The 60,948-nt window shown below is 48.0% G+C and overlaps 1 non-coding gene and 11 pseudogenes across 1 annotated transcript; all 12 read right to left on the reverse strand.

Moving 5' to 3' along the window:
* Positions 1 to 18,042: 18,042 nt before the first annotated feature.
* LOC143810906 (U2 spliceosomal RNA) lies at positions 18,043 to 18,261 on the reverse strand (annotated as a pseudogene).
* Positions 18,262 to 19,483: 1,222 nt separating this feature from the next.
* On the reverse strand, positions 19,484 to 19,691 carry LOC143810634 (U2 spliceosomal RNA; annotated as a pseudogene).
* A 2,202-nt stretch (positions 19,692 to 21,893) lies between these two features.
* LOC143810772 (U2 spliceosomal RNA) lies at positions 21,894 to 22,104 on the reverse strand (annotated as a pseudogene).
* Positions 22,105 to 28,131: 6,027 nt separating this feature from the next.
* LOC143810727 (U2 spliceosomal RNA) lies at positions 28,132 to 28,339 on the reverse strand (annotated as a pseudogene).
* Positions 28,340 to 30,730: 2,391 nt separating this feature from the next.
* Positions 30,731 to 30,941, reverse strand: LOC143810761 (U2 spliceosomal RNA; annotated as a pseudogene).
* An 8,108-nt stretch (positions 30,942 to 39,049) lies between these two features.
* LOC143810877 (U2 spliceosomal RNA) lies at positions 39,050 to 39,257 on the reverse strand (annotated as a pseudogene).
* A 1,197-nt stretch (positions 39,258 to 40,454) lies between these two features.
* On the reverse strand, positions 40,455 to 40,665 carry LOC143810692 (U2 spliceosomal RNA; annotated as a pseudogene).
* A 1,185-nt stretch (positions 40,666 to 41,850) lies between these two features.
* LOC143810611 (U2 spliceosomal RNA) lies at positions 41,851 to 42,061 on the reverse strand (annotated as a pseudogene).
* Positions 42,062 to 43,285: 1,224 nt separating this feature from the next.
* Positions 43,286 to 43,496, reverse strand: LOC143810622 (U2 spliceosomal RNA; annotated as a pseudogene).
* A 1,293-nt stretch (positions 43,497 to 44,789) lies between these two features.
* On the reverse strand, positions 44,790 to 45,003 carry LOC143810704 (U2 spliceosomal RNA; annotated as a pseudogene).
* A 7,562-nt stretch (positions 45,004 to 52,565) lies between these two features.
* Positions 52,566 to 52,776, reverse strand: LOC143810795 (U2 spliceosomal RNA; annotated as a pseudogene).
* A 7,143-nt stretch (positions 52,777 to 59,919) lies between these two features.
* Positions 59,920 to 60,103, reverse strand: LOC143810981 (U2 spliceosomal RNA). The gene has a single exon (XR_013223279.1). It is a non-coding gene; the product is annotated as a U2 spliceosomal RNA (small nuclear RNA).
* Between the last annotated feature and the right edge of the window lie 845 nt (positions 60,104 to 60,948).

The following is a 60,948-nucleotide window of genomic DNA, read 5'->3' on the forward strand; positions in this document are numbered from 1 at the left end:
AAAATAGGCTCTATGCAGCTTCCATTAGGTGGCAGGGGTACACAGGCAGCATTGGTGTGGTCAACGTAGGACAATTGGAAGGAGGGACCGCAGACAGACTTCCTAGACCTAAAATAATAAAATAGGCTCTATGCAGCTTCCATTAGGTGGCAGGGGTGCACAGGCAGCATTGGTGTGGTCAGCGGAGGACAATTCGAAGGAGGGACCGCAGACAGACTTCCTAGGCCTAAAATAATAAAATAGGCTCTATGCAGCTTCCATTAGGTGGCAGGGGTACACCGGCAGCATTGGTGTGGTCAATGTAGGACAATTGGAAGGAGGGACCGCGGACAGAATTCCTAGGCCTAAAATAATAAAATAGGCTCTATGCAGCTTAAATTTGGCTACATGGGTACACAGGCAGCATTGGTGTGGTCAGCGGAGGACAATTGGAAGGAGTGTCTGACACAGTAAGTACTCCGAGTCCCAAAACCTAAATTGATGTTAATGTATCCCACACAAAAACAAAACCAAAAAAAAAAAAGGTGGCATACTTAGGTACAGGGGTGTGCTCCTATGCTGACTTTCAGACATTGTAATTTGGCGCAAAGTATTTACTGGTGTAAATGTAGGACAGGGCCCCTGACTATTTTAACTAGCATCATACATGTCAACAAATTGTTATTGTCTGTGCCAGGCATGGAAGGATTTCAGCGCATAGACTAAACAGTGGTGGAGCAGCGACAGATAATTTTGCAAGTGGTAGAGCACTGTTTGACCTTGGGGGGGGGGACACTCTCTCCTGGCCGGCGGTACAAGCCCAGGGCCCCTCATGTTACAACGGTGTGTCTGACGTTGGGTGCGCGCCACCACCGCCAGAGACACTTCATTGTACTATGAGGGACCCAGTGCCAGTGCCGTCGACCAAAAGTGGTCACACCCACCTCTTCAGACAAACGGCACTCTGATGGGTGCTTGCGACAAGTGGCGAGACCACGGCCCCGTGGGGGGAGTTAGGCCATTTAGGGAGGTGTAAGCATGTCGTATGCTGGACAAACAGCAGCTGCAAATTAAGAGATTGGAACAGTCAGTAACACCAGTCCCAAAGCAAGACCTTTTTACAGGAAAGCTAGGTGTCAGCCGGGAAAGGTGGGGCAAAATAATTTGAAATCCATGAGTTTTTTATTTTAATGAAGGTTAGATCATCAACATTTTGGGTAGCCAGACGAGTCCTTTTTTCGGTCAGTATTGAACCAGCAGCACTGAATACTCTTTCAGATAGCACACTAGCTGCTGGGCAAGCAAGCTCCTGCAATGCATATTCAGCCAATTCAGGCCAGGTGTCTGTTTTGGATGCCCAGTAATCAAAGGGGAATGACGGTTGAGGGAGAACATCGGTAATGGAGGAAAAATAGTTAGTAACCATACTGGACAAATGTTGTCTCCTGTCACTTTGAATGGATGCTGCTGTACCTGTCGTGTCTGCGGTCATTGCGAAATCACTCCACAACCTGGTCAGAAAACCCCTCTGTCCTACGCCACTTCTGATCTGTGCACCTCTAACACCTCTGCCCTGTTGCCCCCTGCAGCTCGTGTGAGAACCATCACCGGCGCTGTGTGCTGGGAATGCCTGAATCAAATGGTCTACAAGAGTAGCTTGTTTGGTTGCCAATATCTGTTCGAGGTTCTCATGTGGCATGATATTTTGCCATTTGCCTTTATAGCGAGGATCAAGGAGGCAGGCCAACCAGTAATCGTCATCTGTCATCATTTTTATAATGCGTGGGTCCCTTTTGAGGATACGCAAGGCATAATCCGCCATGTGGGCCAATGTTCCATTTGTCAAGTCAGAGCATATGCTGGATTGAGGAGCACTTTCTGGCAAATCAACGTCACTTGTCTCCCTCAAAAACCCTGAACCCGGCCTTGCACCGCCAGCAGTTTCTATTGCCCCTGAGAAGCTTCCTCATCCAAAAAATAGTCATCCCCATCATCCTCCTCGTCCTCCTCCTCTTCGCCCGCCACCTCGTCCTGTAGACTTCCCTTAGCAGACAATGGCTGACTGTCATCAAGGCTTCCCTCGTCCTCGGCTGCAGACGCCTGTTCCTTTATGTGTGTCAAACTTTGCATCAGCAGACGCATTAGGGGGATGCTCATGCTTATTACGGCGTTGTCTGCACTAACCAGCTGTGTGCATTCCTCAAAACACTGAAGGACTTGACACAGGTCTTGGAGCTTCGACCACTGCACAGCTGACAACTCCATGTCTGCCATCCGACTGCCTGCCCGTGTATGTGTATCCTCCCACAAATACATAACAGCACGCCTCTGTTCGCACAGTCTATGAAGCATGTGCAGTGTGGAGTTCCACCTTGTTGCAACGTCGAAGATTAGGCGATGCTGGGGAAGGTTCAAAGACCGCTGATGGTTCTGCATATGGCTGGAGTGTACGGGCGAACGGCGGATGTGAGAGCAAAGTCTGCTGTTGTGAATTCTGTTGTGGGTTCTGCTCTTGGGCTCCCTCCTGTGGTTATAAGTGGTAGTGCTGCTGTTTGTCCTTCACAGCAGTCATCAGGTGCGTCCACTTTGGACGGGGCTATTTAGTCTGGACTCACCCTTTGGTGAGTGCCAGTTGTCCATTGTTTTCTGGAGGATTCACATCTCTGCTTGGTTTCTCCTGCTGGATTGTCCAAATCATCAAAGATAAGTCCTGGCTTTGTTTTTGCAGTCCACATGCAGTGGACTTTATAGTTCAGTGAATTGCTATGTTTTTTCTTGTCCAGCTTTGTCTGTGTAAGGATTTATTCAGCCAAGCTGGAAGCTCTGGAGTTGCAGAGTTACCCTCCATGCCTTTAGTTAGGTGTGGAGATTTTTGTATTCTCTGTGGTGGATTTTTGTAGTATTTTAATACTGACCGCACAGTACTCTGTCCTGTCTTTTCTTTCTAGGTAGCGTGGCCTCCTTTGCTAAATTCTGTTTTCAGTCTGCGTTTGTAATTTCCCTCTCCTCTCACAGTCAATATTTGTGGGGGGCTGTCTTTCCTTTTGGTATTTTCTCTGAGGCAAGATAGTTTTCCTCTTTCTTTCTTTAGGGGTAATTAGTCCTCCGGCTGTGACGAGGTGTCTAGGGAGTGACAGGAACATCCCACGGCTACTTCTAGTTGCGGTGTTAAGTTCAGGGTCTGCGGTCAGTATAGAGGCCACCTACTCCAGAGCTCGTCCATGCTGCTCCTAGGCCACCAGATCATAACAGTACAACTGGCCAACAATGAGTTAACTACCTCTCAAAAGAAGGGAAAGAAAGTGCTGAGCCATTTTTTTTCTGTACTCTGTGTTTTTTTTTTCCCTCTTTACCTCTGGGTGGCTCAAGAGTTAAGCGCTGATATGGATGTTCAGGGACTTGCTTCTCGTGTGGATCAACTTGCTGCTAGAGTGCAGGGTATTTCTGATTATATCGTGCAGACTCCTGTTTTGGAGCCTAGAATTCCTTCCCCTGATCTGTTTTTTGGGGACAGGTCCAAATTTCTGAGCTTTAAAAATAATTGTAAACTGTTTTTTGCTCTGAAGCCCCGTTCTTCTGGTGATCCCATCCAGCAGGTAAAAATTGTCATATCTCTGTTGTGTGGTGACCCTCAGGATTGGGCATTTTCCCTGGAATCTGGGAATCCGGCCTTGCCTAATGTAGACACCTTTTTTCAGGCGCTTGGGTTATTGTATGATGAACCTAATTCTGTGGATCATGCTGAGAAAACCTTGTTGGCCCTGTGTCAGGGTCAAGAAGCGGCAGAATCGTATTGCCAGAAAATTAGAAAATGGTCTGTGCTTACTAAATGGAATGAGCATGCTTTGGCGGCAATTTTCAGAAAGGGTCTTTCTGAATCTGTTAAAGATGTTATGGTGGGGTTCCCCACGCCTGCAGGTCTGAGTGATTCTATGTCTCTGGCCATTCAAATTGATCGGCGCTTGTGTGAGCGCAGAGTTGTGCACACTATGGCGTTGTCTTCCGAGCGGAGTCCTGAGCCAATGCAGTGTGATAGGATTGTGTCTCGAGCTGAACGCCAAGGACTCAGACGTCAGAATAGGTTGTGCTTTAACTGCGGCGATTCTGCTCATGTTATTTCTGATTGCCCTAAGCGTGCCAAGAGAATCGCTAATTCCGTTACCATCAGTACTGTACAACCTAAATTTCTGTTATCTGTGACCCTGATCTGCTCATTATCGTCATTTTCTGTCATGGCATTTGTGGATTCAGGCGCTGCTTTAAATTTAATGGACTTAGAATTTGCCAGATGTTGTGGTTTTCCCTTGCAGCCTTTGCAGAGTCCTATCCCTTTGAGGGGTATTGATGCTACACCATTGGCTAAAAATAAACCTCAGTTTTGGACACAGTTAACCATGTGCATGGCGCCAACCCATCAGGAAGATTGTCGTTTCCTGGTGTTGCATAATTTGCATGATGCTATTGTGCTGTGGTTTCCATGGTTACAGGTACATAATCCGATGTTGGATTGGAAATCTATGTCTGTGACTAGTTGGGGTTGTCAGGGGGTTCATGATGACGTTCCTCTAATGTCAATTTCCTCCTCCCCCTCTTCTGAAATTCCTGAGTTTCTGTCAGATTACCAGGATGTTTGCGATGAGCCCAAGTCCAGTTCCCTTCCACCGCATAGGGACTGTGATTGTGCTATTGACTTGATTCCAGGCTGTAAGTTCCCTAAGGGCCGACTTTTCAACCTGTCTGTGCCTGAACATGCCGCCATGCGGAGTTATGTTAAGGAGTCTTTGGAGAAGGGACATATTCGGCCATCTTCTTCTCCATTGGGAGCAGGTTTTTTTTTTTGTTGCCTAGAAGGATGGCTCCTTGAGACCCTGTATTGATTATCGCCTCTTGAATAAGATCACGGTCAAATTCCAATACCCTTTGCCTTTGCTTTCTGATTTGTTTGCCAGGATTAAGGGGGCTAGTTGGTTTACTAAGATTGACCTTCGAGGGGCATATAATCTTGTTCGTATTAAGCAAGGTGACGAATGGAAAACTGCGTTTAATACGCCCGAGGGCCATTTTGAATATCTTGTGATGCCATTTGGACTCTCTAATGCCCCATCTGTGTTTCAGTCCTTCATGCATGATATTTTTCGGAATTATCTTGATAAATTCATGATTGTATATTTGGATGATATTTTGATTTTTTCAGAAGATTGGGAGTCTCATGTGAAACAAGTCAGGATGGTATTTCAGGTCCTTCGTGATAATGCCTTGTTTGTGAAGGGGTCTAAGTTCCTCTTTGGAGTACAGAAGGTTTATTTTTTGAGCTTCATTTTTTCTCCATCATCTATAGAAATGGATCCGGTTAAGGTTCAGGCCATTCATGATTGGATCCAGCCCACATCCGTGAAGAGCCTTCATAAATTTTTCGGCTTTGCTAATTTTTATCGCCGTTTCATTGCCAAATTCTCTAGTGTGGTTAAACCCCTGACCGATTTGACGAGGAAGGGCGCTGATGTAACGAATTGGTCCTCTGAGGCTGTTTCTGCCTTTCAGGAGCTTAAGCGCCGATTTACTTCTACCCCTGTGTTGCGTCAGCCAGATGTTTCTCTTCCTTTTCAGGTTGAGGTTGACGCTTCTGAAATTGGGGCAGGGGCCGTTTTGTCTCAGAGGAATTCTGATGGTTCCTCGATGAAACCGTGTGCCTTCTTCTCTTGGAAGTTCTCGCCTGCGGAACGCAATTATGATGTCGGTAATCGTGAGTTGTTGGCTATGAAGTGGGCACTTGAGGAGTGGCGACATTGGCTTGAGGGGGCCAAGCACCGTATTGTGGTCTTGACCGATCATAAGAATCTTATTTACCTCGAGTCTGCCAAACGGCTGAATCCTAGACAGGCTCGATGGTCCCTGTTTTTCTCTCGTTTTGATTTTGTTGTCTCGTATCTTCCGGGTTCTAAGAATGTTAAGGCTGATGCCCTCTCTAGGAGTTTTTTGCCTGATTCCCCTGGGGTTCTTGAGCCGGTTGGTATTCTGAAGGAGGGGGTGATTCTTTCCGCTATCTCCCCTGATTTGCGACGGGCTCTTCAGGAGTTTCAGGCTGATAAACCTGATTGCTGTCCAGCGGGGAAACTGTTTGTTCCTGACAGATGGACTAGTAAAGTGATTTCTGAGGTTCACTGTTCTGTGTTGGCTGGCCATCCTGGGATTTTTGGTACCAGAGATTTGGTTAGTAGGTCCTTTTGGTGGCCTTCTTTGTCACGGGATGTGCGTCCTTTTGTGCAGTCCTGTGGGACTTGTGCGCGGGTTAAACCTTGCTGCTCCCGCGCCAGTGGGTTGCTTTTGCCTTTGCCGGTCCCTGAGAGGCCTTGGACGCATATTTCTATGGATTTTATTTTGGATCTTCCTGTTTCCCAGAGGATGTCGGTTATCTGGGTGGTCTGTGACCGGTTTTCTAAGATGATTCATTTGGTACCTTTGCCTAAATTGCCTTCCTCTTCTGAGTTGGTTCCGTTGTTTTTTCAGCATGTGGTTCGTTTGCATGGCATTCCGGAGAATATTGTGTCCGATAGAGGTTCCCAGTTTGTTTCTAGGTTTTGGCGGTCCTTTTGTGCTAAGCTGGACATTGATTTGGCTTTTTCTTCCGCATTTCATCCTCAGACAAACGGTCAAACCGAGCGAACTAACCAGACTTTGGAGACTTATTTGAGATGCTTTGTGTCTGCCGATCAGGAAGATTGGGTGGCTTTCTTGCCATTGGCCGAGTTTGCCCTTAATAATCGGGCTAGTTCTGCTACCTTGGTTTCACCCTTCTTTTGTAATTCTGGGTTTCATCCTCGTTTTTCTTCAGGGCAGGTTGAGTCTTCTGATTGTCCTGGGGTGGACTCTGTGGTTGACAGGTTGCAGCAAATTTGGGCTCATGTTGTGGACAATTTGGTGTTGTCTCAGGAGGAGGCTCAGCGTTTTGCCAACCGTCGTCGGCGTGTGGGTTCCCGGCTTCGGGTTGGGGATTTGGTCTGGTTGTCTTCCCGTCATGTTCCTATGAATGTTTCTTCCCCGAAGTTCAAAAATCGGTTTATTGGTCCTTATAGGATTTCTGAGATTATCAATCCAGTGTCTTTTCGTTTGGCCCTTCCAGCCTCTTTTTCCATCCATAATGTTTTTCATAGATCTTTGTTGCGGAAATATGTGGTGCCCGTGGTTCCCTCTGTTGGTCCTCCTGCCCCGGTGTTGATTGATGGGGAGTTGGAGTATGTTGTGGAGAAGATCTTGGATTCTCGTTTTTCAAGACGGAGGCTTCAGTATCTTGTCAAGTGGAAGGGTTATGGCCAGGAGGATAATTCTTGGGTTGTTGCCTCCGATGTTCATGCTGGCGATTTGGTTCGTGCCTTCCATTTGGCTCGTCCTGATCGGCCTGGGGGCTCTGGTGAGGGTTCGGTGACCCCTCCTCAAGGGAGGGGTACTGTTGTGAATTCTGTTGTGGGTTCTGCTCTTGGGCTCCCTCCTGTGGTTATAAGTGGTAGTGCTGCTGTTTGTCCTTCACAGCAGTCATCAGGTGCGTCCACTTTGGATGGGGCTATTTAGTCTTGCCTCACCCTTTGGTGAGTGCCAGTTGTCCATTGCTTTCTGGAGGATTCACATCTCTGCTTGGTTTCTCCTGCTGGATTGTCCAAATCATCAAAGATAAGTCCTGGCTTTGTTTTTGCAGTCCACATGCGGTGGACTTTATAGTTCAGTGAATTGCTATGTTTTTTCTTGTCCAGCTTTGTCTGTGTAAGGATTTATTCAGCCAAGCTGGAAGCTCTGGAGTTGCAGAGTTACCCTCCATGCCTTTAGTTAGGTGTGGAGATTTTTGTATTCTCTGTGGTGGATTTTTGTAGTATTTTAATACTGACCACACAGTACTCTGTCCTGTCTTTTCTTTCTAGGTAGCGTGGCCTCCTTTGCTAAATTCTGTTTTCAGTCTGCGTTTGTAATTTCCCTCTCCTCTCACAGTCAATATTTGTGGGGGGCTGTCTTTCCTTTTGGTATTTTCTCTGAGGCAAGATAGTTTTCCTCTTTCTTTCTTTAGGGGTAATTAGTCCTCCGGCTGTGACGAGGTGTCTAGGGAGTGACAGGAACATCCCACGGCTACTTCTAGTTGCGGTGTTAAGTTCAGGGTCTGCGGTCAGTATAGAGGCCACCTACTCCAGAGCTCGTCCATGCTGCTCCTAGGCCACCAGATCATAACAGTCTGCGCACTTTCAGCAGCAGGTCGGGTAACCCCGGATAACTTTTAAGGAAGCACTGCACCACCAGGTTTAAGGAGTGAGCCAGGCAAGGAATGTGTTTCAGTTGTGAAAGGGCTATGGCAGCCATAAAATTCCTTCCGTTATCACTCACTACCTTGCCTGTCTCAAGATGTACAGTGCCCAGCCATGACCGAGTTTCTTGCTGCAAGAACTCGGACAGAACTTCCGAGGTGTGTCTGTTGTCGCCCAAACACTTTATTGCCAATACAGCCTGCTGACGCTTGCCACTAGCTGTTCCATAATTGGACACCTCATGTGCAACAGTGGCAGCTGCAGATGGAGTGGTCACGCGACTGCGGTTTGTGGACGAGCTCTCGCTTCTGCTGGAGGACGAGGAGGAGGAGGGGGGACAAACGCCTACAGCCAACTGTTTCCTAGACCGTGGGCTAGGCAGACCTGTCCCAATATTACTGTCCCCTGTGGACCCTGCATCCACTACATTAACCCAGTGTGCCGTGATGGAGACGTAACGCCCCTGGCCATGCCTACTGGTCCATGCATCTGTTGTCAGGTGCACCTTTCTACTCACAGATTGCCTGAGCGCATAGACAATGCGGTTTTTTACATGCTGGTGGAGGGCTGGGATGGCTTTTCTCAAAAAGAAGTGTCGACTGGGTAGCTCATAGCATGGTACAGCGTAGTCCATCAGGGCTTTGAAAGCTTCGGTTTCAACTAACCGGTAGGGCATCATCTCTAACGAGATTAGTCTAGCAATGTGGGCGTTCAATCCCTGTGTACGCGGATGCGAGGATGAGTACTTCCTTTTCCTAACGAGAGTCTCATGTAGGGTGAGCTGGACTGGAGAGCTGCATACGGTGGAACTAGCGGGGGTGCCGGTGGACATGGGTGACTGATAGAGGGTTGGTGATGGTATTCTTGATGGTGCCCTACATACAGTTTTTCCGAACACGAACCTGGTGATTCCCTGACTGCTTTGGCCTTGCGACGAAACCACAACATTACCTGCAGGTGATGTCGTAAACGGTGGGCTTACAGTGAGGGAAGGGATGTCGCGTTGCTGACTAGCTTCATTGTGAGAGGGTGCTACAACGTTAAGGGACGTTTGGTAGTTTGTCCAGGCGTTTGTCCAGGCTTGCAAGTGCATGGTGGTTAAATGTCTATGCATGCAACTTGTATTTAAATTTTTAACATTCTGACCTCTGCTGAAGGTCCTTGAGCATTTCTTACAGATGACTTTGCGCTGATCATTGGGATCTTGGTTAAAAAAATTCCAGACTGCACTCTTCCTATGGGATACCTTTTCAGGCATTGCACACTGAGCTACTTTAACGTGATGGCCACGCTGTCCTACAACTGGTTTTGGTTTTGCCACACGTTTTTGGCCAGATGGAACCTGTTGCGATGTTGATGCCTGCTGCGACTCCTCCTCCTCCGCTTCAGAGCTACTGCCGCCTGCACCCTGTTCCCCCAATGGCTGCCAATCGGGGTCAACAACTGGGTGATCTATGACCTCCTCTTCTATGTTCTGTGCACCTTCCTCTGGGTCACCGTGTAAGCCGGTGCTATAGCGTTCGTGACGGGGCTCCATAGTCTCATCGGGGTCAGATTCTGGATCAGTACACTGCGAGGGCAATGTTCTGATCTGAGTCAAAGGAACAGCATAATAATCTGGCTGTGACTGTGCATGTCCATGTCCAATTCATCTTGTAATGGGCATGGCCTGTTAGCAATTTCCCTTTCTAACCCAGGCACGGTATGTGTAAAGAGCTCCATGGAGTAACCAGTTGTGTCGCCTGACGCATCCTTCACTGTTGTTCTGGGTGAAGGACACAAGGAAGTGACTTGTTCCTGACTGGGAGCATCCACTGAAGACGCACTGCTCTGACATTTGGCACTTTCCGAGGAGGAGGCGAAAGAGCTAAAGGCAGAGTCAGCAATGAAAGCCAATACTTGTTCCTGCTGCTCCGGCTTTAAAAGCGGTTTTCCTACTCCCAGAAAAGGGAGCATTCGAGGCCTTGTGTAGCCAGACGATGACGCTGGCTCAACAACTCGAGACTTAGGGGCTATATTGCTTTTCCCACGACCACCTGATGCTCCACGACCACCACCACTACCATCATTACCAGCTGGCAATGAACGCCCATGGCCACGACCTCTTCCACCAGACTTCCTCATTCTTGGAAAAATGTTACCAAACTAACAACCGTTATGTGGTCCTGTAAAACCAGGTACAAGGTGTGCGTGAACTTGTTGTGAATGTAAATCTCCCTTTTTTATGTGTGGGAAAATGCAGTGAAAAATGAGGCCCACTGTAATACACTAGACAGTTTGATTGGCAGAAAGAGGCTGGCAGATATGGCACTAACAGGAGTGACGCAGATAAAAACACTGGCAATAGAAATGGCCCTCTTTGTGTGTGGGAGAATGCAGTGAAAAATCAGGCCCACTATATTACAGTAGACAGTTTGATTGGCAGAAAGAGGCTGGCAGATATGGCACTAACAGGAGTGACGCAGACGCACACACTGGCAATAGAAATGTCCCTCTTTATGTGTGGGAGAATCCAGGGAAAAATCAGGCCCACTGTATTACACAACACAGTTTGATTAGCAGAAAGAGGCTGGCAGATATGGCACTAACAGGAGTGACGCAGATAAAAACTCTGGCAATAGAAATGTCCCTCTTTGTGTGTGGGAGAATGCAGTGAAAAATCAGGCCCACTATATTACAGTAGACAGTTTGATTGGCAGAAAGAGGCTGGCAGATATGGCACTAACAGGACTGACGCAGATGCACATACTGGCAATAGAAATGTCCCTCTTTAGGTGTGGGAGAATCCAGGGAAAAATCAGGCCCACTGTATTACACAACACAGTTTGATTAGCAGAAAGAGGCTGGCAGATATGGCACTAAGAGGAGTGACGCAGATAAAAACACTGGCAATAGAAATGTCCCTCTTTATGTGTGGGAGAATGCAGTGAAAAATCAGGCCCACTGTATTACACAACACAGTTTGATTAGCAGAAAGAGGCTGGCAGATATGGCACTAAGAGGAGTGACGCAGATAAAAACACTGGCAATAGAAATGTCCCTCTTTGTGTGTGGGAGAATGCAGTGAAAAATCAGGCCCACTATATTACAGTAGACAGTTTGATTGGCAGAAAGAGGCTGGCAGATATGGCACTAACAGGACTGACGCAGATGCACATACTGGCAATAGAAATGTCCCTCTTTATGTGTGGGAGAATCCAGGGAAAAATCAGGCCCACTGTATTACACAACACAGTTTGATTAGCAGAAAGAGGCTGGCAGACATGGCACTAGCCAGACTGATGCAGATGCACACACTGGCAATAGAAATGTCCCTCTTTTTTTGATATGGGAGACAAGGGATTGAATCAGGCCCACTATATCACAGTATAGTTCCTGTGGCACAAAATGACTGACAGATAACACAGACAGCACTCACACAGATGCACAGGTTTGGCAAGATTATTCTCCCTTTATTTTAATTTTTGGGGGGGATATGTGAGACAAGTGATTTAATCTGGCCCACTGTTATACAGTAGGTTTTCTGTGGCAGAAAAACAAAGACAGATGCCACACACAGGACTGGCACTAATGCAGATTTGCCAATCTTAATCTCTCACTTTTATTTTTTTTTCTGGGAGAATTGTGAAGAAATCAGGCCCACTGCTACACAGTAGGTTTTCTGTGGCAGAAAAAAAAAAAAAGATGCCACACACAGGACTGGCACTAATGCAGATTTGCCAATCTTAATCTCCCACTTTTATTTTTTTTTCTGGGAGAATTGTGAAGAAATCAGGCCCACAGTTATACAGTAGGTTTTCTGTGGCAGAAAAACAAAGACAGATGCCACACACAGGACTGGCACTAATACAGATTTGCCAATCTTAATCTCCCACTTTTATTTTTTTTCTGGGAGAATTGTGAAGAAATCAGGCCCACTGCTACACAATAGGTTTTCTGTGGCAGAAAAATAAAAAAAAAAGATGCCACACACACGACTGGCACTAATGCAGATTTGCCAATCTTAATCTCTCACTTTTATTTTTTTTTCTGGGAGAATTGTGAAGAAATCAGGCCCACTGCTACACAGTAGGTTTTCTGTGGCAGAAAAAAAAAAAAAGATGCCACACACAGGACTGGCACTAATGCAGATTTGCCAATCTTAATCTCCCACTTTTATTTTTTTTTCTGGGAGAATTGTGAAGAACTCAGGCCCACTGTTACACAGTAGGTTTTCTGTGGCAGAAAAAAAAAAAAGATGCCACACACAGGACTGGCACTAATGCAGATTTGACAATCTTAATCTCCCACTTTTATTTTTTTTTCTGGGAGAATTGTGAATAAATCGGGGCCACTGTATTAGAGTATATTTTCTGTGGCAAAAAGTGGCTTGAAGAGATATAACCAAAAAAAAAAAAAAGGGACTGTACTACAATTACTATCTCCCTACAGTTATCTCAGAAAAGTATGTCAGGCAGCAATAAAAAGGAGTGCTGCACACAAAAGTCAAAAGTGTGGACAAACAAACAAGATAGCTGTACAGAAAGGAAGGAGCAACAGGATTTGAGCTTTGAAAAAAGCAGTTGGTTTGCACAGCGGCGTACACACAGCAACGCAGCTATCAGGGAGCCTTATAACCTACAGAGCTGTTACACAGAAATCGAGCCTCCACTGTCCCAAAAAGAAAAGGTGGTGTTGGACAGTGGAAATCGCTACAGCACAAGCGGTTTGGGGCTTAATTTACCCTGCCTAACGCTATCCCTGCTTCTGACGAAGCGGCAGCAACTTCTCCCTATGCTCAGATCAGCATCAGGATTTGGACTCTGGGCACGGTCCAGCCTGCTGGACTTAATGATAATATTAGTTTTGCCCCCTTCCTCTGAATGACTTTAAAGCCTTGTAAATGTCTCTAAGTTTTCAACCTCTCATCTTATTCAATCTTGCGGTCGCGGGCCTAGGCTGTGTAGTGGCACTGCCATAGTGGTACTGCTTTGTTTTTATTTAATTTTTATTTCTAGTTTTTAATCTTGTCTCGTTTGTCCTTAGCACATTGTAGCACCGGTTGCTGTGTGGTGGTTACTTACCTTATCTCTTCATGTCAAGACTTTGGTAGTACTGGAACATACTCCATTGGTGAAGATGACTCTAGTGATGATTTGGTGAAGATTATGAAGAGAAAGAAGAAGAAATAAAAGAAAAAAGAAAAAATGGACTTTATTTATTTTTCAAAATAATTTTTTCTTTGTTAATTCTTGCATAGTATGATATCTGTTGTGGTGGTATAATTTAGTCCTATATTAGTATATATCTTTAGTGGAAGGCATATTAAATTAACCACTAAGTCCTGCAATGTTATATCTCTGTATTCTGAGCTATGGGAGTAACTTTATTATATGTATGCCTATTGGGCTAAAGAGTCTCCATCAATTTGTTTATTGGTTACTAATTCCCCGGAGTGTAACCGTTTAGGTGATAAGTGGGGTAGCCTTCCTCTATTTCTTTAAAGTCTGTGCATCTCTAAAAAACGTTTTGATTACTCATTTGAGGTATAGCACACCTTTTCCTAATATAGTACTTTTTGTCTACCGGATAATAACATTAATGTATTGGTCCTACATCTGTAACCTATCTAATCAGCATCTTTTATTACGTTACCGGTATGGGGGTGTCGTTGGTGTGTTGGAGCCCTGTGTGCCTGCGCGCCCTGGTGGTTGCTGAGTGGATGCTTCGGGTCACATGGGGCCCCTGTGATCTTCGGTGTCCCTCGGCTATCCTCGGTTGCGGCCGGCGCCTTGGTCTCCATGACGCCGCGTGACCACTTCCGGTTATCGCGTACCGGCACTTCCGGTACAGGTGTTTTTAAACACAGTGTGCACACACTTTCAATGCCCCCTGACGAAGGTGTGATCGCCGAAACGCGCATTGGGGCGGAGGCGCGTCCCCAGGAGTCTCAGTCCTCTGTGCGGTGGGTACTCTGCGGCAGCGATAATTCATACATTGTTTATACTCCTTGCACATGTCTTTAGCTTGTGATAGTGGATGCGTGCCTTTTTTGTGGCCGTGTTTTGGTATTTATACTTACACTATCAGCGCATAGGTGTTGCTTAAAGGCTGTCCGCAGTGCAGTTTCCCACATGGCTATTTCGCTTATAGGCATATTTCTGTTATGTATATTTTGTTTTTTATTTTTTGTTTTCTCTTTTGCTGATTTTTTTCTATAGCCAGTATATTAATATATCACTATATCTTCAGTGGACGGTTCTTCCTGGGCACGCGCCCCCTGTTATCTATACAGTATTACCTTTGTAGTGTCACTTATTGTCCCTCCTCTCACTTGGTTTTTATTATCACCTAATAAAGTTGATATTTTTGCATTATACTTTGTCGGACCATATATCATCATTTGTTCTGTATTAGCTATATATATTTGATGATAGGCCCTAAGGGTCTGTGTCACCAATGGTACATATTACTGTTACATTATGTGTTACCATGGTGACTAGCTGTATAAGTTGGTATTCAGATCAGCAGCAGTAACATGGCGGTCAGTGGGAACGCCCCTTTATAGCCCCTGTGACGCCGCAGAAAGCAAGCCAATCACTGCCATGCCCTTCTCTAAGATGGTGGGGACCAGGACCTATGTCATCACGCTGCCCACACTCTGCGTGCACCTTCATTGGCTGAGAAATGGCGCTTTAAGCATCATAGGAAACGCGACTTTGGCGCGAAGATCGTGTACCGCATGGCCGATCCCACGCTGGGATGGGGTCGGGTTTCATGAAACCCGACTTTGCCAAAAGTCGGCGACTTATGAAAATGACCGATCCGTTTCGCTCAACCCTACCAGGAGGAGGTGTGCGAGAGAGAAAATCAAAAAACAAACAAGCGAGCAGCTGTCTTCCCTGATGCGCGGTATAGACCCTGCTGCCTACCTATCACCATGCTGCCCGCTGCTGCTCCAGCAGCAGACTGAAAAGGATTGCCACCGCACTGCCTTTTATAGGCCAAGGGCCCATTGTGACACGTGAGGGTTCCAGCCCATTGTGACACGTGAGGGTTCCAGACCATGGCCAAGGGCCCATTGTGACACGTGAGGGTTCCAGACCATGGCCAAAGGCCCATTGTGACACGTGAGGGTTTCGTGCACAGATTCTATCTAATGCAGGCAGCGCACCTGGTTGCTAGAAAGCTTTAGAATACTCACACAGGTGTAGATAGGCAGCATATTCATGATCAGCACAGACACAATTTTTCCTTTTTTTAAATACATATGCACCAAATTTAAAAGTCAGTGGTCCACAAGAGGGAGACAATGTTTTACAAAAGAAATCATGCCGTTACAAATGTGGTATGTATGGCAGAACTACTCATGGGTTACTTAAATGAAAGCACCAAGTACTGATAGCAAGGGGCCTAACTTTGTAGCTGGTCTATTTGCAACACTGTAACAAAGGCCAAATACATGTCCACATCTTCACACGCCGGTTGCAACCAGTAAAGAGAGATTGATTGATAGATTTCATATTGAACGCAATACAATGCTTGACATGCATATGGGCAAACAATGCGCACAGAAAATGTTGCAATTGGTTCAATTGGTCAAGCTACATCAAGCAAAATGCATTTGGCATCAGAAATGTGCAACTTTGACCCTGAAAAGAATTCACATAATGGGGTATAGCTCAACTTGTGCTGAATTCAATTCAATCTGTATTTGGAAGCTGGATCAGAGAAGGAGTCAGGACCGCTTTTGCCACTAGGCACTTGAGGGCACGTGCCTAGGGCGGGGCGACGCGGGGGGGCGGCACCTGAGCAGGTTTTTTTTTTTTTTTAATAGAGCCCGGTCCGGCCGGGGTCACCCCCCCCCTCCGCCCGCCCGCCGCTGCCTCCTTGCCCCCTTGAAGACATCATGATATAATCATGCCCGGCGGCCTCGACCAATCAGAGACGCGGGATTTCCAGGACAGACAGACAGACAGACAGACAGACGGAAAAACCCTTAGACAATTATATATATAGATGAGGTGATTCAAAATGAACCTGTGTGTGCAACAATTCTAGAATATGCATGTCCCCGTAGTATATGGACAATGATGATTCCAGAATTCGCGGCAGACTGTGCCCGTCGCTGATTGGTCGAGGCAACCTTTATGACATCATCGTCGCCATGGAAACCATTATGACATCTACGTCGATACTGTGCCTGTCGCTGATTGGTCGAGGCCTGGCGGCAGACTGTGCCCGTTGCTGATTGGTCGAGGCAACCTTTATGACATCATTGTCACCATGCTGTGCCCGTCGCTGATTGGTCGAGGCCTGGCGGCCTCGAACAATCAGAGACACGGGATTTCCAGGACAGACAGACAGACAGACGGAAAAACCCTTAGACAATTATATATATAGATGGAGCAGCATGTGTGGCCATTATAAAGTATGGAGCATCATGTGGGGTCATTATACATTATGGAGCATCATGTGGGGTCATTATACAGTATGGAGCACTGTGTGGCCATTATACAGTTTGGCGCATCATGTGTGGCCATTATACAGTATAGAGCATCATGTGTGGTCATTATACAGTATGGAGCATCATGTGTGGCCATTATACAGTATGGCGCATCATGTGGGGTCATTATACAGTATGGAGCACTGTGTGGCCATTATACAGTATGGAGCATCATGTGTGGTCATTATACAGTATGGAGCATCATGTGTGGCCATTATACAGTATGGCGCATCATGTGGGGTCATTATACAGTATGGAGCACTGTGTGGCCATTATACAGTATGGAGCATCATTTGTGGCCATTATAAAGTATGGAGCATCGTGTGTGGCCATTATACAGTATTGAGCATCATGTGTGGCAATTATACAGTATTGAGCATCATGTGGGGTCATTATACAGTATGGCGCATCATGTGTGGTCATTATACAGTATGGAGCATCATGTGTGGCCATTATACAGTATGGCGCATCATGTGTGGCCATTATACAGTATGGAGCATCATGTGTGACCATTATACAGTATTGAGCATCATGTACGGTCATTATACAGTATGGAGCATCATGTGTGACCATTGTACAGAATGGAGCATCATGTGTGGTCATTATACAGTATGGAGCATCATTTGTGGCCATTATAAAGTATGGAGCATCGTGTGTGGCCATTATACAGTATTGAGCATCATGTGTGGCAATTATACAGTATTGAGCATCATGTGGGGCCATTATACAGTATGGAGCATTGTGTGTGGCCATTATACAGTATTGAGCATCATGTGTGGCAATTATATAGTATTGAGCATCATGTGGGGCCATTATACAGTATTGAACATCATGAGGGGTCATTATACAGTATGGAGCATTGTGTGGCCATATTTTTTGGGGGGTTATAACTATTGTATATGAAACAGTGTGACCAGCAGTGCTAAATGGGTGTGGTTGGGACTTGGATATAGGTGTGACTAGTTGTGAAATGGGTGTGGTCAGAGGCATGGCCAAAAATTGCGCCGCAACCTTTATGCCTCTTTCCCTTCAAGGGTTGGGAGGTAATGTACCGCATTTGCCAGATCACAGCAAGTGCCGCAAATCCCATAGGGAATGAATGAAGCCAAACACAGTGTTGCCGTAAGTGATCCGTTACGCGGCAGATGCGAAAAAACTGCCCGATCTGCTGCAAAAGGCTATTTTCACAACAGCGATTCTAGCCAAAGTCACTGCCGATAGTGTCATACTCACCAATGGGGGAGGCAGCGATAAAAGTGCCTAGGGCAGCAGAAACTCAAAATACGGCCCTGGAAGGAGTGCACTGTTCCTGGAAATACCGCAACAGCGGCTCAATGCGTGGAGTGGACAGAGTAAGCTCTTTTTCCATCTCCCTGTTCTAAAAATCCATTTAATATAAGGTCCACAAATAGAAGACGTACCAGATATTAAACTGATAAGAACAGATTCTACACTTGATCTTGAGTGGCGTCGGCAATGACGACGATTTCAGCCAAATAGCCGAGCAGAGATAACCAGATATGGTTTAGCACATTCACCACACCAAAGCCTAACACTGGTCCTTAATCTTAGCAGAAAGGCCGAGAAGCAATAACCAGAAAGCGTTTCGCCCTTGTGCCGCACCAAGGCCTAACACTGGTACCCTTTGGGGAGATGGAGCAAAAGATTGCCCTGAGGAGGACATTTTAGCAAACCGGACGCCTTCACAATGACAGTTCTGCTGTTTGTTCAAGCTGTGAGCCACTTTTTTTTTAATCTGCATAACCCCACCTATTGTAGCCCTATCCCTTTGTTTCAACGTGCACTACTGAGTGCCAGGAGGAGTTGTGCGAGAGGGAAAATCAAAAAATAAACAAGCAAGCAGCTGTCTTCCCTGGTGCGGGGTATAGACCCTGCTGCCTACCTATCACCATGCTGCCGGCCGCTACTGCAGCAGCAGACTGAAGAGGACTGCCACCGCACTGCCTTTTATAGGCCAAGGGCCCATTGTGACACGTGAGGGTTAGAGCCCATTGTGACACGTGAGGGTTCCAGACCATGGCCAAGGGCCCATTGTTACACGTGAGGGTTCCAGACCATGGCCAAGGGCCCATTGTGACACGTGAGGGTTCCAGACCATGGCCAAGGGCCCATTGTGACACGTGAAGGTTCCGTGCACAGATTCTATCTAATGCAGGCAGCACACCTGGTTGCTAGAAAGCATTAGAATACTCACACAGGTGTACATAGGGAGCATATTCATGATCAGCACAGACACAATTTTTCCTTTTTTTAAATACCTATGCACCAAATTTAAAAGTCAGTGGTCCACAAGAGGGAGACAACATTTTACAAAAGAAATCATGCTGTCACAAATGTGGTATGTATGGCAGAACTGCTCATGGGTTACTTAAATGAAAGCACCAAGTACTGATAGCAAGGGGCCTAACTTTATAGCTGGTCTATTTGCAACCCTGTAACAAAGGCCAAATACATGTCCACATCTTCACACGCCGGTTGCAACCAGTAAAGAGAGATTGATTGATAGATTTCATATTGAACGCAATACAATGCTTGACATGCCTAGGGGCAAACAATGCGCACAGAAAATGTTGCAATTGGTCAAGTTACATCAAGCAAAATGCATTTGGCATCTGAAATGTGCAACTTTGACCCTGAAAAGAATTCACAGAATAGGTTATAGCACAACTTGCGCTGATTTCAATTCAATTTGCATTTGGAAGCCGGATCAGAGAAGGAGTGCACTGTTCCCGGAGATACTGCAATAACCGCTCAATGCGTGGAGTGGACAGTGCAAGCTCTTTTTTCATCTCCCTGTTCTAAAAATCCATTTAATATAAGGTCCCCAAATAGGAGACGTATCAGATATTAAACTGATAAGAACAGGTGCTACACTTAATCTTGAGTGGCGGCGGCGGCGACAACTTCAGCCAAAAAGCGATAACCAGATATTGTTTAGCACTTTCACCACACCAAGGCCTAAAGCTGGTCCTTGATCCTAGCCGAAAGGCTGAGACGCGATAATCAGAAAGCGTTTCGCCCTTGTGCCGCACCAAGGCCTAACACTGGTACCCTTTGGGGAGATGGAGCAAAAGATTGCCCTGAGGAGGACATTTCAGCATACCGGACGCCTTCACAATGACAGTTCTGCTGTTTGTTCAAGCTGTGAGCCACTTTTTTTTAATCTGCATAACCCCACCTATTGTAACCCTCCCCCTTTGTTCCAATGTGCACTACTGAGTGCCAGGAGGAGGTGTGCGAGAGGGAAAATCAAAAAACAAACAAGCGAGCAGCTGTCTTCCCTGGTGCGGGGTATAGACCCTGCTGCCTACCTATCACCATGCTGCCGGCCGCTGCTCCAGCAGCAGACTGAAGAGGACTGCCACCACACTGCCTTTTATAGGCCAAGGGCCCATTGTGACACGTGAGGGTTCCAGCCCATTGTGACACGTGAGGGTTCCAGACCATGGCCAAGGGCCCATTGTGACACGTGAGGGTTCCAGACCATGGCCAAGGGCCCATTGTGACACGTGAGGGTTCCAGACCATGGCCAAGGGCCCATTGTGACATGTGAGGGTTCCAGCCCATTGTGACACGTGAGGTTTCCAGACCATGGCCAAGGGCCCATTGTGACACGTGAGGGTTCCAGACCATGGCCAAGGGCCCATTGTGACACGTGAGTGTTCTGTGCACAGATTCTATCTAATGCAGGCAGCACACCTGGTTGCTAGAAAGCATTAGAATTAGTGTTGAGCGATACCGTCCGATACTTGAAAGTATCGGTATCGGAAAGTATCGGCCGATACGGGCAAAGTATCGGATCTAATCTGATACCGATACCCGATACCAATACAAGTGAATGGGACACCAAGTATCGGACGGTATCCTGTATGGTTCTCAGGGTCTGAAGGAGAGGAAACTCTCCTTCAGGCCCTGGGATCCATATCAATGTGTAAAAGAAAGAATTAAAATAAAAAATAGGGATATACTCACCCTCCGACGCAGCCTGGACTTTACCGCCGTAACTGGGAGCAGTTGTACCTAAGAATGCACGCTTGAAGGGCCTTAGATGAGGTCACGGCGCTCTGATTGGTCCGTAGCGGTCGCGTGACCGCTACGGACCAATCACAAAGCAGTGACGTCACCTAAGGTCTTTCAAGCGCTTGAAATACCTTAGAAGACGTCCGCAGCTTCTGATTGGTCGCGTAGACGTCGCGTGACCGCTACGGACCAATCACAAAGCAGTGACGTCACCTAAGGTCTTTCAATCGCTTGAAAGACCTTAGGTGACGTCACTGCTTTGTGATTGGTCCGTAGCGGTCATGCGACCGCTACGGACCAATCGGAGCGCTGTGACGTCATCTAAGGCCCTTCAAGCGCGCATTTTTAGGTACAACGGCTCCCGGTTACGGCGGTAAAGTCCAGGCTGCGTCAGGGAGGTGAGTATATCCCTATTTTTTATTTTAATTCTTTCTTTTACACATTGATATTAATCCCGATACCGATTCCCGATACCACAAAAGTATCGGATCTTGGTATCAGAATTCCGATACCCGCAAGTATCGGCCGATACCCGATACTTGCGGTATCGGAATGCTCAACACTAATTAGAATACTCACACAGGTGTAGATAGGCAGCATATTCATGATAAGCACAGACACAATTTTTCCTTTTTTTAAATACCTATGCACCAAATTTAAAAGTCAGTGGTCCACAAGAGGGAGATAACGTTTTACAAAAGAAATCATGCTGTCACAAATGTGGTATGTATGGCAGAACTACTCATGGCATGGGTTACTTAAATGAAAGCACCAAGTACTGATAGCAAGGGGCCTAACTTTATAGCTGGTCTATTTGCAACCCTGTAACAAAGGCCAAATACATGTCCACATCTTCACACACCGGTTGCAACCAGTAAAGAGAGATTGATTGATAGATTTCATATTGAACGCAATACAATGCTTGACATGCCTAGGGGCAAACATTGCGCACAGAAAATGTTGCAATTGGTCAAGTTACATCAAGCAAAATGCATTTAGCATCTCAAATGTGCAACTTTGACCCTGAAAAGAATTCACAGAATGGGTTATAGCACAACTTGTGCTGATTTCAATTCAATCTGCATTTGGAAGCCGGATCAGAGAAGGAGTGCACTGTTCCTGGAGATACCGCAATAACCGCTCAATGCGTGGAGTGGACAGAGCAAGCTCTTTTTCCATCTCCCTGTTCTAAAAATCCATTTAATATAAGGTCCACAAACAGGAGACGTATCAGATATTAAACTGATAAGAACAGGTGCTACACTTGATCTTGAGTGGCGGCGACGACGACGACGACTTCAACCAAAAAGCGATAACCAGATATTGTTTAGCACCTTCACCACACCAAGGCCTAGCGCTGGTCCTTGATCCTAGCCGAAAGACTGAGACGCGATAATCAGAAAGCGTTTCGCCCTTGTGCCGCACCAAGGCCTAACACTGGTACCCTTTGGGGAGATGGAGCAAAAGATTGCCCTGAGGAGGACATTTTAGCATACCGGACGCCTTCACAATGACAGTTCTGCTGTTTGTTCAAGCTGTGAGCGCCTTTTTTTTTTAATCTGCATAACCCCACCTATTGTAACCCTCCCCCTTTGTTCCAATGTGCACTACTGAGTGCCAGGAGGAGGTGTGCGAGAGGGAAAATCAAAAAACAAACAAGCGAGCAGCTGTCTTCCCTGGTGCGGGGTATAGACCCTGCTGCCTACCTATCACCATGCTGCCGGCCACTGCTCCAGCAGCAGACTGAAAAGGACTGCCACCGCACTGCCTTTTATAGGCCAAGGGCCCATTGTGACACGTGAGGGTTCCAGACCATGGCCAAGGACCCATTGTGACACGTGAGGGTTCCGTGCACAGATTCTATCTAATGCAGGCAGCATACCTGGTTGCTAGAAAGCATTAGAATACTCACACAGGTGTAGATAGGCAGCATATTCATGATCAGCACAGGCACAATTTTTCCTTTTTTTAACCCCTTCCTGACATCGGACGTACTATCCCGTCGAGGTGGGGTGGGCCCCCATGACCACGGACAGGATAGTACGTCCAGCGCGATCGGCGGCGCTCACGGGGGGAGCGCGGCCGATCGCGGCCGGGTGTCAGCTGCCTATTGCAGCTGACATCCGGCACTATGTGCCAGGAGCGGTCACGGACCGCTCCCGGCACATTAACCCCCGGCACACCGCGATCAAATATGATCGCGATGTGCCGGCGGTGCAGGGAAGCATCGCGCAGGGAGGGGGCTCCCTGCGGGCTTCCCTGAGCCCCCCGCAGCAACGCGATGTGATCCTGTTGCTGCGAGGGTCTTACCTCCCTCCCTGCCTTACCTCCCTCCCTGCCTGCTCCATCCAAGATGGCCGCGGATCCGGGTCCTGCAGGGAGGGAGGTGGCTTCACAGAAGCCTGCTCGGAGCAGGCACTGTGAAGCAGCCTGCACTTCTCTCAGATCGGTGATCTGTCAGAGTGCTATGCAAACTGGCAGATCACCGATCTGTATTGTCCCCCCTGGGGCAAAGTAAAAAAGTAAAAAAAAAAATTTCCAAATGTGTAAAAAAAAAATAAAATAAAAAATTCCAAAATAATGAAAAAAAAAATATATTATTCCCATAAATACATTTCTTTATCTAAATAAAATAAAAAAAACAATAAAAGTACACGTATTTAGTATCGCCGCGTCCGTAACGACCCGACCTATAAAACTGGCCCACTAGTTAACCCCTTCAGTAAACACCGTAAGAAAAAAAAAAAAAAAACGAGGCAAAAAACAACGCTTTATTATCATACCGCCGAACAAAAAGTGGAATAACACGCGATCAAAAAGACAGATATAAATAACCATGGTACCGCTGAAAGCGTCATCTTGTCCCGCAAATAACGAGCCGCCATACAGCATGATCAGTAAAAAATAAAAAAGTTATAGTCCTGAGAATAAAGCAATGCAAAAATAATTATTTTTTCCATAAAATAGTTTTTATCATATAAATGCGCCAAAACATAAAAAAATAATATAAATGAGGTATCACTGTAATCGTACTGACCCGAAGAATAAAACTGCTTATCAATTTTACCAAACGCGGAATGGTATAAACGCCTCCCCCAAAAGAAATTCATGAATAGCTGGTTTTTGGTCATTCTGCCTCACAAAAATCGGAATAAAAAGCGATCAAAAACTGTCTTATGTCCGAAAATGTTTCCAATAAAAACGTCAACTCGTCCCGCAAAAAACAAGACCTCACATGACTCTGTGGACCAAAATATGGAAAATTTATAGCTCTCAAAATGTGGTAACGCAAAAAATATTTTTTGCAATGAAAAGCGTCTTTCAGTGTGTGACGGCTGCCAATCATAAAAATCCGCTAAAAAAACTCGCTATAAAAGTAAATCAAACCCCCCTTCATCACCCCCTTAGTTAGGGAAAAAAAAAATGTATTTATTTCCATTTTCCCATTAGGGCTAGGGTTGGAGCTAGGGTTAAGGCTACAGTTAGGGTTGGGGCTAAAGTTAGGGTTAGGGTTGGGGCTAAAGTTACGGTTAGGGTTTAGATTACATTTACGGTTGGGAATAGGGTTGGGATTAGGGTTAGGGGTGTGTCAGGGTTAGAGGTGTGGTTAGAGTTACTGTTGGGATTAGGGTTAGGGGTGTGTTTGGATTAGGGTTTCAGTTATAATTGGGGGGTTTCCACTGTTTCGGCACATCAGGGGCTCTCCAAACGCGACATGGCGTCCGATCTCAATTCCAGCCAATTCTGCGTTGAAAAAGTAAAACAGTGCTCCTTCCCTTCCGAGCTTTCCCGTGTGCCCAAACAGGGGTTTACCCCAACATATGGGGTAGCAGCGTACTCGGGACAAATAGGACAACAACCTTTGGGGTCCAATTTCTCCTGTTACCCCTGGGAAAATACAAAACTGGGGGCTAAAAAATAATTTTTGTGGGAAAAAAAAAATATTTTTTATTTTCACGGCTCTGCATTATAAACTGTAGTGAAACACTTGGGGGTTCAAAGTTCTTACAACACATCTAGATAAGTTCCTTGGGGGGTCTAGTTTCCAAAATGGGGTCACTTGTGCGGGGCTTCTACTGTTTAGGTACATTAGGGGCTCTGCAAACGCAATGTGACGCCTGCAGACCATTCCATCTAAGTCTACATTCCAAATGGCGCTCCTTCCCTTCCGAGCCCTCCCATGCATCCAAACGGTGGTTCCCCCCACATATGGGGTATCAGCGCACTCAGGACAAATTGGACAACAACTTTTGGGGTCCAATTTCTCCTGTTACCCTCGGGAAAATACAAAACTGGGGGCTGAAAAATAATTTTTGTGGGAAAAAATGTTATTTTTATTTTTACGGCTCTGCATTATAAACTTCTGTGAAGCCCTTGGTGGGTAAAAGCGCTCACCACACATCTAGATAAGTTCCTTAGGGGGTCTACTTTCCAACATGGTGTCACTTGTGGGGGGTTTCTACTGTTTAGGTACATTAGGGGCTCTGCAAACGCAATGTGACGCCTGCAGACCATTCCATCTAAGTCTGCATTCCAAATGGCGCTCCTTCCCTTCCGAGCCCTCCCATGCATCCAAACGGTGGTTCCCCCCACATATGGGGTATCAGCGCACTCAGGACAAATTGGACAACAACTTTTGGGGTCCAATTTCTCCTGTTACCCTTGGGAAAATACAAAACTGGGGGCTGAAATATAATTTTTGTGGGAAAAAAATTTTAGTTTTATTTTTACGGCTCTGCATTATAAACTTCTGTGAAGCCCTTGGTGGGTCAAAGCGCTCACCACACATCTAGATAAGTTCCTTAGGGGGTCTACTTTCCAACATGGTGTCACTTGTGGGGGGTTTCTACTGTTTAGGTACATTAGGGGCTCTGCAAACGCAATGTGACGCCTGCAGACCATTCCATCTAAGCCTGCATTCCAAATGGCACTCCTTCCTTTCCCAGCCCTCCCATGCGCCCAAACAGTGGTTCTCCCCACATATGGTGTATCATCGCACTCAGGACAACTTGGACAACAAATTTTGGGGTCCAATTTCTCCTGCTACCCTCGGGAAAATACAAAACTGGGGGCTAAAAAAATAATTTTTGTGGGAAAAAATTTTAGTTTTATTTTTACGACTCTGCATTATTAACTTCTGTGAAGCCCTTGGTGGGTCAAAGCGCTCAAAACACATCTAGATAAGTTCCTTAGGGGGTCTACTTTACAAAATGGTGTCACTTGTGGGGGGTTTCAATGTTTAGGCACATCAGTGGCTCTCCAAACGCAACATGGCGTCCCATCTCAATTCCTGTCAATTTTGCATTGAAAAGTCAAACGGTGCTACTTCCCTTCCGAGCTCTCCCATGCGCCCAAACAGTGGTTTACCCCCACATATGGGGTATCAGCGTACTCAGGACAAATTGTACAACAACTTTTGCGGTCCAATTTCTTCTCTTACCCTTGGGAAAATAAAAAATTGGGGGTGAAAAGATAATTTTTGTGAAAAAATATGATTTTTTATTTTTACGGTTCTGCATTATAAACTTCTGTGAAGCACTTGGTGGGTCAAAGTGCTCACCACACCTCTAGATAAGTTCCTTAGGGGGTCTACTTTCCAAAATGGTGTCACTTGTGGGGGGTTTCAATGTTTAGGCACATCAGTGGCTCTCCAAACGCAACATGACGTCCCATCTCAATTTCTGTCAATTTTGCATTGAAAAGTCAAACGGCGCTCCTTCCCTTCCGAGGTCTCCCATGCGCCCAAACAGTGATTTATCCCCACATATGGGGTATCAGCGTACTCAGGACGAATTGTACAACAACTTTTGGGGTCCAATTTCTTCTCTTACCCTTGGGAAAATAAAAAATTGGGGGCAAAAATAATTTTTGTGAAAAAATGTGATTTTTTATTTTTACGGTTCTGCATTATAAACTTCTGTGAAGCACTTGGTGGGTCAAAGTGCTCACCACACCTCTAGATAAGTTCCTTAGGGGGTCTACTTTCCAAAATGGTGTCACTTGTGGGGGGTTTCAATGTTTAGGCACATCAGGGGCTCCCCAAACGCAACATGGCGTCCCATCTCAATTCCAATCAATTTTGCATTGAAAAGTCAAATGGCGCTCCTTCGCTTCCGAGCTCGGTCATGCACACAAACAGTGGTTTACCCCCACATATGGGGTATCGGCGTACTCAGGACAAATTGTACAACAACTTTTGGGGTCCATTTTCTCCTGTTACCCTTGGTAAAATAAAACAAATTGGAGCTGAAATAAATTGTTTGTGAAAAAAAGTTAAATGTTCATTTTTATTTAAACATTCCAAAAATTCCTGTGAAGCACCAGAAGGGTTAATAAACTTCTTGAATATGGTTTTGAGCACCTTGAGGGGTGCAGTTTTTAGAATGGTGTCACACTTGGGAATTTTCTATCATATAGACCCCTCAAAATGACTTCAAATGAGATGTGGTCCCTAAAAAAAAATGGTGTTGTAAAAATGAGAAATTGCTGGTCAACTTTTAACCCTTATAACTCCCTAACAAAAAAAAATTTTGGTTCCAAAATTGTGCTGATGTAAAGTAGACATGTGGGAAATGTTACTTATTAAGTATTTTGTGTGACATATCTCTGTGATTTAAGGGCATAAAAATTCAAAGTTGGAAAATTGCAAAATTTTCAAAATTTTCGCCAAATTTCCATTTTTTTTGCAAATAAATGCAGGTAATATCAAAGAAATGTTACCACTATCATGAAGTACAATATGTCACGAGAAAACATTGTCAGAATCGCCAAGATCCGTTGAAGCGTTCCAGAGTTATAACCTCATAAAGGGACAGTGGTCAGAATTGTAAAAATTGGCCCGGTCATTAACGTGCAAACCACCCTTGGGGGTGAAGGGGTTAAATACCTATGCACCAAATTTAAAAGTCAGTGGTCCACAAGAGGGAGATAACGTTTTACAAAAGAAATCATGCTGTCACGAATGTGGTATGTATGGCAGAACTACTCATGGGTTACTTAAATGAAAGCACCAAGTACTGATAGCAAGGGGCCTAACTTTATAGCTGGTCTATTTGCAACCCTGTAACAAAGGCCAAATACATGTCCACATCTTCACACGCCGGTTGCAACCAGTAAAGAGAGATTGATTGATAGATTTCATATTGAACGCAATACAATGCTTGACATGCCTAGGGGCAAACAATGCGCACAGAAAATGTTGCAATTGGTCAAGTTACATCAAGCAAAATGCATTTGGCATCTGAAATGTGCAACTTTGACCCTGAAAAGAATTCACAGAATGGGTTATAGCACAACTTGTGCTGATTTCAATTCAATCTGCATTTGGAAGCCGGATCAGAGAAGGAGTGCACTGTTCCCGGAGATACCGCAATAACCGCTCAATGCGTGGAGTGGACAGAGCAAGCTCTTTTTCCATCTCCCTGTTCTAAAAATCCATTTAATATAAGGTCCACAAACAGGAGACGTATCAGATATTAAACTGATAAGAACAGGTGCTACACTTGATCTTGAGTGGCGGCGGCGACGACGACTTCAACCAAAAAGCGATAACCAGATATTGTTTAGCACTTTCACCACACCAAGGCCTAACGCTGGTCCTTGATCCTAGCCGAAAGACTGAGACGCGATAACCAGAAAGCGTTTCGCCCTTGTGCCGCACCAAGGCCTAACACTGGTACCCTTTGGGGAGATGGAGCAAAAGATTGCCCTGAGGAGGACATTTTAGCATACCGGACGCCTTCACAATGACAGTTCTGCTGTTTGTTCAAGCTGTGAGTGCCTTTTTTTTAAAATCTGCATAACCCCACCTATTGTAACCCTCCCCCTTTGTTCCAATGTGCACTACTGAGTGCCAGGAGGAGGTGTGCGAGAGGGAAAATCAAAAAACAAACAAGCGAGCAGCTGTCTTCCCTGGTGCGGGGTATAGACCCTGCTGCCTACCTATCACCATGCTGCCGGCCGCTGCTCCAGCAGCAGACTGAAAAGGACGGCCACCGCACTGCCTTTTATAGGCCAAGGGCCCATTGTGACACGTGAGGGTTCCAGCCCATTGTGACACGTGAGGGTTCCAGACCATGGCCAAGGGCCCATTGTGACACGTGAGGGTTCCAGACCATGGCCAAAGGCCCATTGTGACACGTGAGGGTTCCAGACCATGGCCAAGGGCCCATTGTGACACGTGAGGGTTCCGTGCACAGATTCTATCTAATGCAGGCAGCACGCCTGGTTGCTAGAAAGCATTAGAATACTCACACAGGTGTAGATAGGCAGCATATTCATGATCAGCACAGGCACAATTTTTCCTTTTTTTAAATACCTATGCACCAAATTTAAAAGTCAGTGGTCCACAAGAGGGAGGTAACGTTTTACAAAAGAAATCATGCTGTCACGAATGTGGTATGTATGGCAGAACTACTCATGGGTTACTTAAATGAAAGCACCAAGTACTGATAGCAAGGGGTCTAACTTTATAGCTGGTCTATTTGCAACCCTGTAACAAAGGCCAAATACATGTCCACATCTTCACACGCCGGTTGCAACCAGTAAAGAGAGATTGATTGATAGATTTCATATTGAACGCAATACAATGCTTGACATGCCTAGGGGCAAACAATGCGCACAGAAAATGTTGCAATTGGTCAAGTTACATCAAGCAAAATGCATTTGGCATCTGAAATGTGCAACTTTGACCCTGAAAAGAATTCACAGAATGGGTTATAGCTAGTGTTGAGCGATACCGTCCGATACTTGAAAGTATCGTTATCGGAAAGTATCGGCCGATACCGGCAAAGTATCGGATCCAATCCGATACCGATACCCGATACCAATACAAGTCAATGGGACTCAAGTATCGGACGGTATTCCTGATGGTTCCCAGGGTCTGAAGGAGAGGAAACTCTCCTTCAGGCCCTGGGAACCATATTAATGTGTAAAAGAAAGAATTAAAATAAAAAATATTGCTATACTCACCTCTCCGAGGGAACCGGCAGCGTTGTTTGCTTAAAATTCGCGCTTTTCTTTCCTTACGTGAAGTCCCGGCTTTGTGATTGGTTGCGTCGCAGTCACATGGGCGACGCAACCAATCACAGCAAGCCGTGACGTAATTTCAGGTTCTTAAGGATTTTAAAATTACGTCCCGGCTTTGTGATTGGTTGCGTCGCAGTCACATGGGCGACGCAACCAATCACAAGCCGTGACGTCACGGGAGGCTGGACACGCGCGCATTTTAAAATGCGCGCTTGTCCAGCCTCCCGTGACGTCCCGGCTTGTGATTGGTTGCATCGCGGTCAACCAATCACAAGCCGGGAGGCTGGACACGCGCGCATTTTAAAATGCGCGCTTGTCCAGCCTCCCGTGACGTCCCGGCTTGTGATTGGTTGCGTCGCCCATGTGACTGCGACGCAACCAATCACAAAGCCGGGACGTAATTTTAAAATCCTTAAGGGCCTGAAATTACGTCACGGCTTGCTGTGATTGGTTGCGTCGCCCATGTGACTGCGACGCAACCAATCACAAAGCCGGGACGTAATTTTAAAATCCTTAAGGACCTGAAATTACGTCACGGCTTGCTGTGATTGGTTGCGTCGCCCATGTGACTGCGACGCAACCAATCACAAGCCGGGACTTCACGTAAAGGAAAGAAAAGCGTGAATTTTAAACAAAGAACGCTGCCGCTTCCCTCGGTAAGGTGCAGGCTGCGTCGGAGAGGTGAGTATAGCAATATTTTTTATTTTAATTCTCTCTTTTACACATTTTTACATTAATGTTGTTTCGATACCGATACCCGATACCACAAAAGTATCGGATCTCGGTATCGGAATTCCGATACCCGCAAGTATCGGCCGATACCCGATACTTGCGGTATCGGAATGCTCAACACTAGTTATAGCACAACTTGTGCTGATTTCAATTCAATCTGCATTTGGAAGCCGGATCAGAGAAGGAGTGCACTGTTCCCGGAGATACCGCAATAACCGCTCAATGCGTGGAGTGGACAGAGCAAGCTCTTTTTCCATCTCCCTGTTCTAAAAATCCATTTAATATAAGGTCCACAAACAGGAGACGTATCAGATATTAAACTGATAAGAACAGGTGCTACACTTGATCTTGAGTGGCGGCGGCGACGACGACGACTTCAACCAAAAAGCGATAACCAGATATTGTTTAGCACTTTCACCACACCAAGGCCTAACGCTGGTCCTTGATCCTAGCCGAAAGACTGAGACGCGATAACCAGAAAGCGTTTCGCCCTTGTGCCGCACCAAGGCCTAACACTGGTACCCTTTGGGGAGATGGAGCAAAAGATTGCCCTGAGGAGGACATTTTAGCATACCGGACGCCTTCACAATGACAGTTCTGCTGTTTGTTCAAGCTGTGAGCGCCTTTTTTTTTTAATCTGCATAACCCCACCTATTGTAACCCTCCCCCTTTGTTCCAATGTGCACTACTGAGTGCCAGGAGGAGGTGTGCGAGAGGGAAAATCAAAAAACAAACAAGCGAGCAGCTGTCTTCCCTGGTGCGGGGTATAGACCCTGCTGCCTACCTATCACCATGCTGCCGGCCGCTGCTCCAGCAGCAGACTGAAAAGGACTTCCACCGCACTGCCTTTTATAGGCCAAGGGCCCATTGTGACACGTGAGGGTTCCAGCCCATTGTGACACGTGAGGGTTCCAGACCATAGCCAAGGGGCCATTGTGACACGTGAGGGTTCCAGACCATGGCCAAAGGCCCATTGTGACACGTGAGGGTTCCAGACCATGGCCAAGGGCCCATTGTGACACGTGAGGGTTCCGTGCACAGATTCTATCTAATGCAGGCAGCACACCTGGTTGCTAGAAAGCATTAGAATACTCACACAGGTGTAGATAGGCAGCATATTCATGATCAGCACAGGCACAATTTTTCTTTTTTTTAAATACCTATGCACCAAATTTAAAAGTCAGTGGTCCACAAGAGGGAGGTAACGTTTTACAAAAGAAATCATGCTGTCACGAATGTGGTATGTATGGCAGAACTACTCATGGGTTACTTAAATGAAAGCACCAAGTACTGATAGCAAGGGGCCTAACTTTATAGCTGGTCTATTTGCAACCCTGTAACAAAGGCCAAATACATGTCCACATCTTCACACGCCGGTTGCAACCAGTAAAGAGAGATTGATTGATAGATTTCATATTGAACGCAATACAATGCTTGACCTGCCTAGGGGCAAACAATGCGCACAGAAAATGTTGCAATTGGTCAAGTTACATCAAGCAAAATGCATTTGGCATCTGAAATGTGCAACTTTGACCCTGAAAAGAATTCACAGAATGGGTTATAGTGTAGGGGATGGGGACCTGGTAAGCCGTACAGACGGGCGGAACCCTTGTTGCCGGGAGTCGGGGTTCCGGGGGACGGATTAGAAGGGTGTACGGGAAGCCAGGCGAATGTGACAGGAGACGGAGTGACGCAGAAAAAGGGGAGGATAAAAAGAAAAGCGCGCGAGAGCAGGGGCAGAGAAGCGCGGGAGAACTCTGAGGAGAGGGAACTGCAGCGCCGTTGTTGTGTATGTGCAGGCCGCGGTGAGACTTGCTGGAAGCAGGGGGAGAACGTGCAGCAGGCGCTGCGGACAATTACCAGAGCCCCCAGAAAGCGGCGCAACCGTCGTCAGCGACCCCCAAAGCAGAGGGGTAGCGCTGATCGTCTCAGGGACAGTATTACCGCTCTCCCCGGGAGTATCTTGCTAGAGTGTGCTCCGGTCCATCCTGGGTTTGTCTCAGCGGTCACTGATACGGATTACTCCGCTAATTCTCCCCGTAAAGACTCCTCTGTGGACTTGGAAACTGTTATCCCGGATCAACGTCCGCCTGCAGGAGGTGACGCAGCACCGCAACAGACATTCTGGTCTCGAATTTACACCTGGGCCCGTCGACGGAGGACACCTCCTTCCCCCGCCATCAGGACTACGTCGCTGACGGAGCCTCACCATCAGGACTGCATCGCTGAAACAGCGCTGATAAGTGAACTTTGTTGACTTTTTCTTGTTAGGGGGTCACTAGTGAGGCGCTGTCGTGTTCCGCGGGTATAAGTCAGGGCACCTATATAATAGATAGGATTTACTGTGAAATTGTGATCTTGTACTTAAGTTCCCTGCGTGGAAAACTGTTGTTATCTTTGTTGGGTTGGAAGTTAAAAGGAAAGTTAAAAACGTTATTTGCTTTCTGGCTCCTTTTTGTCCCTGCATCCTTCTTTACCTGCGGTCTCTTCATTTGGCGTAGTCGGCAGGATGCAGGATCCAAAGAGGGAGCCAGAAGATACGGAGGATGGGGCTGGGCCGAGAGCGTCTCTCTCATTGGGGGCCATGTTAAATAATCTGCCCAAGTTTAATGGGAGCAACATGTTGTTGTGGAGCTGGACTGAAAGGATGCGGGGGCTGCTGAGAATGCATCCTATGACCCCGGCCCTGGAAGCAGAGGTGGCCATTATGGCCTTAGACGGAGAGGCCCGGGATTCAGTGATGTTGAGACCCCCCACAGAGCGGAATACTTTTACCCGGGTGTTAAATGTGTTAGAGGGGACGCACGGGGATCCCACCGACGTGGGAGAGCTGAGGGCCCGGTTGTTTAGACGGCGACAAAAAGAGGGCGAGACTGTCACTCAGTACATGAATGCTCTGCAAGAGCTACACATTGCAATCGTGCGGAAAGATGGTATGGGGATGGGACATGTTGACGTGACCCTGCGCGACCAGCTGGTGACGGGACTGCGAGATGAGTTGACCAAACAGGCTCTACGTGAACGAGTGCGGGTCGACCCGCGCCTGACTTTCTCCGACATAGGCAATGAGGCCCGCACCCAGGAGCAAGAGAGGGGGGTGACGGTCCCAACAGGAGAGATTCGGGTTATCCAGACCGCTGCCGCAGAAGGGGGTGAGCCGTCGTGGGTTCAGGAGATGCGGCAGGAGCTCAAACAAATCAGAGACGAACTGGCTGAAGTTAAAAAGAATGCGCGGAGCCCAAGGGAGTTACCCCGGGGTCAAGGGTCTGGGAGTCCAGCTCGTGGCGCTCGTCCAGGATATTATCCGGTCCCCGGTGTTTGCTATGGTTGCGGGGAGGCCGGACATTTCGCACGGGAGTGCCCCCGGAGAGGGAGGGCCTCGTCTCGTCGGGCATTAAACTAGAGGGCTCCGAGCTAAGGGGACGACGCTCGGAGTCAGAGTCCCCGCGGATGGGTGGTGAAAGTCCCGGAAATTTGGTTGCCAGCTGCCCCCTGGTTTGGGCAGAGTTTGAAGGGCGGGCTGTACGTTGTCTGGTGGACACCGGGTCCCAGGTCACGACTATGCCCGAGACTTATTTTAGAAAACACTTCCCTTTGTCAGTCAGACCCCAATGGGGCCCCGTAATTCAGTTACAGGCCGCCAATCAGCTGCCCATCCCAGTGGAGGGGGTCACCTGGATGCAAATATCTTTATGTGGGAAAGACCTGGGCCGCCGGGGGGTTGTGTTAACACGGGGAGATCCCAGCCCACAACATACCGTGACCTTGGGGATGAACGTATTGAAAGATTTTGGCAGTTTTCTGTTAGGGGAGACTACGCAAGAGACACTCAATCAGTGGGGGACCAGTACACCTCAGGGCTCCGTGTTCAGACAGTTAGTGAGGGAAGTCCGGGTACAAGAGACCTGTCAGGAGGGAGACATACTAGGGAGAGTAATTACTTCCCCGACAGCAAAGGTGACGTTCCCCCCAGGACAGACTGTTATATCCCTGCCCATACGAGCTTGCATTCCTCTAGAAGGAGTGCAAGTGCAGATTGAGCCCACCTTTACATCCCCTTTGCCCACAGGACTGCTGGTGGCCCGATCTCTGGCTACTGTTAAAAATGGGGCTGTACCAGTGCGATGTGTGAATGTGGACGAACACGATGTCGTGCTACGGGTCCGAAGTGAGATGGCCAAAGTGTTACGACCTTTAGAAGTGATGCCTCCTCCAGATACTTTGCAGTTAAAGGTGGATTCCCCTGATCCCTGGATGGTCAGTGTCCGGTCTACGCAGGATCCTGAGCCGGTAGCGTTCCGAAAGGGTCAAACTATTCTCGAGCACATGCGGACAGGATTACCGGGCCTGGATCCATCACAGGTCTCGCGAGTGCAGCGACTCCTTGGACACTATGCTGAAGTGTTCGCGCAACATGAAGATGATTTTGGCTGTACCACGGCCATCGAACATGGAATTCCTACTGGGGATACAGTGCCCATCAGGGAGCAGTACAGACAGATTCCCCCGCAGATGTACCAGGAAGTAAAGACGTTGTTAGGCCAGATGCTGCAAAAAGGAGTGATCCGCGAGAGTCAGAGCCCGTGGGCTGCCCCGATCGTGCTGGTGCGGAAAAAGGATGGCACGCTACGGTTCTGTGTGGACTACCGTAAGCTAAATGCGTGCACCGTCCGAGACTCTTATCCACTTCCCCGTATTGAGGAATCTCTCTCCGTGCTGGGTCGGGCCAAATATTTTTCCACCTTAGACCTAGCCAGCGGATACTGGCAGGTCCCGATGTCAGAAGCAGATCGTCCCAAGACAGCGTTTATCCTGCCCATGGGATTATTCGAGTTCAATCGAATGCCGTTTGGACTGGCCAACGCTCCCGGCACCTTTCAACGATTAATGGAGCGGTGTCTGGGGGATTTGAACTTCGAGGCCACTCTCATCTATCTGGATGACATCATCATCTATGCCCCAACATTCGAGGAACATCTGTGCCGACTGGAGCAGGTGCTGGACCGGTTACTGAAATACGGGCTTAAGGTGAAGCCCCAGAAATGCCACTTGTTCCGGGAACAGATCGAGTACCTGGGGCATGTGGTGTCCGCCGAAGGAGTCCGGCCATCACAGGAGAAGATTGCCGCCATCCAGGAGTGGCCCACACCGGAGACCGCCAAGGATGTGCGGGCGTTCTTGGGCCTCGCTGGGTACTACCGGCGCTTTGTGAAGAACTTTGCTCGCCGCTCTTACAATCTACAAGTCTTGCTGAAAGGAAGCTCCCCCAAGGAACGGGGGAAGAAGATACAATGGCAGGAGCCACAAGAGGCAGCGTTCCAGGACTTGAAGACAGCTCTCATGGAGCCGCCTGTGTTGGCTTATGCGGACTTTTCGCAACCGTTCATCCTGCACACCGACGGCAGCTCTCAGGGATTGGGGGCTGTGTTGTCTCAGGTTCAGGATGGGCGGGAGAGAGTGATCGCCTATGCGAGTCGGTCTCTTCATGACTCTGAGTTGAACCCGGACAATTACAGTTCTTTCAAGGTGGAGTTGCTAGCCGTGGTGTGGGCTATGACGGAGCGATTCGCTGAGTACCTGGCCGGTTCTGAGGTGCTGGTACGCACGGATAACAACCCATTGGCACATCTGGAAAATGCGAAATTGGGTGCCCTGGAACAGCGCTGGGTAGCCCGGATGGCCAAGTACAGATACCGTATCCTCTATAAGCGAGGAGCGGAGAATGTTCATGCTGACGCATTATCTCGTCTTCGGAGGATCACCCCAAGAACTAACCGAGATGAGGAGCTGGAGGGAGAAGAAATCCCCTACGCCATCGGGGGCGCTGCTCGGACAGCTGTGAGCCGGGAGCAGACCGGGAACGGAATGGCTACAGGACTGTTGGTTCAGAGTCGGGACGAATGGATACGGTTGCAACAAGAAGACCAGGAACTAGCTCCATTGCGACAGTGGGTAACGAATGGTCTATTGCCCGTGAGAACTCCTGGACAAACCCTCCCGTCAGACCTGAACCTTCTTCTGCGGCAATGGGAACGCCTAACTCTTCAGGAAGGGCTCTTATGCCACTTAACCATGGCTCAGGCAGATTCCGGGCCGACTTGGCTGATGGTCTTACCAGGGCCCGTGGTGGCCGCAGTTGCTAAAGAAGCTCATGAGTCCGGGGCACACTTCGGAGTGAAGAGGACGTTTAAGTGGCTGCAAACTCGGTTCTATCATCCTCGACTGCTCGCGGAAGTACAAACTGCCTGTAGGCAATGTCGACAATGTGAGTTAACCAAGTCACCGGAGGAAAGGGCGCCTGTGCAGAGCATCACGACGTCTGCCCCTTTTGAAGTATTGATGATAGACTACATCACCATTGGAGCAGCGCATCAAGGCTACGAACACTGCCTCGTTATGGTGGATCATTTTTCAAAGTTCGCAGTAGTCACCCCTACCCGCGATCAGACAGCTGAGTCTGCGGCAAGCGCTGTCTGTAAGAACTTTATTCAAGTTTACGGCTGTCCGAGGCGAATACATTCGGATCAAGGAGCCTGTTTCTTGGGCAAAGTCATGGATGAGCTGCATCGCCTCTACGGCATTGATAAGTCACGCACCACACCGTATCACCCCCAGGGAAATGGGGCTTGTGAGCGGTTTAACCGGACTTTGCTTCAAATGTTGCGGGCTCTTGAACAAGACCAGAAGACCCGCTGGCCGGAGTATGTGTCTGACCTAGTGTGGGTCTACAACAATAGAGTTCATCAAGTCACAGGACGCACCCCGTATGAAGTGGTCTTTGGGCGCCCAGGGAAAGGCGTGACAGATCTGGAACTGTCTTCGGAGGAAGAAGGCCCCTGAACAGGGATGGCTTCGTGGGTGCGTGATCATCGACATCGGCTGCAGACCTTACACCCGATGGTGCACACTCGAATTCGGGAAGTGGAGCATCGGAGCACCCCTACAGCATAACCCCCAGAGTTCCGGCCAGGTGATCGAGTACTCGTTCGAGAGCAAAGACCACAAAACAAGTTAGACCATCGCTGGGAAAAAACACGCTATCGGGTGCTTCGCCGTATAGACCCGCATGGACCTGTATATGAAGTGCGGTCTGAGGTCCCCGGAAGTACAGGTACTCGCATTCTCCATCGCAACATGCTCCGTTTGTGTCGCTCTGTTGACTCGGACACCCCGGAATCCGCAATCAGGGAAGAGCCACCTACGATGGAGTCCCCCAACAACCATTGGTGGGATGGAGAGGATGATGAAGAAGAGGAACGGCATCAAAATACTCCCCCTATCTCGACTACTACACTACCCCTGACCAGTCACCCCTCCGTTGACTGCATTCCCCCGACGCTCCCTACACAAGGACCCGAGCTACGACGTTCTGAACGTTCCACTGCAGGTAGACCCCCTACTCGCTACAGTCCTGACTTACACGCTAGACAGACCCAAGTGTGGAACAATCCGTCAGGTGGGCGACCTGTCAGTTCGAAGGCCTCGCCCAGGGACTGGCGAGCATACAGGGTGGGGGAATGTAGGGGATGGGGACCTGGTAAGCCATACAGACGGGCGGAACCCTTGTTGCCGGGAGTCGGGGTTCCGGGGGACGGATTAGAAGGGTGTACGGGAAGCCAGGCGAATGTGACAGGAGACGGAGTGACGCAGAAAAAGGGGAGGATAAAAAGAAAAGCGCGCGAGAGCAGGGGCAGAGAAGCGCGGGAGAACTCTGAGGAGAGGGAACTGCAGCGCCGTTGTTGTGTATGTGCAGGCCGCGGTGAGACTTGCTGGAAGCAGGGGGAGAACGTGCAGCAGGTGCTGCGGACAATTACCAGAGCCCCCAGAAAGCGGCGCAACCGTCGTCAGCGACCCCCAAAGCAGAGGGGTAGCGCTGATCGTCTCAGGGACAGTATTACCGCGCTCCCCGGGAGTATCTTGCTAGAGTGTGCTCCGGTCCCTCCTGGGTTTGTCTCAGCGGTCACTGATACGGATTACTCCGCTAATTCTCCCCGTAAAGACTCCTCTGTGGACTTGGAAACTGTTATCCCGGATCAACGTCCGCCTGCAGGAGGTGACGCAGCACCGCAACAGACATTCTGGTCTCGAATTTACACCTGGGCCCGTCGACGGAGGACACCTCCTTCCCCTGCCATCAGGACTACGTCGCTGACGGAGCCTCACCATCAGGACTGCATCGCTGAAACAGCGCTGATAAGTGAACTTTGTTGACTTTTTCTTGTTAGGGGGTCACTAGTGAGGCGCTGTCGTGTTCCGCGGGTATAAGTCAGGGCGCCTATATAATAGATAGGATTTACTGTGAAATTGTGATCTTGTACTTAAGTTCCCTGCGTGGAAAACTGTTGTTATCTTTGTTGGGTTGGAAGTTAAAAGGAAAGTCAAAAACGTTATTTGCTTTCTGGCTCCTTTTTGTCCCTGCATCATTCTTTACCTGCGGTCTCTTCAATAGCACAACTTGTGCTGATTTCAATTCAATCTGCATTTGGAAGCCGGATCAGAGAAGGAGTGCACTGTTCCCGGAGATACCGCAATAACCGCTCAATGCGTGGAGTGGACAGAGCAAGCTCTTTTTCCATCTCCCTGTTCTAAAAATCCATTTAATATAAGGTTCACAAACAGGAGACGTATCAGATATTAAACTGATAAGAACAGGTGCTACACTTGATCTTGAGTGGCGGCGACGACGACGACTTCAACCAAAAAGCGATAACCAGATATTGTTTAGCACTTTCACCACACCAAGGCCTAACGCTGGTCCTTGATCCTAGCCGAAAGACTGAGACGCGATAACCAGAAAGCGTTTCGCCCTTGTGCCGCACCAAGGCCTAACACTGGTACCCTTTGGGGAGATGGAGCAAAAGATTGCCCTGAGGAGGACATTTTTGCATACTGGACGCCTTCACAATGACAGTTCTGCTGTTTGTTCAAGCTGTGAGCGCCTTTTTTTTTTAATCTGCATAACCCCACCTATTGTAACCCTCCCCCTTTGTTCCAATGTGCACTACTGAGTGCCAGGAGGAGTTGTGCGAGAGGGAAAATCAAAAAACAAACAAGCGAGCAGCTGTCTTCCCTGGTGCAGGGTATAGACCCTGCTGCCTACCTATCACCATGCTGCCGGCCGCTGCTCCAGCAGCAGACTGAAAAGGACGGCCACCGCACTGCCTTTTATAGGCCAAGGGCCCATTGTGACACGTGAGGGTTCCAGACCATGGCCAAGGGCCCATTGTGACACGTGAGGGTTCCAGACCATGGCCAAAGGCCCATTGTGACACGTGAGGGTTCCAGACCATGGCCAAGGGCCCATTGTGACACGTGAGGGTTCCGTGCACAGATTCTATCTAATGCAGGCAGCACACCTGGTTGCTAGAAAGCATTAGAATACTCACACAGGTGTAGATAGGCAGCATATTCATGATCAGCACAGGCACAATTTTACCTTTTTTTAAATACCTATGCACCAAATTTAAAAGTCAGTGGTCCACAAGAGGGAGGTAACGTTTTACAAAAGAAATCATGCTGTCACGAATGTGGTATGTATGGCAGAACTACTCATGGGTTACTTAAATGAAAGCACCAAGTACTGATAGCAAGGGGCCTAACTTTATAGCTGGTCTATTTGCAACCCTGTAACAAAGGCCAAATACATGTCCACATCTTCACACGCCGGTTGCAACCAGTAAAGAGAGATTGATTGATAGATTTCATATTGAACGCAATACAATGCTTGACATGCCTAGGGGCAAACAATGCGCACAGAAAATGTTGCAATTGGTCAAGTTTCATCAAGCAAAATGCATTTGGCATCTGAAATGTGCAACTTTGACCCTGAAAAGAATTCACAGAATGGGTTATAGCACAACTTGTGCTGATTTCAATTCAACCTGCATTTGGAAGCCGGATCAGAGAAGGAGTGCACTGTTCCCGGAGATACCGCAATAACCGCTCAATGCGTGGAGTGGACAGAGCAAGCTCTTTTTCCATCTCCCTGTTCTAAAAATCCATTTCATATAAGGTCCCCAAATAGGAGACGCATCAGATATTAAACTGATAAGAACAGGTGCTACACTTGATCTTGAGTGGCAGCGGCGACGACGACGACTTCAGCCAAAAAGCGATAACCAGATATTGTTTAGCACCTTCACCACACCAAGGCCTAGCGCTGGTCCTTGATCCTAGCCGAAAGGCTGAGACGCGATAACCAGAAAGCGTTTCGCCCTTGTGCCGCACCAAGGCCTAACACTGGTACCCTTTGGGGAGATGGAGCAAAAGATTGCCCTGAGGAGGACATTTTAGCATACCGGACGCCTTCACAATGACAGTTCTGCTGTTTGTTCAAGCTGTGAGCCACTTTTTTTTAATCTGCATAACCCCACCTATTGTAACCCTCCCCCTTTGTTCCAATGTGCACTACTGAGTGCCAGGAGGAGGTGTGCGAGAGGGAAAATCAAAAAACAAACAAGCGAGCAGCTGTCTTCCCTGGTGCAGGGTATAGACCCTGCTGCCTACCTATCACCATGCTGCCGGCCGCTGCTCCAGCAGCAGACTGAAGAGGACTGCCACCGCACTGCCTTTAATAGGCCAAGGGCCCATTGTGACACGTGAGGGTTCCAGCCCATTGTGACACGTGAGGGTTCCAGACCATGGCCAAGGGCCCATTGTGACACGTGAGGGTTCCAGACCATGGCCAAGGGCCCATTGTGACACGTGAGGGTTCCGTGCACAGATTCTATCTAATGCAGGCAGCACACCCGGTTGCTAGAAAGCATTAGAATACTCACACAGGTGTAGATAGGCAGCATATTCATGATCAGCACAGACACAATTTTTCCTTTTTTTAAATACCTATGCACCAAATTTAAAAGAAAGTCAGTGGTCCACAAGAGGGAGACAACGTTTTACAAAAGAAATCATGCTGTCACAAATGTGGTATGTATGGCAGAACTACTCATGGGTTACTTAAATGAAAGCACCAAGTACTGATAGCAAGGGGCCTAACTTTATAACTGGTCTATTTGCAACCCTGTAACAAAGGCCAAATACATGTTCACATCTTCACACGCCGGTTGCAACCAGTAAAGAGAGATTGATTGATAGATTTCATATTGAACGCAATACAATGCTTGACATGCCTAGGGGCAAACAATGCGCACAGAAAATGTTGCAATTGGTCAAGTTACATCAAGCAAAATGCATTTGGCATCTGAAATGTGCAACTTTGACCCTGAAAATAATTCACAGAATGGGTTATAGCACAACTTGTGCTGATTTCAATTCAATCTGCATTTGGAAGCCGGATCAGAGAAGGAGTGCACTGTTCCCGGAGATACCGCAATAACCGCTCAATGCGTGGAGTGGACAGAGCAAGCTCTTTTTCCATCTCCCTGTTCTAAAAATCCATTTCATATAAGGTCCCCAAATAGGAGACGTATCAGATATTAAACTGATAAGAACAGGTGCTACACTTGATCTTGAGTGGCGGCGGCGACGACGAGGACTTCAGCCAAAAAGCGATAACCAGATATTGTTTAGCACTTTCACCACACCAAGGCCTAGCGCTGGTCCTTGATCCTAGCCGAAAGGCTGAGACGCGATAACCAGAAAGCGTTTCGCCCTTGTGCCGCACCAAGGCCTAACACTGGTACCCTTTGGGGAGATGGAGCAAAAGATTGCCCTGAGGAGGACATTTTAGCATACCGGACGCCTTCACAATGACAGTTCTGCTGTTTGTTCAAGCTGTGAGCCACTTTTTTTTAATCTGCATAACCCCACCTATTGTAACCCTCACCCTTTGTTCCAATGTGCACTACTGAGTGCCAGGAGGAGGTGTGCGAGAGAAAATTAAAAAAACAAACAAGCGAGCAGCTGTCTTCCCTGGTGCGGGGTATAGACCCTGCTGCCTACCTATCACCATGCTGCCGGCCGCTGCTCCAGCAGCAGACTGAAGAGGACTGCCACCGCACTGCCTTTTATAGGCCAAGGGCCCATTGTGACACGTGAGGGTTCCAGCCCATTGTGACACGTGAGGGTTCCAGACCATGGCCAAGGGCCCATTGTGACACGTGAGGGTTCCAGACCATGGCCAAGGGCCCATTGTGACATGTGAGGGTTCCAGACCATGGCCAAGGGCCCATTGTGACACGTGAGGGTTCCGTGCACAGATTCTATCTAATGCAGGCAGCACACCCGGTTGCTAGAAAGCATTAGAATACTCACACAGGTGTAGATAGGCAGCATATTCATGATCAGCACAGACACAATTTTTCCTTTTTTTAAATACCTATGCACCAAATTTAAAAGAAAGTCAGTGGTCCACAAGAGGGAGACAACGTTTTACAAAAGAAATCATGCTGTCACAAATGTGGTATGTATGGCAGAACTACTCATGGGTTACTTAAATGAAAGCACCAAGTACTGATAGCAAGGGGCCTAACTTTATAGCTGGTCTATTTGCAACCCTGTAACAAAGGCCAAATACAGGTTCACATCTTCACACGCCGGTTGCAACCAGTAAAGAGAGATTGATTGATAGATTTCATATTGAACGCAATACAATGCTTGACATGCCTAGGGGCAAACAATGCGCACAGAAAATGTTGCAATTGGTCAAGTTACATCAAGCAAAATGCATTTGGCATCTGAAATGTGCAACTTTGACCCTGAAAAGAATTCACAGAATGGGTTATAGCACAACTTGTGCAGATTTCAATTCAATCTGCATTTGGAAGCCGGATCAGAGAAGGAGTGCACTGTTCCCGGAGATACCGCAATAACCGCTCAATGCGTGGAGTGGACAGAGCAAGCTCTTTTTCCATCTCCCTGTTCTAAAAATCCATTTCATATAAGGTCCCCAAATAGGAGACGTATCAGATATTAAACTGATAAGAACAGGTGCTACACTTGATCTTGAGTGGCGGCGGCGACGACGAGGACTTCAGCCAAAAAGCGATAACCAGATATTGTTTAGCACTTTCACCACACCAAGGCCTAGCGCTGGTCCTTGATCCTAGCCGAAAGGCTGAGACGCGATAACCAGAAAGCGTTTCGCCCTTGTGCCGCACCAAGGCCTAACACTGGTACCCTTTGGGGAGATGGAGCAAAAGATTGCCCTGAGGAGGACATTTTAGCATACCGGACGCCTTCACAATGACAGTTCTGCTGTTTGTTCAAGCTGTGAGCCACTTTTTTTTAATCTGCATAACCCCACCTATTGTAACCCTCCCCCTTTGTTCCAATGTGCACTACTGAGTGCCAGGAGGAGGTGTGCGAGAGAAAATTAAAAAAACAAACAAGCGAGCAGCTGTCTTCCCTGGTGCGGGGTATAGACCCTGCTGCCTACCTATCACCATGCTGCCGGCCGCTGCTCCAGCAGCAGACTGAAGAGGACTGCCACCGCACTGCCTTTTATAGGCCAAGGGCCCATTGTGACACGTGAGGGTTCCAGCCCATTGTGACACGTGAGGGTTCCAGACCATGGCCAAGGGCCCATTGTGACACGTGAGGGTTCCAGACCATGGCCAAGGGCCCATTGTGACATGTGAGGGTTCCAGACCATGGCCAAGGGCCCATTGTGACACGTGAGGGTTCCAGCCCATTGTGACACGTGAGGGTTCCAGACCATGGCCAAGGGCCCATTGTGACACGTGAGGGTTCCGTGCACAGATTCTATCTAATGCAGGCAGCACACCCGGTTGCTAGAAAGCATTAGAATACTCACACAGGTGTAGATAGGCAGCATATTCATGATCAGCACAGACACAATTTTTCCTTTTTTTAAATACCTATGCACCAAATTTAAAAGAAAGTCAGTGGTCCACAAGAGGGAGACAACGTTTTACAAAAGAAATCATGCTGTCACAAATGTGGTATGTATGGCAGAACTACTCATGGGTTACTTAAATGAAAGCACCAAGTACTGATAGCAAGGGGCCTAACTTTATAGCTGGTCTATTTGCAACCCTGTAACAAAGGCCAAATACAGGTTCACATCTTCACACGCCGGTTGCAACCAGTAAAGAGAGATTGATTGATAGATTTCATATTGAACGCAATACAATGCTTGACATGCCTAGGGGCAAACAATGCGCACAGAAAATGTTGCAATTGGTCAAGTTACATCAAGCAAAATGCATTTGGCATCTGAAATGTGCAACTTTGACCCTGAAAAGAATTCACAGAATGGGTTATTATAGCACAACTTGTGCTGATTTCAATTCAATCTGCATTTGGAAGCCGGATCAGAGAAGGAGTGCACTGTTCCCGGAGATACCGCAATAACCGCTCAATGCGTGGAGTGGACAGTGCAAGCTCTTTTTCCATCTCCCTGTTCTAAAAATCCATTTCATATAAGGTCCCCAAATAGGAGACGTATCAGATATTAAACTGATAAGAACAGGTGCTACACTTGATCTTGAGTGGCGGCGGCGACGACGACGACGACTTCAGCCAAAAAGCGATAACCAGATATTGTTTAGCACTTTCACCACACCAAGGCCTAGCGCTGGTCCTTGATCCTAGCCGAAAGGCTGAGACGCGATAACCAGAAAGCGTTTCGCCCTTGTGCCGCACCAAGGCCTAACACTGGTACCCTTTGGGGAGATGGAGCAAAAGATTGCCCTGAGGAGGACATTTTAGCATACCGGACGCCTTCACAATGACAGTTCTGCTGTTTGTTCAAGCTGTGAGCCACTTTTTTTTAATCTGCATAACCCCACCTATTGTAACCCTCCCCCTTTGTTCCAATGTGCACTACTGAGTGCCAGGAGGAGGTGTGCGAGAGGGAAAATCAAAAAACAAACAAGCGAGCAGCTGTCGTCCCTGGTGCAGGGTATAGACCCTGCTGCCTACCTATCACCATGCTGCCGGCCGCTGCTCCAGCAGCAGACTGAAGAGGACTGCCACCGCACTGCCTTTTATAGGCCAAGGGCCCATTGTGACACGTGAGGGTTCCAGCCCATTGTGACACGTGAGGGTTCCAGACCATGGCCAAGGGCCCATTGTGACACGTGAGGGTTCCAGACCATGGCCAAGGGCCCATTGTGACACGTGAGGGTTCCGTGCACAGATTCTATCTAATGCAGGCAGCACACCCGGTTGCTAGAAAGCATTAGAATACTCACACAGGTGTAGATAGGCAGCATATTCATGATCAGCACAGACACAATTTTTCCTTTTTTTAAATACCTATGCACCAAATTTAAAAGAAAGTCAGTGGTCCACAAGAGGGAGACAACGTTTTACAAAAGAAATCATGCTGTCACAAATGTGGTATGTATGGCAGAACTACTCATGGGTTACTTAAATGAAAGCACCAAGTACTGATAGCAAGGGGCCTAACTTTATAGCTGGTCTATTTGCAACCCTGTAACAAAGGCCAAATACAGGTTCACATCTTCACACGCCGGTTGCAACCAGTAAAGAGAGATTGATTGATAGATTTCATATTGAACGCAATACAATGCTTGACATGCCTAGGGGCAAACAATGCGCACAGAAAATGTTGCAATTGGTCAAGTTACATCAAGCAAAATGCATTTGGCATCTGAAATGTGCAACTTTGACCCTGAAAAGAATTCACAGAATGGGTTATAGCACAACTTGTGCAGATTTCAATTCAATCTGCATTTGGAAGCCGGATCAGAGAAGGAGTGCACTGATGAAGTGACCGAGGGCAAGTTCGCCCATGTATATCCATGATCTGGCTCAGCAAAACTTCCACACCCAGATTCCATTTTATCAAACATATCTTTACTGTTAAACATTTTCTTAACACAGCGGAACACAATTGTAGACAATACAAAAAATGCTTATTCACAGAATTAACGTGTAATAACAAACTTTCCCTCACTGTCCCTATCCACACGTTACCAGTCTCTTTACTCCAGGAGGTTATCTTCCCACGTCGCAGGCCTGTCTGTCTCTGCAGGGATTAAACAAAGCTCCGTCTCTCAGGTCCAGACTGTAATCCTTGGGGTACGGCAGGTAGGGGTGGAATATTCGGCCTCTCAACAGAGGACCCGCTTACAGTTCGTGGGTTCAGGATCTGGAAGTCAGCTTTCAAGGGAGAGGGATCATCCAGACAATCTGTTATATCGCATTCACAGGAGGGCACCAGCATACACAGACTTCTCTCTGCACAGACTGATTTCCCGGGCTCTTCTTCCTCTCTCCCTCCTTCCTGGTCACATGACATAACAGGGGGGAGCTTAGCCAATACAGTTTGTTTCTCTGTAATCACATTCGGCGTAGGTATAACTTCTGGCCACACGGGGGCAGTGTCTGTCACAGATTCTTCTATGTCAATGATAACAGAACAGTCAGAGCCGGCCAGCTCATTACACGCCCCCCCACTTGAAGGTTGGCAGTCCCTGTCAACGACTGTCTCCAGGGCGGCGATGGCTGTGGAGGTTGTAGGACCCGGCTGTGAAGAGGGCCACACATATTGGTCTCTGTAGGACTGTCCCGGGGGCACTCCTGCGGTGGTCCTCGCTGTCCGCCTAACGGGTGCTAGTCTCTCTCTCCGATCAGTCACTCCACTCTCCGCCCCAGTCGGTAAGTCAGTCGAGGAGGTAAGGGTATCAGACGTGTCAGTCAGGCGAGCCGGGGTAGGTATGTCTTCTACCTCTACATCCCCGGTGTTGGTGTCTCCCACAGTATTAGTGATATCCATCTCTCTAGGTATCACAGGAGGGGAGTCAGGCTGAGAACGGCAGGGGCGCAACATGTTACGGTGCAGGGTGCGGAGGCTGCCGCTGTCTTCGCCTTGTACTTGATAGACGGGGCCATCAGGGTACGGGTGTCCAATTATTCGATAGACTTCAGTCTCCCACTTGGGCCGGAGTTTTCCTTGCGGTTTCTTTATACGAACTAGGACTAGTTGACCCACACTCAGTAGGTCTTCTTGTACTGGAAGTGGATCAGCGTGGACCTGGTCCTGGATCTGCTGTTCCACCAGCCGGTAGACAGTTTCCATCCTTTGACGGTGTGCTTGTAGCCAGGAAGGATAGGTACCACATGTGTCTTCATCAGAGTTAGACAGGTGTAGCTCATGGATGCCTTTGCCTGGGCGGCCAAACAGGAGGGTGTAAGGCGTGTATCCGGTGACAGAATGGACTTGATTGTTATAGGCCCACAGCAGTTCTGGGAGGAATCGAGGCCAGTCGGGCTTTTTGTCTTCTGCTAAGGTTCGGATCAGTTGTAAGAGAGTCCGGTTGAAACGTTCACACGCGCCATTCCCTTGTGGATGATACGGGGTGGTCCTGGACTTCTTGATTCCATACATCTGCTGAAGTTCTTCAATGACTCGCCCTTCGAAACACGCCCCCTGATCCGAGTGCAGCCGCTCCGGACACCCGTAGACCCGAACGAAGTGTTGACAGATGGCCTGTGCAGCTGATTCGGCAGTCTGATCTTTGGTAGCAACAGCGACGGCGAATTTCGTGAAGTGGTCCACCATCACCAGACAGTACTGGTAGCCACTATTCGCCGTTCCGATCAACAGATAGTCCACCATCAACAACTCGAGGGGCCTGGATGTGCTAATGGTCTGGACAGGTGCACGCTGCTCAGTAGACTTGTGGAGTTCACATGTACGACAGCTTAGGCAGACGTTTTCAACCAGCTTACGGAGTCCTGGGCAAAAAATGAATTGCTGGGTCCACCGGAGGGTCTTGTCTATGCCGAAGTGGCCGTTCCTTCTGTGGGCTTCAGCCACCATCTCATGGGCTAGCTGCACCGGGACGACAATCTGCAAACATTCTTCCAGCATATGGGATAAAAGGGCCCTGCGATACAAGACTCCATCCTTCACGATCAGCCGATCCCATTGGGCAAGTAGGGCAGAGGCCCTGGTTGATAGTCGGGCTCTTACTTCGGAGGGTGGTTTCTCTTGTGTCTTCACGTACTGTTTCAGTAAGACGTGTTCAGGGTCTCGATCTTGAAGCTTGGCCCATTCTTGTTGGGACAGGGGGGACCCCACTACGGCTTCGATCCCGCCTACAGCATACTGGCGGCTATCTTCTATTTGTTTAGCTAGCCGGGCAAAGTCGGGCAGTTCATCTTCCTCCAACTCTTCATCCCGGTTCCCCACTGGTGGGGATGATGTCACTCTGGAAAGGCTGTCAGCATTCTGATTCTCCTTCCCCGCTCTGTATTTAATTTTGTATTGGAATCTAGAGAGCCTTGCCATCCAGCGCTGTTCCATTGCCCCTAGTTTGGCATTTTCTAGGTGGGCAAGAGGATTGTTGTCTGTCACGACCAGCACCTCCGCTCCTGTCAGGTAGCCAGCAAATTTCTCTGTCATAGCCCAGGTCAGGGCCAGGAGTTCCAGGCGGAAAGAGCTGTAGTTGACGGGGTTCTTTTCGGTATCCCGGAGGGATCTACTGGCATAGGCTATTACGCGTTCCTTGTTATCTTGGACTTGGGAGAGGACCGCCCCGAGACCTTGAAGGCTGGCATCGGTGTATAACTGGAACGGCAAGGTGTAGTCTGCAAATGCCAGAATAGGCGGTGATGTCAGAGCAGCTTGAAGCGCCCGGAAGGATTTTTCTTGGTCGGGCCCCCAGCTGATGCGTCGTCCTCTGGGACTGTTCGCGGTTCCTCGGAGGGCCTCATGCAGTGGTTCCGCAAGCCGGGCAAAGTCCTTGACAAATCGCCGGTAATAGCCCGCTAGCCCCAGGAAAGCCTGGACTTCTTTGATGGTAGTTGGTTGTGGCCACTCTCGGACAGCTGCTATCTTCTCTGGAGAGGGTTGGACACCTTCGGCTGAGATCCGGTGTCCCAGGTAATCGATCTCCTGCTGGAATAGACGGCACTTGCTGGGCTTCAACTTCAAGCCGTGTTTCTTCAAGCGCTGGAACACTTTGCCAAGCTTGTGAAGGTGATCCTCAAAGGTGGCGGAGTATACCACGATGTCATCAAGGTATATCAGCGTGAATTCGAAGTTGAAATCTCCCAGACAGCGTTCCATCAGTCTCTGAAAGGTCCCTGGTGCGTTACTCAAGCCGAATGGCATCCGGTCAAACTCGTACAGGCCCATGGGAAGGATGAAGGCGGTCTTTTCTCTGTCCTTCTCACTCATGGGGACCTGCCAATATCCACTGGCCAAGTCTAGAGACGAAAAATATTTGGCCTTTTTTAGGGCGGTCAGTGACTCTTCGATCCGGGGGAGTGGATAGGAGTCCCGGATCGTGCAAGCGTTCAGCCGACGGTAGTCTACGCAAAATCTCAGGGATCCATCTTTCTTTTTGACTATCACCACGGGTGCAGCCCATGGGCTCTGGCTCTCCCGCACCACTCCGGCGTGTAGCATAGATTCTAAGAGGCTTTTCACCTCCTGGTATTGTTGAGGTGGTATTTGTCGGTACCTCTCGCGAATAGGGGCAGTGTCGCCCGTGGGAATCTCGTGTTGGATACTGGTGGTGTACCCGAAGTCAGTGTCATGCTTTGCAAAGGAGTCTTGGTGTTCTCGCAGTAGTTTCTCCATTTGAGACACTTCCTGTTTGGTGTACTGGGACGGGTCCAGTTGCACTTTTTCCAGTAGTTTTCGCCCAATGTCTTCATCATCTGCTTGAGCATTTATGGCTGAGACAGTTACCGTCCGGCCATCTTCTGTAGACGGGGTGAATTGTAAGGGTCCCATGGGGTTCACTTCTGTGGGTAGAGCATATACTCTGGCAAGTTGCATGCCAGCCTCGAGAGCTACACCTACGTCTGCGGTGTTGTTTAGCCTGACAGGAACTCTTCCGTTCCTCACGACGGCTAGGGTGCGGGCGACTAGTGGGTTTAGCTTACCCCCACTTGGAGCCCTCGGTTCGATTAACACTTCAACTCCTTCAAGTTGTCGGTTGGTGTTAAGAGGCAGGGAAATGACTGTCTCTTTTTCAGCGGGCAAAGTAATCCGGGTACAGCGGGGCACTTTAATGGCTGCTAGGGGTCCGGATTACGCGCTGGAACGCCAGACGAGTTGGTTTATGTTTGGTAACTTTCTGCCAGTACTTGGGCCCTTTTCTTTTCAACAGCATAAGATCCAGGTCTTTCAAGATATTCATTCCAATTATTACTGGAGTCTCGGAGCCGAAGCCTTCCTTGACAATGACGATTCCTCGTTTCCCTAGGTCTTGTCCGCAGGCCTTCGTATCCATCCAGGCGACTCCGGTTACTGGAATGGGTAGGTTATTAGCCGCAATTATCTTAATGGTGGTATCTGGATCACAAGCAGTTCTTGGTTTGAGGTACTTTTCATAAAACTGTTCAGAGATCGTGGTCACTTGCGACCCAGTGTCCATCAATCCTTGTACTGCAACTCCCTCCAGAATAACTTCAAGTGTAGGACTACTCGAGGCAAGAGTACTCCGTTGCTGGCTCTGTTTTTCTACACCCCATTCTCTGTCCCCCCCTGCTGCTCGAGCCTCAGCTGCAGGGGTGTCTAGTTTAACGGCGGCCATTGTGGTGAGACCTGGCGTGGCGGCTCTGCTCGTGGATGTAGCTGATATTCTGTTCGTCGTGGTAACTGATGGTTTGTTCGTTGAGGACAACGATTCGCCCTATGACGGGGGTCACCACATGACCAACACGGTCCCGCAGGACGGCTAGGTTGCATCCGCTGGTCTCTCTGCCGTTCTAGTGTTAACTGTGACACCTGTTGCTGTAAATCTGCTACCATCTGTTTCAGCTCCTCGGTGTCACTGTTGGGCTGGTTACTGTTTAATATGGATCTGCACGCAGCGCTTTGAGTCCCCACATCCATGACGGGTCCCCTAGAACGTTCTATGGCTTCCTGCTTGACTTCAGCGAAGGTGAGAGTCGGCGTCATCCGAATCAAGTCCTGTAGCGTACGGTTAAGATACTGGTCTCTCAGCCCTATAACGAATTGGTCTCTCAGTACCAGGTCACGAGGAGCTATAGTAGCCAGTTGTTCCCCTCTTGCACAGACTTGTTCAAGGAGTACCTGAAGGGCATTTGCATACTGGGGAATGTCTTCCCATTCAAGCTGTGTCCGTCTAAAGAACAGGTATCGCAGTGTTCCCTGGTACGTAGTAGGTCCATAGGTCTTTTCCAGCACCCGCACCAAATCCTCTAACACACGCTGCCCCCTGACCGTCTCCAGTCTGACTGTCGTCCATGCCTCCCCCTCTAGCGTCAGTACCGCCATTTCTGCCAAGGTCTTAGGGTCAATATTATACATTTCTCCCAGTATCCGCACTTGTTCCGCCCACTCTGGTACGGGGTAGTTTCGCCCGCCAAATTTCCTGACCTGGTTTACAATGGACACCGGCGGCGGTTTCTGACTGTATACTGGGCCTGGGTGGGAATCTTGCTGGGCACAGATCCTGCCGACTACGCCAGATGAAGTGACCGAGGGCAAGTTCGCCCATGTATATCCATGATCTGGCTCAGCAAAACTTCCACACCCAGATTCCATTTTATCAAACATATCTTTACTGTTAAACATTTTCTTAACACAGCGGAACACAATTGTAGACAATACAAAAAATGCTTATTCACAGAATTAACGTGTAATAACAAACTTTCCCTCACTGTCCCTATCCACACGTTACCAGTCTCTTTACTCCAGGAGGTTATCTTCCCACGTCGCAGGCCTGTCTGTCTCTGCAGGGATTAAACAAAGCTCCGTCTCTCAGGTCCAGACTGTAATCCTTGGGGTACGGCAGGTAGGGGTGGAATATTCGGCCTCTCAACAGAGGACCCGCTTACAGTTCGTGGGTTCAGGATCTGGAAGTCAGCTTTCAAGGGAGAGGGATCATCCAGACAATCTGTTATATCGCATTCACAGGAGGGCACCAGCATACACAGACTTCTCTCTGCACAGACTGATTTCCCGGGCTCTTCTTCCTCTCTCCCTCCTTCCTGGTCACATGACATAACAGGGGGGAGCTTAGCCAATACAGTTTGTTTCTCTGTAATCACATTCGGCGTAGGTATAACTTCTGGCCACACGGGGGCAGTGTCTGTCACAGATTCTTCTATGTCAATGATAACAGAACAGTCAGAGCCGGCCAGCTCATTACACTGTTCCCGGAGATACCGCAATAACCGCTCAATGCGTGGAGTGGACAGAGCAAGCTCTTTTTCCATCTCCCTGTTCTAAAAATCCATTTCATATAAGGTCCCCAAATAGGAGACGTATCAGATATTAAACTGATAAGAACAGGTGCTACACTTGATCTTGAGTGGCAGCGGCGACAACGACGACTTCAGCCAAAAAGCGATAACCAGATATTGTTTAGCACTTTCACCACACCAAGGCCTAGCGCTGGTCCTTGATCCTAGCCGAAAGGCTGAGACGCGATAACCAGAAAGCGTTTCGCCCTTGTGCCGCACCAAGGCCTAACACTGGTACCCTTTGGGGAGATGGAGCAAAAGATTGCCCTGAGGAGGACATTTTAGCATACCGGACGCCTTCACAATGACAGTTCTGCTGTTTGTTCAAGCTGTGAGCCACTTTTTTTTAATCTGCATAACCCCACCTATTGTAACCCTCCCCCTTTGTTCCAATGTGCACTACTGAGTGCCAGGAGGAGGTGTGCGAGAGGGAAAATCAAAAAACAAACAAGCGAGCAGCTGTCTTCCCTGGTGCGGGGTATAGACCCTGCTGCCTACCTATCACCATGCTGCCGGCCGTTGCTCCAGCAGCAGACTGAAGAGGACTGCCACCGCACTGCCTTTTATAGGCCAAGGGCCCATTGTGACACGTGAGGGTTCCAGCCCATTGTGACACGTGAGGGTTCCAGACCATGGCCAAGGGCCCATTGTGACACGTGAGGGTTCCAGACCATGGCCAAGGGCCCATTGTGACACGTGAGGGTTCCGTGCACAGATTCTATCTAATGCAGGCAGCACACCCGGTTGCTAGAAAGCATTAGAATACTCACACTGCCTTTTATAGGCCAAGGGTGTCATGAATCCCCAATGGCTAGGGATAGCACAGGACAAGCAAAGTATAACAAATATCGGACGAGCTCTAGGGTGATGGAACCTGGGCTGACCGCTGCCCTACGCCTGACAAACGCAACTAGTGATAGCCAGGGAGCGTTCCTACGTTGGTTCTAGACGCCACGCACCAGCCTAAGAGCTAACTAGTACTGCAGAGAAAACAAGACCTCACTTGCCTCCAGAGGAATTAACCCCAAAGGTGTAGTTGCCCCCCACATGTATTGACGGTGAAATGAGAGGAAGGCACACACATAGAGATGATGTATATAGCTTTAGCAAATAGAGGCCCGCTGAAAACTAGAAAGCAGAATGATACAAAAGGGGACTGAGCGGTCAGCAAAAAACCCTAATCAAAAAAAAAACATCCTGAGATTACAAGAACCCATGTGCCAACTCATGGCACATGGGGAGAACCTCAGTCCACTAGAGCAACCAGCTAGCATAGAGACATTCTAAGCAAGCTGGACCAAAAACCAAACAACTGAAAATCAGCACTTAGCTTATCCTGAAAGATCTGGGAGCAGGTAGGCAGGAACCAAACAGAGCACATCTGAACACATTGATAGCCGGCAAGGGAAATGACAGAAAGGCCAGGTAAAATAGGAAACACCCAGCCTCTGATGGACAGGTGGAAACCAAAGGCCGCAACCCACCAAAGTCACCCAGTACCAGCAGTAACCACCAGAGGGAGCCCACCAACAGAATCCACAACAGTACCCCCCCCTTGAGGAGGGGTCACCGAACCCTCACGAGAACCCCCAGGGCGATCAGGGTGAGCTCTATGGAAGGCGCGGACCAAATCAGTCGCGTGAACATCGGAGGCGACCACCCAGGAATTATCCTCCTGACCATAACCCTTCCACTTAACCAAATACTGGAGTTTGCGTCTGGAAACACGAGAATCCAAGATCTTTTCAACAACATACTCCAATTCTCCCTCCACCAGCACCGGAGCAGGAGGCTCGACCGAAGGAACAACGGGCACCTCATACCTCCGCAACAACGACCGATGGAACACATTATGAATAGCAAACGATGCTGGGAGATCCAAACGAAAAGATACAGGGTTAAGAATCTCCGAGATCCTATAAGGACCGATGAACCGAGGCTTGAACTTAGGAGAAGAGACCTTCATAGGGACAAAACGAGAAGACAACCACACCAAGTCCCCAACAAGAAGTCGGGGACCCACGCGGCGACGGCGATTAGCAAACTGCTGAGTCTTCTCCTGAGATAACTTCAAATTGTCCACCACCTGACTCCAAATCTGATGCAGCCTGTCCACCACCACGTCCACTCCAGGACAATCCGAAGATTCCCCCTGACCAGAAGAAAAACGAGGATGAAACCCCGAATTACAAAAAAAAGGAGAGACCAACGTGGCAGAACTAGCCCGATTATTAAGAGCAAATTCGGCCAGTGGCAAAAAAGCAACCCAGTCATCCTGATCAGCAGAAACAAAACACCTCAAATAAGTTTCCAAGGTCTGATTAGTTCGCTCCGTCTGGCCATTCGTCTGAGGATGGAATGCAGACGAGAAAGACAAATCAATGCCCATCTTGGCACAAAACGTCCGCCAAAATCTAGACACAAACTGGGATCCCCTGTCAGAAACGATATTCTCCGGAATCCCATGCAAACGAACCACGTTCTGAAAAAACAAAGGAACCAACTCAGAGGAGGAGGGCAACTTAGGCAAGGGCACCAAATGAACCATCTTAGAAAAGCGGTCACACACAACCCAGATAACGGACATTTTCTGTGAAACCGGGAGATCAGAAATAAAATCCATGGAAATGTGCGTCCAAGGCCTCTTCGGGATGGGCAAAGATAACAACAACCCACTAGCCCGTGAACAGCAAGGCTTAGCTCGAGCACACACTTCACAAGACTGCACAAAGGTACGCACATCGCTAGACAAGGAAGGCCACCAAAAAGACCTGGCCACCAAATCTCTTGTACCAAATATTCCAGGATGACCAGCCAACACAGAAGAATGGACCTCGGAGATGACTCTACTGGTCCAATCATCCGGAACAAACAGTCTTTCTGGTGGACATCGATCCGGTTTATCCACCTGAAACTCCTGCAATGCGCGTCGCAAGTCTGGGGATACGGCGGACAATATTACCCCATCCCTAAGGATACCAGCAGGCCCAGTGTCTCCAGGAGAATCAGGCACAAAACTCCTGGAAAGAGCATCTGCCTTCACATTCTTTGAACCTGGCAGGTATGAAACCACGAAATTGAAACGAGAAAAAAACAATGACCAACGAGCCTGTCTAGGATTCAAACGCCTGGCAGACTCAAGGTAAATGAGATTCTTGTGATCAGTCAAGACCACCACGCGATGTTTAGCACCCTCAAGCCAATGACGCCACTCCTCAAATGCCCACTTCATGGCCAAAAGCTCCCGATTACCCACATCATAATTGCGCTCGGCGGGCGAGAATTTTCTAGAGAAGAAAGCACATGGCTTCGTCACCGAGCCATTAGAACTTCTCTGTGACAAAACCGCCCCCGCTCCAATCTCGGAAGCATCAACCTCCACCTGAAAAGGAAGTGAAACATCTGGTTGACACAACACAGGAGCAGAAGAAAACCGGCGCTTAAGTTCCCGAAAGGCCTCCACGGCCGCAGGAGACCAATCAGCAACATCAGCAGCCTTTTTAGTCAAATCAGTCAAAGGTTTAACAATACTGGAAAAATTAGCAATGAACCGACGATAAAAATTAGCAAACCCCAAGAACTTCTGAAGGCTCTTAACAGATGTAGGTTGTGTCCAGTCACAAATAGCCTGAACCTTAACAGGATCCATCTCAATAGTAGAAGGAGAAAAAATGTACCCCAAAAAAGAAATCTTCTGGACTCTGAAGAGACACTTTGAGCCCTTCACAAACAGAGAATTGGCCCGCAAAACCTGAAACACCTTCCTGACCTGTAGAACATGAGACTCCCAGTCATCAGAAAACACCAAAATATCATCCAAATACACAATCATAAACTTATCCAGATATTCACGGAAAATATTGTGCATAAAGGACTGAAAGACTGACGGAGCATTGGAGAGTCCAAAAGGCATTACCAAATACTCAAAATGGCCCTCAGGCGTATTAAATGCGGTTTTCCACTCATCACCCTGTTTTATCCGCACCAGATTATACGCACCACGAAGATCTATTTTAGTGAACCACCTAGCCCCCTTAATGCGAGCAAACAAATCAGTAAATAATGGCAATGGATACTGGTATTTGACTGTAATCTTATTCAGAAGGCGATAATCTATACAAGGCCTCAGGGAACCATCTTTTTTTGCCACGAAAAAAAAACCTGCTCCCAGAGGGGACGAAGATGGACGAATATGTCCCTTTTCCAAGGACTCCTTAATATAATTCCGCATAGCAGTATGCTCTGGCAGTGACAGATTAAATAAACGACCCTTAGGGAACTTACTGCCAGGAATCAATTCTATAGCACAGTCACACTCTCTATGAGGAGGGAGCGAATTGAGCTTAGGCTCCTCAAAAACATCCTTATAATCTGACAAAAACGCAGGGATCTCCGAAGGAGTCGATGAAGCGATAGAAATCGGAGGTGCATCATCATGAACCCCCTGACATCCCCAGCTTAGCACAGACATTGTTTTCCAGTCCAGGACAGGATTATGAGTTTGTAACCATGGCAGACCAAGCACTAGTACATCATGTAAATTATACAGTACAAGGAAGCGAATCACCTCCTGATGAACGGGAGTCATGCGCATGGTCACTTGTGTCCAATACTGCGGTTTATTCATAGCCAATGGTGTAGAATCAATTCCCTTCAGAGGAATAGGAACTTCCAGAGGCTCTAGACTAAAACCGCAGCGTTTAGCAAATGACCAATCCATAAGACTCAGGGCAGTGCCTGAATCCACATAGGCATCGACGGAAATGGAAGACAGTGAAAAAATCAGAGTCACAGACAAAATGAACTTAGACTGCAGAGTATCAATGGCAAAAGATTTATCAACCCTTTTTGTGCGTTTAGAGCATGCTGATATAACATGAGCTGAATCACCACAATAAAAACACAAACCATTTTTCCGCCTATAATTTTGCCGTTCACTTCTGGACTGAATTCTATCACATTGCATAGTCTCAGGTGCCTGTTCAGAAGACACCGCCAACTGGTGCACGGGTTTGCGCTCCCGTAAACGCCGATCAATCTGAATGGCCATAGCCATAGACTCATTCAGACCTGTAGGCGCAGGGAACCCCACCATAACATCCTTAATGGCCTCAGAAAGACCATTTCTGAAGTTTGCAGCCAGGGCGCACTCATTCCACTGAGTAAGCACCGACCATTTCCGAAATTTCTGACAATATATTTCCGCTTCATCATGCCCCTGAGAGAGGGCTAATAAAGCCTTTTCAGCCTGAATCTCTAGGTTAGGTTCCTCATAGAGCAATCCCAATGCCAGAAAAAACGCATCCACACTGAGCAACGCAGGATCCCCTGGTGCCAATGCAAATGCCCAATTCTGAGGGTCGCCCCGTAGGAACGATATAACAATCTTGACCTGTTGAGCAGGGTCTCCAGAGGAGCGAGATTTCAAAGAGAGAAACAATTTACAATTGTTCCTGAAATTCAGGAAGGTAGATCTATCTCCAGAAAAAAACTCTGGAATAGGAATTCTAGGTTCAGACATGGGAGTGTGAACAACGAAATCCTGTATGTTTTGAACCTTTGCCGCGAGATTACTCAGGCTGGAAGCCAAACTCTGGACATCCATAATAAACAGCTAAGATCAGAGCCATTCAAGGGTTAAGAGGAGGTAAGAAGCAGCTAGACAGCAATTAAGGGCTAGGCAGCAAAACTCTGAAGGAAAAAAAAAAAAAAATTTCCCTTGAACACTTCTATTTCTCCTGCTTCAGCCCAAACAATTAACACTTTGTGGGCCGGCTATACTGTCATGAATCCCCAATGGCTAGGGATAGCACAGGACAAGCAAAGTATAACAAATATCGGACGAGCTCTAGGGTGATGGAACCTGGGCTGACCGCTGCCCTACGCCTGACAAACGCAACTAGAGATAGCCAGGGAGCGTTCCTACGTTGGTTCTAGACGCCACGCACCAGCCTAAGAGCTAACTAGTACTGCAGAGAAAACAAGACCTCACTTGCCTCCAGAGGAATTAACCCCAAAGGTATAGTTGCCCCCCACATGTATTGACGGTGAAATGAGAGGAAGGCACACACATAGAGATGATGTATATAGCTTTAGCAAATAGAGGCCCGCTGAAAACTAGAAAGCAGAATGATACAAAAGGGGACTGAGCGGTCAGCAAAAAACCCTAATCAAAAAAAAAACATCCTGAGATTACAAGAACCCATGTGCCAACTCATGGCACATGGGGAGAACCTCAGTCCACTAGAGCAACCAGCTAGCATAGAGACATTCTAAGCAAGCTGGACCAAAAACCAAACAACTGAAAATCAGCACTTAGCTTATCCTGAAAGATCTGGGAGCAGGTAGGCAGGAACCAAACAGAGCACATCTGAACACATTGATAGCCGGCAAGGGAAATGACAGAAAGGCCAGGTAAAATAGGAAACACCCAGCCTCTGATGGACAGGTGGAAACCAAAGGCCGCAACCCACCAAAGTCACCCAGTACCAGCAGTAACCACCAGAGGGAGCCCACCAACAGAATCCACAACACAAGGGCCCATTGTGACACGTGAGGGTTCCAGCCCATTGTGACACGTGAGGGTTCCAGACCATGGCCAAGGGCCCATTGTGATACATGAGGGTTCCAGACCATGGCCAAGGGCCCATTGTGACACGTGAGGGTTCCGTGCACAGATTCTATCTAATGCAGGTAGCACACCCGGTTGCTAGAAAGCATTAGAATACTCACACAGGTGTAGATAGGCAGCATATTCATGATCAGCACAGACACAATTTTTCCTTTTTTTAAATACCTATGCACCAAATTTAAAAGTCAGTGGTCCACAAGAGGGAGACAACGTTTTACAAAAGAAATCATGCTGTCACGAATGTGGTATGTATGGCAGAACTACTCATGGGTTACTTAAATGAAAGCACCAAGTACTGATAGCAAGGGGCCTAACTTTATAGCTGGTCTATTTGCAACCCTGTAACAAAGGCCAAATACATGTTCACATCTTCACACGCCGGTTGCAACCAGTAAAGAGAGATTGATTGATAGATTTCATATTGAACGCAATACAATGCTTGACATGCCTAGGGGCAAACAATGCGCACAGAAAATGTTGCAATTGGTCAAGTTACATCAAGCAAAATGCATTTCGCATCTGAAATGTGCAACTTTGACCCTGAAAAGAATTCACAGAATGGGTTATAGCACAACTTGTGCTGATTTCAATTCAATCTGCATTTGGAAGCTGGATCAGAGAAGGAGTGCACTGTTCCCGAAGATACCGCAATAACCGCTCAATTTCCATCTCCCTGTTCTAAAAATCCATTTCATATAAGGTCCCCAAATAGGAGACGTATCAGATATTAAACTGATAAGAACAGGTGCTACACTTGATCTTGAGTGGCGGCGGCGGCGACGACGACTTCAGCCAAAAAGCGATAACCAGATATTGTTTAGCACTTTCACCACACCAAGGCCTAGCGCTGGTCCTTGATCCTAGCCGAAAGGCTGAGACGCGATAACCAGAAAGCGTTTCGCCCTTGTGCCGCACCAAGGCCTAACACTGGTACCCTTTGGGGAGATGGAGCAAAAGATTGCCCTGAGGAGGACATTTTAGCATACCGGACGCCTTCACAATGACAGTTCTGCTGTTTGTTCAAGCTGTGAGCCACTTTTTTTTAATCTGCATAACCCCACCTATTGTAACCCTCCCCCTTTGTTCCAATGTGCACTACTGAGTGCCAGGAGGAGGTGTGCGAGAGGGAAAATAAAAAAACAAACAAGCGAGCAGCTGTCTTCCCTGGTGCGGGGTATAGACCCTGCTGCCTACCTATCACCATGCTGCCGGCCGCTGCTCCAGCAGCAGACTGAAGAGGACTGCCACCGCACTGCCTTTTATAGGCCAAGGGCCCATTGTGACACGTGAGGGTTCCAGCCCATTGTGACACGTGAGGGTTCCAGACCATGGCCAAGGGCCCATTGTGACACGTGAGGGTTCCAGACCATGGCCAAGGGCCCATTGTGACACGGAGGGTTCCGTGCACAGATTCTATCTAATGCAGGCAGCACACCCGGTTGCTAGAAAGCATTAGAATACTCACACAGGTGTAGATAGGCAGCATATTCATGATCAGCACAGACACAATTTTTCCTTTTTTTAAATACCTATGCACCAAATTTAAAAGTCAGTGGTCCACAAGAGGGAGACAACGTTTTACAAAAGAAATCATGCTGTCACGAATGTGGTATGTATGGCAGAACTACTCATGGGTTACTTAAATGAAA

The sequence above is a fragment of the Ranitomeya variabilis genome, chromosome 2 (genome assembly GCF_051348905.1).
Source record: "Ranitomeya variabilis isolate aRanVar5 chromosome 2, aRanVar5.hap1, whole genome shotgun sequence".
Taxonomy (NCBI): Eukaryota; Metazoa; Chordata; class Amphibia; order Anura; family Dendrobatidae; genus Ranitomeya; species Ranitomeya variabilis.